Here is a 72089-nt window from a genome sequence, read left to right on the forward strand (position 1 = left end):
TAATAACACTGAAGAAAGAAGTCTTTTATTTTAATCATTCACAAGTCTCCATTTAATCCCTCTTCTAATATATCCCATCATGACTTTTAGGTGACCCTTTATTCTTTGATAGCTACACATAAGGAGAATAAACTTTGGTAATTCCTACCAAGCAAGAACAGTTACTCTTCTCTCACTTATTTACTCATTTTTTTTTTCCACTTGTTTTCCAGTCATGTTCAATGCTTTGTGATCCCATTTGCAGTTCTCTTGGCAAATACCTTTTGGAGGTATTTGTCATTTCCTTCTCCAGTTCATTTTATAGAGGAGAAAACTGAGGCAAACTCAAGTGATTTGTCCAGTCACACAGCTAATAAATGTCTATGGCCAAATTTGAACGCATAGCCTTCTAACTCCAGGTCTATCCACTGTGTCACCTTACTTCTGGATTGGCCAAAGATTCTGCCTATATCCCAATATTAATCTTCCAGGGGTCTGAGAGACTCACTGCCAAAAAGTCTGGCCACTAAATACTAAATTAGACTAGAGGGATGATTACAGGAAACATAGTACAGCAACTCTACCAATCTACTAAAGTGTGGGAAATTTTCAACTTTAATCAGTAATGAGAATACCTACTTTGATGAAATCATAATTTGTTAATTTCAGAAGGTGATTTGCCTTCACAGTCATTGAATTAATAATACATTCTTGAATGCATATGCCTCATTACTAATAAAGTATAAATTAATTGACAGAATCAAAGGATAGAAAAGATATGAAATGTGTAAAGCATCTTGCTCTAGAAACACCAGTTAGCATTTATATTATTATGATTATTGTTATTATTCTCATGTAAACCTTCTTTAAAATGATGGAATGTTAGGATTAACTGTTTTGACTTAACTGTATTGTGTGATACAGTGGGAAAAGGACTGGATTTGGAATCAGAGCACATAAATTCAAATTCCATCTCATTTAACTACTTCTGTAATATTGAGAAATTAAATTTTTTTCTTTTTGGGTCAGTTTCTACGTCTATAAAATAAAAGGATTGGACAAGATGATCATTAAGATCTCAATCAGAATTAAGTGGATTCTCAGTAATTCCGTTTCTTTTAATATCTAAATTCTACATACTGATAACATCTTCCTGCCCTCCCTTTTGCATCCCCACACCTGACTACACCTGTTTGGAAGATTACACAGATAATCACAGCTAGAGGGTATTGACTGTATGTATAATTAACTGAGTGGCACATTCTCACTGCTCATACTATCTCTGCTTTGGATGAAAGATTTGTATTTCCTTAGTAAATGTCAATTGAACTATTTCTCTAGGGACTAATTTTAGAAGGATCATATTCATGCTGAAAGAAGTAGGGGAATTTTTTTTTCTTTACTAGAGGGCAAACCTTTAAGTTTTTATGTTCTTTCTTTGCTTTTAATACAAGATGACAGCTATCTCCATAAGAGAAGAGAAGAATGTAAAGAATCTCTCCTAATTTTGTGGGAAGCTGCCAGTAGTAGACATAGAATTGATGGTGAGTATTCTATTATCAGTCATGTTATTATAATAATTACAGTAGTGGTCTGTGGAGCCAGATAATTGTGGTAGTAGCCATAACTTGACACATCAGAAAGATCTCAATTCCAGAGGCTGATCTAGTCTGTTTTATTTCAATATAAGTATGAAAATGATGTTTCCAGATCATTGCCATTGTATGTTGCCTCGTTAGTTATTTATATTATTTTGTTTGCCTCTTGTAAGGAATGTTATAGGAAATTCTCTGTTTTGTCTAAATGATTTCAGAGTTCCCTCACTGTACTAAGATTCTGGGATTCTGTGAATTCTCAGAAGTTTCTGAGAAGTTTGAGTCCTGGTGGAGAGCAGCTGCTCTGCCTTAAGCAAGAGCTGCTTGTAAGCATACAACCCCAGATTAAAAGTAGAGGTATAACTGGTATTTTTTAATTGTTTAAGATAGGTATTTTTAATATCTCCTAGCTACCAATATTACTCAGTTGTGTTTCTAAAAACATCTTTACACAGTTGACTTGAAACTCTTGAGGACAAGACTATGAAGTTGTACTTCATGACCAGATTTATCATATGGGCTCACAGTTCTAATGGTAGTTGGGACCATTTATCCAACCTTTTCCTGGAGTCAATCTTTCTTCTTCTATTAGAGAGTAATGTGACATATAAAGTATGTGGCTTAGAGTCAAGAAGGCCTGAGTTCAAATCCCAGTTTAGAGACTTGTTAGCAGTGTGACATTAGGTAGGTCACTTAATCTCACTTTTTCTCACCTATAAAATGAGATTAATGCAATGCTACCTCAGTATTGTGAAGATCAAATGAGATGACTTAGGAAAGTGCTTTGTAATCCTTAAAGTACCATATAAATGCTAGTTACTTTTTTGTTATTAATTTTGCTTGGTCTAACTTCTGCTAGTGAGTCTTATTTGATTGATTCCTTCTGACATACTAGATAGAATATTAGGCTTGGAGTCAGAAAGACTCATTTTCCTGAGTTCAAATCTGACTTCAGACACTTAGTAGCTGTACAGTGCTGAGCGAGTCACTTAACCCTGTTTGCCTCAGTTTCCTCATACATAAAATGAGAAAATGGCAAACCCCAAATGGAGTTGCACGTGAATGAAACAAGTCGTCAACAACAAATCTGTCAGAAACAGGATCCGTTTGTATATGATAAAGGGTCATATTCCAAAACTTTGGTCTCCTATCAAGGAGGGCATTAGTAGTGGGCCAGTTATGAGTATAGGAGGTTATGTTGCTGGGGATGAAAGAGCAGATGCTCTTGTTGGGCCAGTATTATGCTCGTGTTCTCTCCTTAGGTTGTTGAGCCAGCTATAGAGACACTTGTCCTGGGAACTCAGAATTGATTTAAAAAAAAAAAAAAAAGATGGGCCCTTCTTAGTTTCTAGAGAAGTTGCTAAGGTAAGGGGGTTTAGAGCATGGGTTTCCTCACATGGAGGCACTCTGAATCCTGCATTCTCCCACCACATGAGTCAAAGTAGCCTTGTTCAATTGGTTGTGTAGCTAGAACAGGCTGCATCTTTAAAAACTTCCAGACTGGAGCAATTTCTCTTTCCTACAGAGAGTGAACACACACGGTACAGGAACCATGGCTACCACGAACTATTCTAGTGATGTATAAGAAGCGTTTCCTGCTTACCTTTGCTCTCCTTTTTACTTCATGCCTGGGATGTTGTCTTATGAAGTTTCATTTGTCCTAAATGTTGATGCAGGCAGTGATTCCCCAACAGACTAGGAGTTCAAACAATGACAATGTTAAAGCCAGGCTTGCACATAAAATGTTGCAACTATCCCCCAGCAGAAAAACCAGACTTGAGCTCAAGGCAAGTTTTGCACTTGAAACTGGGACGGTGCTATATGGGAAGTAAGCTTTTTATATATTTGTCATTGTACTTTTTTAAATAAATATTTCCTACATGTAGAAGAACTGCACATGCTTAACATACATTGGATTGCTTGCTGTTTAGGCCAGGGGAATGGAGGTAAGGAAGGGAAAAAAAACTTGGAACACAGGGTTTTGCAAGATGAATATTGAAAACTATCTTTACATGTATTTTGAAAACTAAAAGCTATTACTAAAGATTAAAAAATATTATTTCATTCAAAAAACAAAAGAAAAATATTTTCATGTAAAAACTACCCTGCATGATTGTGAATAAAAGGAATTAGGGTATAGGGGACCTCCTCCTATCAGAGGGGATTAGAGCCATTTGTAGAGAGGCTAGACAAAATCAGTCCTCCTTGAGTGTAACAAGGAATCCTTCAAGAATCTGATCTTTAGGCAGTGGGGGCTTGGAAAATCATTGTTACTAGTAATCATATTCCATAGAGATTTTATATCAGACCAAGTTTCAGAGCTGTAACTAGTAGGGAGGCAACAGAGATCTTGGTCCAGAGTCCTGAAATGGACAGAATATTGGCAATATATGCTTCCTCCTAGAAGGAAGTCCTTTTCACATGGTGGGGTGTACTTCCTTAGTCTGACTTTCAATCCCCTGCTGCCACTTCCAGTCATAGTGACATCTCTCTCCTGTGCCACCTTATTCTACATATACCCAGCACTAGGGGTACAGACAGATTATCAGAAGAATAGACTACTCTTTATCTTATCAGGACTCCATTTGTTGGTCTTCTGGCTTTTTGAAATGACTTGGTTCTGGAGCTTTTTAGAATTCACCAAGTACCTGTCACTTCCATTTGAAGCCCAATCCTTTCTATTTATTGCATGTTTTTCTGAGATGAAAGCCTTGTGCCTTCCTATATCTACCTTCTCCCCAGAAACCTCTGCTCATGTGTACCCTTAAGCCCTTTATCAGTAAAGCCAAGTACAATTACTATTGAACTCCTCAGGTCCTCAGCATGAATCCGCTCAAGGTGTGCCTGCTACAAAGGCAAGGTTGGGGATAGGTTTTTTAGCACATTTAATTTTAAGTGCAATGATGTCATCACTCAACAGTTCATGAGCAAAAAAGCAAGAAAATTCTAAAAAGAGAAATTCTAGTTTGTAAGTCATAACTCCCTATCACACCACATTTTTAATTTATTGATTTTTGCATTTAACCACATGAAAACTAGTTCTTATTGTAAGTTGCTAAAGAGGCAAGGACTATCTCTTTCTTCATTTGAAGAATTTCTATACACTTTCTTTAGCCACCAAGTACAATATTGCATATTCCTTTGGGACAGATATGGGAACTGACATAGACATATTGATGGCCTGTTTTTCTATTATGTGAGGATGATAATAATAAATATTACTATAACAATATAATAATATGTATTAATCATTGATGATGCTCAAGGATTCCATATAAGGAATTGCTCATTTAAAAGCTTTTTGTGACTTTTTAAATACAAGTGATTAAATTAAAAGTAACTATGACCACCATTGTGGAGAATAGGAGAATATTTGGTAGGATTAAAGTATGTTTAAGCATGTTTGTTTTGAATGATACAAGATAAAGTTCTGTACCTTAGTGACATGTTTTCTGCTTAAATATTTTCAAATTTAGTCAGGAAATAATCTTAAATAAAATTGTAAAGTTGGGGGGGAGGGGATAATATAAAATGTATTAACAAATTTCTCTCAGTTTTCCATGAGTTCTTTCTATGGTTTCATTTAATCGTTCCACAAATATTTTCACAAGATAGGATATGAGAACAGATAGCTTATTCTCAAACATGCGACTTTAATTTGTCCTTTTATTTCCCTGATGTTGGGTACTATAGGTTAAAGAAGAGGTGCATAAAATATTCACTTCATTCATCCATCCATTCATTCAAAGAATTACTCTATCATAGAGAAAATTAAAAGTTAATCTCTGCAACTCCACAAATAGAAACTCAAGGTCAATCCTTGTCATCTTTATATAGGCTCATCGAATATCTTACCTTGTCAAACAGAAAGAAATAAGCATTTAAGGTATGCTCTGTGCCCAGCACTGTGCTAAACACTTTTTATGTTTGATCTCATTGATCTCTTTTGATCTTCATAATATTATTATTATTATATTGCTGTTTAGGGGATGGGAATAGAGGGAAGGAAGGGAAAAAAAACTTGGAACACAGGGTTTTTGCAAAGTGAATGTTGAAAACTATCTTCACATGTATTTTGAAAACTAAAAGCTATTATTAAAAATTATATTTTTATAATTTTATTTATAATTAAATAAATTAATTTATTGCCTGGGGTCAGCTTTCTGAGGCTGGATTTGAGCTCAGTTCTTCCAGATGTAAGGCCCAATATTCAACTCATTATGCAATCTAGATGTAGGTGCTCTACACCTACACCTACAAATAAAGATTAATAAATAAGCTTTCTTCTCTTAAGACAACATACAATTTGATAAAGAAAGTAAGATATAATCAAGCTATGAGACGTATGAAGTATCATGGGAGTTAAAAAAGAAGAAATACTTTTGCTTGGTGCAATTGTAGATTTACAGAGAAAGTGTTATTTTAACTGAGCCTTAAAGGGGGAGTAGAATTCCGATCAATGTAAATGGATTGGGGGTATATTCCAGGTGTTGTGAAAAATGAACAAAGAAATGTAAGACTAATATCTTGATAGAATTTACAAAGCATATATACCTATAACATGGTATTAAGAGCTATACCTTCATCAGTATGGGTGTTCACTCCAGTGGCATAGATAACAACTTAATGGCTTAGTAGATTCCCTTCAAGAGATGATGTGCTCCCAAAATTCATCAGTTTGTGGCCTATGATTTGACCTGTTACTTCTCCAGATTTAGCCATCCTCAGATAACAGAAAAACAGGCCATCAATGTGTCTATGTTTGTCAATTCCCATTTCTGGCCAAAAGGAATTTCCAGACAAATCAGAAAGGCCAGACAATTCTGAAAACAACAAACCTTTTTATTCTGTTCACTTAACAAAATGCTTATGTAGCTTAATTGGAGATGCCCAAAGAATCAAGTCACAGCAAAGAAGGGCACTAGTACATCTGCCCTCCCCTTTCCCTGATCCAGAACAAGAATGGGAAAGGGCAGGGAAAGAATGCAACCAAGGATATCATCAAGGAGCCTTGAGCATGATGATTTTCAGATCACTGTAGGGGAGGAAAGTTCCACAACAATCTTAGATTCCTTCTTGCATCTCTGCTATATGCCTCCGGGCAACCCCTGAATCAGAACAACTCAGCTGTTTTTATAGGGAACTGGAGGGTCCTGCTCAGGAAGGTCTGATTGGTTTTTCACCTTAAGGTGAAACTGCAAGGAGCAGTCAATCAGCTAGGGTTCCTTAGAAATGGGGGAAGTGCAAAAGAGAAGACCTTTTAGTCAGAAAAAAAGGCATAAATGCTTGTTGATAGAAAAAGACTGGTCCTGAAGAAAAAAAAAGTTTGGTTTTTTCTAAACTACAACATTCAAGCACTTTCTCGGTTGGTAGGCTCTGCAGGAACTTTGCTAGCATAGCTTTCAAGAATACATTCATTCAACAACACATTACAAAGCACACAAGAAGAGTCTTATATAACAGAGAGAAATAGTATATACAGTTTATACTATCTTATAGCATGTGCCTCTAGATTTTATTATTATTATTCATTTTACATGAAATGGGCTTTCTTTTTTCTCTGGAATAACTTATTTAAAACATGGATCCAGTGTTACAGCCATTCTGTTTAGAATTGTTACTCAGAAAAATCATTTTGTCATGATTATGGTTTGTCTCCATTTAAATCTTTTGCGGAAATGTTGATCAAGACACATGGATTTTTCTAAAGCATACCCACACTCTAAAGCTAAATTCTGATACATTAGCCTGTGATAACACAGGTACTTTTAAAATGAAACTCTAGAAAACAACTTGTCACTTTAATACATTTCCTTTTTCCATGGGACCTCCTATCCAAATCTCAGCAAGCTATTCAGACTCAGGAACCATTAAAAGCACAAATGAGCCTCCTAATCACTTCCTTATCTCAAATGCCCTCCCTGTTCTATGCTTGTAAATGGATGAGCTGTTGGAAACTAACAAAGCTAACACTCTCCTATTGAAAGGAAAGTAGTGAACACAGAAAACAATATGATCTGAAGTGAAATATAATATGATCTGAAGTGAAATACTATCTTCTTTCTAATTCAGTCAAGATAGTTAATTATAAATCTGATTTTGTAATATATCCTTTAAAATTTATAGAAATATTGCCTGAAACACATTTCTTAGCACTTCCCAATGTATCAGATGTATCAGATTTTCCTCCACTTCAGATAGACTGAATTTTTCCTATAAAGTTCACAACTCCTATGCTTTCCCCTTTAACATGATAAGCATTACATGATTTCCTTTGTACACAAAAAACATTAGAGTTGAGAAAATGTTCTTATCTAATAAAAATATTATTAGGTTATGAATCCTTTAAAGTTTAAAACAAAAGCAACAAAAGACATTTGTTTTCATTTTTTCATTAATTATATAATAATGTGGGGGAAATGAGTCCTCTAGACTTAATAGGGTTCAAATTCTGTCTCATCCATTTAATAACTCTGTGATGATATTTGATAAAGCATTTATATTCTTTGGGGCTCAGTTTCTTGATCTGTAGAAGGAGGTATTATAGTCAATGACATCTAAAGTCCTTTCCAGTGCTAATGGATGCTGCTCATACTTATTACTTTTTTGTTTGTTTGTTTGTTTGCTTTTGCTGAGACAATTGGGGTTAAATGACTTAACCAAGTCACACAGCTAGGAAGTCTTAAGTATCTGAGGGCAGATTTGAACTCAGGTCCTCCTGTCTTTAGGGCTGGTTCTCTATCCACTGCATCACTTAGCTGCTCCATATACTTATTACTTTTTTATAACTTTAAGACTATATCTTGTATATGAATTGTGTTTGTAAATTGGTGGTAGAAATCACTACACTAGGTGTTCTTCATACTAAAGAAATACCTGGTCAAAAAAAAAAAAAAAATTCAAAGCATGGGATTAAGTTAGTGATAAAAGACTAAACAAAAAAATCAGTTCCTGTCCTCAAGGAATTTACATTCTAATGAAAGAGTAAAACAAGTAAACAAAAAGGGTATAAGCACAATCATTTGAATGAAGATGAAGGGAACACTAACTACTCGGTAGGGTCAAGAAGGATTCCCTGATAAATATAGCATCTTTACTGAAATTTTAAAAAGAACTAGGGATTTCAAGAGATGGAGATGGGGAGTATTGTAACCCTGGGAGTGAAGTTGTATAAAATGCACAATAATAGAATGCTGAGCTCAGGGTAAAGCAAGTAAGCCAATTTAGCTAGATAGTAGTGTGTATGAAGAGGAGTAACATGAAATAATTCTGAAAATATAGGCAAAATCCAGATTGGAAAAGGGTTTAAACGTCAAGAAGAAATCCTAGAAGCAATAGAGAATGAGGGATTACTAAATGGTACAGTTTGTAGAGTGCCAGGCCCGAAAACAAAAAGAGCTAAGTTCAAAATGGCCTCAAACACTTACTTGCCATGTGACACTGAGCAAGTCATTTAATCCTGTTTGCCTTAGTTTACTCATATGATCTGGAGAAAGAAATGGCAGATCACTCTAGAATATTTGCCATGAAAACCCCAAATGGGGTCACAGAATTGTACATGATTGAAAAATAATTGAACAACAACAAAAAACAAAAATAAAATCTAGAAACCGATCAAAGATTCTTGAGGGGGTGGCTGTTATGGTCAGATTTATACTTTCAGAAAGATTAGTTTGGCATACGGAGGATAGATTAGAGAGGAAAGAGAATGGAAGCTGAGAATCCACTTTGGAAACTGTTACTTTGAATGGATGAAAAGTGGTTGATTAGAACCTAAATTTAAGTAAGGGCTATGTTAATAGAAATAAAGGTACAAGTTGAAGACAATTTGTAGAGACATTCAGTAAGACTAAGCAACTAATTGATTGGATTTGGGCAGTGAGTGCAAGCAAAGAAGCTGAAAGTCAAGGATGATTCCAAAATTATAAATTTTGGGGAACTGGGAGACAGATGGGTTGACTAGTGAAAAAATGATAGATTCCATTAGAAACATATTGAATTTGAGATACTTATAAGACATTCAATTGCAGATGTCCAACACATAGTCAATGATATGGAAACTGAACTCAGGAGATATGGATTCATTGGTTATCTAGACTAAGATGATAATTTGCCCCATAGAAACTCAGAAAACTCGGAAAGGAAAGGAAAGGAAAGGAGAGGAAAGGAGAGGAGAGGAGAGGAGAGGAGAGGAGAGGAGAGGAGAGGAGAGGAGAGGAGAGGAGAGGAGAGGAGAGGAAAAGGGAAAGAGGAGAGGAGAGGAGGGGAGAGGAGAGGAAAAAGGAAAGAGGAGAGGAGAGGAGAGGAGAGAAGAGGAGAGGAGAGAGAGAGAGGAGAGGAGAGGAGAGGAGAGGAGAGGAGAGGAGAGGAGAGGAGAGGAGAGGAGAGGAGAGGAGAGGAGAGGAGAGAGGAGGAGAGGAGAGGAAAAGGGAAAGAGGAGAGGAGAGGAGAGGAGAGGAGAGGAAAAAGGAAAGAGGAGAGGAGAGGAGAGGAGAGGAGAGGAGAGGAGAGGAGAGGAGAGGAGAGGAGAGGAGAGGAAAAAGGAAAGAGGAGAGGAGAGGAGAGGAAAAAGGAAAGAGGAGAAGAGAGGAGAGGAGAGGAGAGGAGAGGAGAGGAGAGGAGAGGAGAGGAGAGGAAAAAGGAAAGAGGAGAGGAGGAGGAGAGGAAAAAGGAAAGAGGAGAGGAAAGGAAAGGAGAGGAGAGGAGGAGAGGAGAGGAGAGGAGAGGAAAGGAGAGGAAAGGAGAGGAGAGGAGAGGAGAGGAAAGGAAAGGAGAGGAGAGGAGAGGAAAGGAAAGGAAAGGAGAGGAGAGGAGAGGAGAGGAGAGGAGAGGAGAGGAGAGGAGAGGAGAGGAGAGGAGAGGAGAGGAAGAGGAGAGGAGAGGAGAGGAGAGGAGAGGAGAGGAGAGGAGAGGAGAGGAGAGGAGAGGAGAGGAGAGGAAAGGAGAGGAGAGGAGAGGAGAGGAGAGGAGAGGAGAGGAGAGGAAAGGAAAGAGGAAAGGAAAGGAAAAAGGAAAGGAAAGGAAAGGAAAAAGGAAAGGAAAGGAAAAGGAAAAAAAAGGAAAGGAAAGGAAAAAGGAAAGGAAAGGAAAGGAAAAAGGAAAGGAAAGGAAAGAAAAAAGGAAAGGAAAAAGGAAAAAAAAGGAAAGGAAAGGAAAGGAAAAAAGGAAAAAGGAAAGGAAAGGAAAAAAAAAAAAGGAAAGGAAAGGAAAGGAAAAAGGAAAGGAAAGGAAGGAAAAAGGAAAGGAAGGAAAGGAAAGGAAAAAAGGAAAGGAAAAGGAAAAAAGGAAAAAAAAAAAAGGAAAGGAAAGGAAAGGAAAAAGGAAAGGAAAGGAAAGGAAAAGAAAGGAAAGGAAAGGAAAGGAAAAAGGAAAGGAAAGGAAAGGAAAGGAAAGGAAGGAAAGGAAAGGAAAGGAAAGGAAAGGAAAGGAAAGGAAAGGAAAGGAAAGGAAAAAGGAAAGGAAAGGAAAGGAAAGGAAAGGAAAGGAAAGGAAGGACTTTTTTTTTAATTGAAGTTTTTTTTTTTCTAAAACATACAAGGATAATTTTTCTACATTGACTCTTGAAAAATCTTGTGTTCTAATCTCCCCCCTCCCCTTCTCTTCACTCCCTTCCCTAGGGAGTGAAATCCAATATATGTTAAACACTGTAAACAATATATTTAACATATACATACATATTTATACAATTATCTTGCTGCACAAGAAAAATAAGATCAAAAAGAAAAAAAATGAGAAACAAAATAAAAATGCAAGCAAACAACAACAAAAAGAGTGAAAATGCTATGTTGTGATCCACACTCAGTTCCCACAGTCCTCTCTCTGGGTGTAGATGGCTCTCTTCATCACAAGATCATTGGAAGTGGCCTGAATCATCTCATTTTTGAAAAGAGCCCCGTACATCAGAATTGATCATCATATAATCTTGTTGCCATGTATAATGATCTCCTGGTTCTGCTCATTTTACTTAGCATCAGTTCATGTAAATCTCTCCAGGCCTCTCTGAAATCATCCTGGTGATTGTTTCTTATAGAACAATAATATTCCATACCATTCATATATCATAATTTATTCAGCTATTCTCAACTGATGGGCATTCACCCAGTTTCCAGTTTCTTGCCACTACAAAAAAAGACTGCCAAAAACATTTTTGCACCTGTGGGTTCCTTTCCTTTCTTTAAGATTTCTTTGGGATATATGCCCAGTAGAAAAACTGCTGAATCAAAGGGTATGCACAGTTTGATAGTCCTTTAGGCATAGTTAGTTCTAAATTGCTCTCCTGAATGGTTGGATCTGTTCACAATCCACCAACAATGGACACTAGTCCCAGTTTTCCCACATCCCCTCCAACATTTGTCATTTTCTATTCCTGTTGAGAGGTGTATGGTGGTATCTCAGAATTGTCTTAATTTGCATTTCTCTGATCAATAGTGATTTAGAGCACCTTTTCATACAACTAGAAATGGTTTCAGTTTCTTCATCTGAAAATTGTCTCTTCATATTCTTTGACCATTTATCAATTGGAGAATGGCTGGAATTCTTATAAATTTGAGTCAGTTTTCTATATATTTTAGAAATGAGGCTTTAATCAGAATCCTTGAATTTAAAAATGTTTTCCTAATTTATTGCTTCCCTTCTAATTTTGTCTGCATTTGTTTTGTTTCTACAAAAACTTTTTTACTTAATATAATCAAAATTATTTATTTTGTGTTCAATAATGATCTCCAGTCCCTCTTTAGTCATAAATTCCTTCCTTCTCCACAGATCTGAGAGGTAAACTATCCTATGTTCTTCTAATTTGCTTATAATATCACTTTTTATGTCTAAATCATGAACCGATTTTGACTTTATCTTGGTATCTACTGTTAAGTGTGGGTCAATGCCTAGTTTCTGCCATAGTAGTTTCCAATTTTCCCAGCAGTTTTTGTCAAAATAATGAGTTTTTATCCCAAAAACTGGGGTCTTTGGGTTTGTCAAACTAGACTACTATAGTCATTGACTATTTTGTCCAGTGAACCTATCCTATTTCACTGATTGACTACTCTATTTCTTAGTCAGTACCAAATGGTTTTGATGACTGCTGCTTTTTAATATGGTTTTAGGTCTGGTACAGCTAGGCCATCTTCATTGGCATTTTGTTTTATTAATTCCCTTGAAATTCTTGACCTTTTGTTCTTCCAGATAAACTTTGTTATTATTTTTTCTAAATTTGTAAAATAATTTCTTGGGAGTTTGATTGGTATGGCACTAAATAAGTAGATTAATTTAGGTAGTATTGTCATTTTTATTATATTCATTCAGCTTACCTATTAGCACTTGATATTTTTCCAGATGATTAGATCTGACTTTGTTTGTGTAGAGAGTGTTTTGTAGTTGTATTCCTATAGTTCCTAACTTTGCCTTGGCAGATAGACTCCCAATTATTTTATTATCGACAATTATTTTAAATGGAATTTCTCTTGCTGCTGGACTTTATTGGTAATATATTAAAATGCTGATGATTTATGTGAATTTATTTTGTAACCTGCAACTTTGCTAAAGTTATGAATTGTTTCTAGTAGTTTTTTAGCTAATTCTCTAGGGTTCTCTAAAGGAATACCCTTATATCATCTGCAAAGAGTGATAATTTTGTTTCCTCATTACCTACTCTAATTTCTTTAATCTCTTTTTCTTCTCTTATTGCCAAAGCTAACATTTCTAATACAATATTGAAGAGTAATGGTGATAGTGGGCAATTTTGTTTTACCCCTGATCTTATCAGGAATGGTTGTAATTTGTCCCCATTACATACGATGTTTGCTGATGAGTTTAAATAGATGCTACTGATCATTTCAAGGAAAAATCCATTTATTCCTATATTCTCTAGTGTTTTTAATAGGAATGGGTATTGGGTTATATCAAATGCTTTTTCTGTATCTGTTGAGATAATCATGATTTTTGTTAGTTTAGTTATTGATATAGTCAATTATGCTAATAGTTTTCCTAATATTGAATCAGCCCTGAATTCCTGGTATAAATCTTACTTTGTCAAGGTGTATTATCTTGAGGATGACTTTTTTAAATCTCTTTGCTAATGTTTTATTTAAGATTTTTGCATCAATATCCATTGGGAAAATTGGTCTATAATTTTCTTTCTCTGTTTTCATCCTTCCTGGTTTAGATATTAGCACCATATATGTGTCATAAAAGGAATTTGGTAGGACTCCTTCTATTTTCAGAAAGACATTTTTTAATGATCTAGCAAAGGAAATAGAAAAAAGAAGAATCATAAGAAATTCAAGAAAGAGAGAGAATTGAGGATGAGATACTAGTCACCAATGTCAAATGCTGTGGAGAAGTGAAAAATAAGGACTGAGAAAAGACTACTGAACCTAGTAATGAAGAAATTATTGGTAATCTTGAAAAATTAGTTTAAGTTGCTCAACAAGGTTTTAAACCCTATTACAAGAGGTTGGGAAGTGAGTAGGAGGAGAGGAAATGGAAGCAACAGGTATTAACAGCTTTTTCTAGGCGTTTGGCTGTGACTAGGAAGAGAAATATGAGATCATAGCTTGAGGGAATGGCTGGGTCAAGTAAAAGTTTTTAAAGGATAGAGTAGATTTAGACAGATCTGTTGGCAGCAGAGAAGTACCTATAGGAAGGAAGGCAACAAGTATTTACAAAGTATCTAGTATGTGCCAGGGACTTTTCTAAGCACTTTATAAATGCTATCTCATTTGATCACATAATAAACCTGGGAGGTAAGTGATATTGTTATACCTATATTATAATTGAGGAAACTGAGGCAAATAAAGTTAAGTGACTTGCCCAGGATTATAGAGCTATTAAGTGTCTAAGTATGGATTTGAATTTAGGTCTTCTTGATTCCAGGCTCAGCATTCTGATATGTTGTGCCACTCTTAGATAAGACTAGAAGGAATATAATCCAGGGCACAAATAAAGGAGTTGAAATTAGCTAAAAGAACCATCTTTTCATCAGATAATAAATGAAACAAAGATAAATAATTTTTTATTAAAGCTTTTTATTTTTCAAAACATATACATGGACAATTCTTGAACATTAGCCCTTGCAAAACCTTGTGTTCCAATTTTCCCTCCTTTCCCCCATGCTCTCCCCTAGATGGCAAGTAGTCCAATATATGTTAAACATGGTAGAAATATATGTTAAATCCAATATATAAATCCAATAAACACATATTTATATAATTATTGTGTTACATAAGAAAAATCAAATCAAACCTGTAAAAAGAAGAAGAAGAAGAAGAAGAAGAAGAAGAAGAAGAAGAAGAAGAAGAAGAAGAAGAAGAAGAAGAAGAAACAAATAAGCAACAACAAAAAGAGTGAAAATTCTATGTTTGAACCACATTCATTTCCCACAGTCCTCTCTCTGGGTGTAGATGGCTCTCTTCATCACAAGACTATTGGAACTGCTTTGAATCATCTCATTGTTGAAGAGAGCCATGTCCATCAGAATTGATCATTGTATAGTCTGTGTATAAAGATGTCCTGGTTCTGCTCATTTCACTTAGCATCAGTTCATGTAAATCACTACAGGCCTCTCTGAAATCATCCTGCTGATAGTTTCTTACAAAACAATAATATTCCACAACATTCATATACCATAATTTACTCAGTCATTCTCCAACTGATGGGCATCCACTCAGTTTCCAGTTTCTTGCCACTACAAAAAGGGCTGACACAAACATTTTTGCACATGTGGGTCCCTTTCCCTCCTTTAAGATCTCTTTAGGATATAATAAGCCCAGTAGAAACACCACTGGGTCAAAGGATATGCACAGTTTGCTAACTTTTTTGAGCATAGTTCCAAATTGCTCTCCAGAATGACTAGATCTTTTCACAACTCCACCAACAATGTATCAGTGTCCCAGTTTTCCCACATCCCCTCCAATATTCTTCATTATCTTTTCCTGTCATCTTAGCTAATCTGACAGGTGTGTAGTGGTATCAAAGATAAATACTTTAACAGGTAGGATGAAAGAAATGAAATCATGGAGGGCAAACCTCTTGCTCTCTAAATCCCATAGTTATTATGCCTTCAGATCCACATTAAGTGCCCTATGACTTTCAAAAAGATATTGTCGGGTTAGAAATCCAAGGAAGAACATCTTTTCCTATTTCCTACCCCCTCCTGCCCTCTTGCCCTGTTTGAGGTGCTGATGGCCAAACTCTGCCTGCTGCCCAGCCATCTCTGCAGCTACTTCCTCTTTAGTTCTTTAGCCTTTATGGTCACCATAACAGCATGCTACACAGCTCTCATTTGTTTTAAGTTTTTCTAATATTTCATTATATCTAACCTTGCACATATACTTGACCCTATGAGTGAATGATACATAAATGTTACTTAACTCCTGTTCTGTTGTAAAATGTTGAAATGGGACAAAACATTTCCAGCAGAGCCTAGACATCACCAAATAGTGCAATGTCCTACTCTGCTTTTAAAATTGTCTTTTTCCCCTGGCCTTTTCTAAGAACAAAGTTGAGGTCAGGATTGGCAGATTGCATAATGTTCCCAAGACCTTCCTATACTGAGGATCAGGAAAAAGATTTCAGTGAGTCTATACCCATGAATGCTAAGGAGACTTGGGTAGAGTCAGAATTTGTGGTATAAGTGAATAGAGATCATCAGCTAGTGACCTTAAAATAGAAAGAACTAAGTTGTAGGATTGCCGGAAATAGGAGCCAATTGGCAACCAGAATTGCTGATCACAAAACTGAAGAGACTTGAAGTAGTAATGGTCTACCAAGGGAGGGCCAAATCAAAATCAAAAACACAATCAGATCCAAGATATCTAAGAGGAGGTGGAAGACTGAGGCTCAGGAAGCAGTTTTGGTCCTGGGTGAGCAATAGGGTGTTAAGTTAGATACAGAAGGATCCAATTTGCTGCACTTGCTGGCCTCCAGAATACATTCCAGCCTTAAGCTCAACCATGCACAACTAGGCCCCACCCTTCAGTTTTGCCCAAATTTCCTTTAGTTGTAGAACTCCCACCTTCACTGCCACCCTCATTAACTCCTTTAGCAACCATTTCAGATCCATTCACTAAGTGGATGTCAACTCAAAAATAAACTATTTGTATACAGATTAGATCCTCTCACTCAGGACTGCAACTGCATTGCCTCCTACTACTAATCGTACTACCTGTGGATTCCATCTGCTAAGTCTTGATTTTTGGACACAAAAAAAGAGAGAGGTGAATGACAGTGAGATGTACTAGCAATAAGGGCAGTGATGAAAGACAAGAATCAGAGCTGAGGCTCTATAAAAATTATTATTTATCAAAAAAGTATTAACCAAAGAATTCCTTTAATGGCTGAGTCTCATTGGACCCAAATGGGAAACAAAGGAATATATATTATAATTTAAATATATTAAATAATTATATGAATATAATTATATACCTAATCATATTATCCTTTATATTATATTTATTATTAAATGTTATTGTATTATATTTACATATTTTATGTGCATTTTTTTATTTTAAATATGGGCACAGACTTTTTTTGCCTTTATTTGTACCCCCAACACTTAGCATAGTGAATGGCACATAATAGATACTTAATAAATATTTGTTTAACTATAATTTAACTATAAGCTATTTACATAAAACTCAGGAATGTTAACTAGGCTAGTATTTTTGAAATTGTAATAAAAGTCTACTTCTTAACCAATAACTATCAACTAATAAGAAATAAGTATCACCAGTTAGTGGTTAATGCTTTGTTAAATAACTAAAGATACCTTTGGGAGTTGAACTTAAAATATGGACCCACACTTACCCCCAAATCCCTAAATCCTAGCTCATTCTTATTAGCTAGAACTTGCCAAAAATGCTCATAAAAGACGCATCTATCTTGATATAGTAAGTAGAATTTTGTAGAATTATGCTTCATTCATCTAAAAACCACATTGTAAATTTTTCAGGCAGAAGCTAAGTACTTAAAGGAAAACATGAGCAAAAGAACTATTTTCTGGTTAAAATTAAGGAAAAGAAAATTTTTTTCTTCTAATGTACTAGAGGGAATGCATAACAGATGATTCTTGGGAAATTATTTTTCATAGCTTGATCATACTCTATTAGCATTTCAGACAGCAAGATCAGTCTTCGATTCGAGTACCTCACATTTCAGGTTATAATGAAAATAGGATTTTTCTTGGGTATTTTTTCAGTGCGTGAAATGTTTCAATGATCTTCAAAGGAAATCAATAGTGTTATTGTTACAAAACTGAAGGAAGCTGTTTATAGTTAAGACTCAGTAAAAAAAAAATTTTTTTTAATGTGATTGTCATAGACCCTAAAAATAGTTTCCACAGACTACATGAAGTTGCAGATTGATTTTATTATTTGAGTAACATAAGTCTTCCCCCATTTTACACATAAATTATTTAAATTAGTTCAGGACTTACCTGAGTATCTTGGAGAGTTAAAAATTGCATTAATTTTGAAAATTTGTTCTCTAATCTTAAATCTTCAAATAATTAACACTAAAGCATTATATGTCATGGGAACATGAGTTTAATCAGCAAATTTGAAAAAACTACTTTGAAATAGAAAGTAATCTTTTAAAAATTATTTAAAAGTAATGTTTGGAATCAAGTTAACTTACATAGCTTACTTTGTAGCTTTGTCAGTATTGTGGTTTCATCTATGATGGCATTTTCTCCACTAATGCAGATTATAACCTCTTCATCTTTTTAGATTCTTTTATATACAATGTGTGTGTGTGTGTGTGCGTGTGCGTGTGTGTGTGTGTGTGTGTGTGTGTGTGTGTGTATTATAAATCCTCCATAGAAAGACTACCTGATAAGCTGGAGGGCTTCCTCTAGTTTTTTTAAATAGCTCAGTGGGATAAATATCGCATTCAGACTATGCCTTTCTCATTTTTACCATATTCCTAATTTAACTCATTTTTTGTTCATATGTGTCCATAATGATTTTACATTTTTTTATCCACAAGTTATCATTGCAGTAAAGAGAGATTAAACACATATTACTACATGTCAAGCAGTATGCTAAGTGGTGAGGTTACAAATATAAGAAAACTAGACTGTCTAGCCACAAGGAGTTCATATTCTAATGGGAAAAACAATCAGAGGAGTGGAAAACCTGGAGTGAGGAGGATGAAAGCATATCATTGAAGGGACAAGGCTACTGGTAAGAAGGTGAAGTCTAGAAAGTGAATTTAGAAAGGACTGAAGTAAGCAAGGGAAATATGGTAATCTCACCAATTCTGAGAATATTATCAGAAACAAGATATCATCAAAAATGAGGTATCTCCAAGGTAGATAAGCTTGTGTTACCTAAGTAGATGACAACACCTGAAGTGTGCTTCCTAAAGGACTAAAAATTATTTGTTACACAAATATTAAAAAAAATTTAAAAAAACTTCACAAGGGCAAAATTGGGAGCTATGACCACTTCAAATTGTATGGAAAAGATTAGTGAACTACAGATTCTTAGAAGTCTACCAGGTGACACAGCATTAAAAAAATTAAAAGCTAGCATAAAGTTATGCTAGAATATAAATAATGAGGCAGATAATAAGCCCATTTTCCCCTGCATGTTCATGATATTATGTTTATCTGTGAGCATCAAATTTTGTATCTTCCTTTTAAATTTTTTTTAAAGCTTTATTGATGCATTTCTTTCACATTATAATACTTCCTCTCCTCCCAAACATTGAACCTTCACAAAGAAGCAAATGCGACTAAAACAACATCATATGGCAGCTTATACAATATGTCACATTTGTGGTCCTATACTACTCTCTCAGTAAAGAGGAGAGAAGCTGTTTCATCAACTGTTCTCCAGAATTAACATTGTCCATTGCAATTAATCTTAGGTTCAGCTGCCTTTTAGTATAATTTTCATTTAAATTATTGTAGTCACTACATACATTGTTCTGCTGGCTCTTCTTTGCTTTACTCTGCATTAGTTCTTATAAGATTATCCATATTTCTCCAAAATCCTTATTTTCCTTGTTTCTTATAACAGAGTTATGTTCCATCACATCTCTATATTATTTTATGGCCATTCTTCAATTGATGGTTACCCCCACTTTAGCTTCACTTTTTTTTTGGTTTTGCTATCTTAAAAAAAAAAAAAAAAGGCAAGGACTGGGACAAGTACATGGCATAAAGCACTGGCTCTGAAGTCAGAAGGATGTGAGTTCAAATCCAGTCTCAGACATCTATTACCTATATGACCCTTGGGTGAGTTAACCTTTATTGCCTCTTTTTTTTAAAAGCAAGTATTACATTTTTAGCAATAATATTGACAAATTGGACTATATCAAAGGGAAGAAAACCAAGATACTGATGAACCTAAAGATCATATAAAGACTAGTAATATTGAAGTGAAATGGTAATATTTAATTGAGAGAAAAGAAAATTTAGGACCAAAAATCAATTTAATATGTATTTATTGAGTGTACTATGCTAGATCCTGAGGATGCAAAGAGAATAGAAGGAAGGAAAGAAGAAAAAAAGAACAAATAAAAGGAAGGAAAGAAGAATGGAAGGAAGGAAGGAAGGAAGGGAGGGAGGGAGGAAAAGGGGAGGGGAGGAAAGAAGAAAGGAAGGGAAGTGGAAGAAAAAGAAAGTAGCAAAAAAAAGAAAGAGTTCTTGTTTTTAAGGAGCTTATGTTCTACTGGAATGTGATGGTTATTTTCCAGTATTTTAAAGGACATCATCATGGAAGAGGAATTATACTTGTTCTGTTTGGCCCCAGAAGGCAGACCTAAGAGTAATAGATAGAAGTTATAGAGTCAGATTTCAAGTCAGTACAAGGAACACTTTTCTACAATTATTGTCCAAAAAAAGAATGTGCACTTCAGGAGCTAGTAAGTTCTCCATCACTGGAGGGTTTCAAATGATTGCAGGATGCTCACTTGTCAAGAGTGCTGCATTGGGGGTCTTGCTCAGGTATATTCTGTACTAAATAAACTCTAAAGTTCCTTCCAATTCTGCGGAATTTATGAAGTATGTCATTATATATAATCATATATAATCACATTTCAAAGTAGAGTTGTTGTGAATATTAAATATTGCATCCAGAATAAAGAAGATTCACTAAACTGTCTTGATGTTCAGAATACTGGGTTTCTCTTATGATGGAGAATTGAGTGAGATAGCTATAAGGGGAGGCAAACTAGTAGTAGTTATTTTTCGATTCAGTAGCCAGATAGCAGAGGATGCTCATATTTTCCTTTGCAGATATCAAAAATGTAAACCTATTCTTCACAGGGGCCATCTGCTATAAAGAAAAAAAAAAAAGTTTTTCCTTGAGGACAGAGGGAGAACTGCTGTTAATAGCCTCTCTGTGAACAGATTACTGCCATCTGTCCTAAAGAGAAGCTATCTTTCTACAAAAGTTTTATTTCTTTATTAACTTTTCAGTGAAGTCAATTCTAAAAATCATGGTTTATATATGCCATCCTTAGAATTAGCAGCTAACATAAAACTCTTCTAGGGAAGGGAAACATCATGTGGATTCATAAATATCTCTCAAGGCTGAAGAAACTGGAAGAAATGGGGCAACAAAGGTAAACTGTAAACAGTTAAAAAGTAATACACATAGGAATAAGTAATCCAAATGATTTAAGGTGCTAGAGACTGAATAAGTAATCCAAATGATTTAGAGTTCTAGAGACTAAATTTGATCACAAAAATAAATAAATAAATAAATAAGCAATATTGGTTAACTATAGACTGTTTCCTAAAGATATGGCACAATGTCACAGATGTTAATTTGATTAAAGTTAAAAAAAATTTAGAGGAAGGCATCATATAAGGTATTATAAATGAGGCAAATCTATCTTTGAAAAAAAACTTTGGCAAGTATATGTGGTATGCTGCACAATTTGGTGGCAATATATGATGCAAGGGCACCTTCTAATGGCTCCTTGGTCAGTCTTGTCTCAGATAACAGCAAAACAATGTTGTGCATTCATTATTCAATGAATCAGAAAAGTTTCCTGGCCCCTCCCCTTCTTCCCCATGGTATCTGTCAACATATAGTCACCCCAACACAGTCCTGGCTCTGCTGCTTATTAGTTGTCTGACTTTATACAAGTCACTTCCTTTTTTTAAGTCTCAGTTTAGTCTTCCATAAATCAAAAGAGTTGATTTCTATTATCTCCAAGGTATCTTTAAGCTCCAAATCCTATAATCCTTATGATCCTATGAATTGTTGCTGCTCATCTTGGCCAAGGAATTCATCCAAAATGTCAGAGGAAGGGTCATAAATGGTAAATACTGAAGAAGGAAGAGAGCAGGAGTATTCACCAAGTGCATTGCTCTGCATCTTAGATCCAGTCTAGACAGTGTGGGAGAAGGCAACATGAGTGAAAATGCCAAGAAAAGATTAGACCACCTGGGTTAACCAACTAACCAAGAAGGATATAAGAAAACACAGGTCAGTGGGGCTGGGATAGATTCCCTGGAGTATGTAAACAGCAACACTGTTTTGTTTGCTCAAGGACTGTTTTTCAGAGCTCACCTGGGCTATTCAGAACTGATGAACTTTGGCACTAGTAACATGTTCATGTGTTTAAAATACAAGAAATATTTTATTTTACAGCATGAGAATAAAAACTATCTGAGAATTTAGTCACAGGCAATTCATAATTTTACCACTCGTTCCAGTTCCACTTTCCTAGTTCGCCTCACTGTTATCACTAATCCAAAACCAAAGCTCTTTTTTCTCCTTAAATCCTTGATCACTGGGAAAGCAAGATTCTTAATGTTTAGGTCCCAGAACATAACTTTTTTTACATTGCAACTGCCTGAACTCCAACTCTGTAAGTCCCCTAGATTTTGCCATCAGAATAACTTGAACTCCATTCCCTTCCAGAGGGATCGGAGCTCTTGAATGTTACTACTATTAAAGAAGCAATATTCATAGCTCTATGATTCTGGAGGCATATTTGAATCACCATTTGCCATATGACTAAAAGAGACATATGACTAATTTATACCTCAATGAGTAAGAAACATAGGATTCCGAGTTAAAGGGGCCCTCAGAAGCCATTTAGTACAGCTCCCTCCTCTTATAAATGAGGAAATGGAAGGCCCACGGAGGTTAAATGACTTTAAATGTGCCTAAGGTCACCCAGAAAAATAAGCCGAACAGCCCAAGATTTGGTCTCAGATCTTTGAATCCAAATCCAATGTTTATTCCATTTGTATGATACAACTTCCCACTTTAGTCCTACCTGTATAGGAATAACTTCTATGACACCCCTTGGAAAAGATGACCTTCAATGATGGGAATATCATTGTTTCCTGACAGCCCATTCTACTTTTGGAAAGCTATATTAGGAATATTTCCCCTTTTATTGAGCTAAAGGATGACTTTCTATAACCTCTACTCTTAATTCTTCTGTTTTGCACAGAATATATATAAAAATATATATAGTATAGAATATATATAGGTGTATATATATTCCTATTTCATATATATATTATTCCTATTTCTTCTGTTTTACACAAAGTAGAATAAATCTTCATTCTTGTAGATGAGTACTATAATATTCTAATTGAGAAATTGGTGGTTTTTAAAGACAGTAAATTATACGTGGAAAAACTACATTCGGATGGAGAGCCATAGCCCAAAAGTAATCATTAATTTATACTTTTTCATCCAATTCCTTCATGTAGCAACATGACTTGATTTTTTGTATTTTCTGTATTCTACCTGTTTCTACAAGTTTCAAGGTTCTTTAGAATTCTGTTCTTTCTTCAATTTTACCAATGTCAAAAGTTCAAAGTCTATCTTATTTTTAGGTCTCTAATCTATTCTAAGTAAAGTATTATCATAAAACATTAGCATATCAATTAACAACAATTTATGAAATACAATGTACCAGCCAAACTGCTTATGTCCATTAGGGAGTATAGGTACATACACACTTATGTGTATATATATATTTATGTATATATGTACATGCACATTTATGTACATACACACATATTTTTGTATATGTATATGTGATATATTGTGCTGTTTATACTAGCCCTATTCTCTACTCCCCTGAGCTCCAGTAATCTCTCATGAACTGCCTAATGGATAGTTCTAACAAGATGTCCCATAGATATTTCTAAATCAACATGTCTAAAATAGAACTTACCTTTCCCCCAAAAACCCAGTCCTTTACAGTTTTTTAAAAATATAGATGTGTTTATTTGAATATACATGTCTGTAAACATAGATAGATGTATGTATGTATGTGTATATGCATGGAGAGAGGGAGGGGAAGAGAAAGTAGAGAGAGGAGAGGGAGAGGAAAATGACACAGACACAGGCAGAGAGACAGAGAGACAGAGACAGAGACAGAGAGACAGAGAGTGAGGAAAGACAGAGAGGAAAAGGAAAAGGAAGAGGGAGGGAAGGAAGAAAGGAGAAAGGTAGGAAGGGAGAATGGATCATTTGTATAACAATGTACTCTATAATTCAATTGCACTTTAATCATTCTACCAAAGACAGATTCTGATTATTATTGTTACAATGGATTCAGGCTATAGGTCCTGCCACATTCCCAAATTCAATCTAATTAACTAAATAATTAGTAAATATTGTCATTAATAAAGATGGAGGGGATTTTAGAGGCTATCTAGTCCAAACTCTTCATTTTACAGATGAGAAAACTGAAGTGTCAGGGAGGATAGGTGACTTGTTCAAAATCATACAGATAAGTAGCAATAGAATTAAGACTTAAAACCAAATACAAAGCTACTATTCTTTTTACTGCATCACAAAGTAATCTAGAAACTAAAGATTCAACACAAGACACAACATTTAGATTCCATGGAGTCACAGATGGTTTTGGAGAAGGGAATTTTTGCCCCAGGTTCTGATCTTTATACTTCAGAATTAGATATTGGTCAAATTTCAGATAGGGACAATTAAAATAATCAGGAGATGTGAAATAAATTTTAAAAATTTTGGCTCCAATTTTGAAAGTTGAAACCTGAGAAGAATTATAAAAGCGCTAAGTCTATGATGGATTGAATATGGATTTGTTCACCAAATTCCACAATATCAGAAGCAGAGACAAGTATATATTTAGGAGAGATAAAAGTTTTACTTTTTACTTTACACTTATAATAGTGATGAGGTTTAGATTTTGGGGTTCCCTTTTGTAGGGAACCAAATGATAAGGTCTAGATTTAGGGAACCAAAATGAACTTAGGGTTTCTGGTGGTCAGGGAGTTAAATGATAAAGTCTAGGCAGGTTCAGGGTTCAGGGAACCAAATGGAGAGGTTTGGCTCCTCTGCACTCCCTTGGGATTCGGCACAAGGGTAGGGAATTTTGGGGAACTCCCTTCTGGCGGCACAGAGATTCTCTATAAAGGTATTTACAAACCCAAAAACCTAGATTGATAAAAGAGGTTTTTTTATAGGGATTGGGAAGTAAGGTTAGAAATCCTGACCGAGAAGCAAAAAGTCTGGTTGGGGAAATAAGTAAGGGTAAAGAGAGAGTAGCACTGGAAAAGAATATTATTCCAGCAGCAGAGGTTTCCTTGGCATAGCATGGCATAGCATGGCATGTTTAGAACCTCTGCAAAGAAAAGATTTTAGATTGGCTCTAAGGAGCTTTGGCTAAAGCTGAAGGGGGCTAGTGGGTGGAGTTCCAAGTTGGCTCATCTACAAACTGGGTTTCAGTTTGAGCTGGAATTTGAAGAGAATTCAATGAGTTTCTTTAATTCAATAGGGTTGGAATTCAAACCAACCCCACCTAGATAACAGAATGAAACTACTTGTCTTGTTTCCCTTGAATGTGGTCCTTCACTGAGGCAGAGTTGAAGAAGATTTTCAGTCCTTCTTCAATAGGACCCTTCTCTTCCCATTCCTTTCAAAGAAAACTTTGAGACTTGACTTCTCACCATGTATGATTCATTCAAAAAATCTACTAATTGGATGTGACCTAAAAGAGCTGATAACACAGGATACTATCTCTGGTAGACGAAGAGGCAAATTTTTGCCTGTCATCTCTCATAGATGCACAATTCCAGGTGTCAGAATTTAATAAGAGATGGAGCCTTTTTCTACACTAGTGGTCCTCAAAGTGTAGTCCAAAGAATTGTTGGGGTCTCTGAAACCCTTTCAGAGGGTCGACAAATTCAAAATTATTTTTATTTCTAATATAGTAAAAAAACTATAAATATAACCCATGTGAACAAAAACTCTTTGAACAGATCTTTGATAGTTTTTTAACAACATGAAGATACTGAAAACAAAGGTTTGAGAACCACTGTTCTACACCAATATAATAGTGACAAGGACCACAGCTTCTCACATGAAATATTGATCCAACTAAGCTAGCTTTTATTAGGGGGGTCCTGGCAATCTGTGTATGTTTTCTTTCTTTTTGTAAATGACCTTGTGAACATCAGAAGATACTAAAATACCTATAAACGATGATTGCAAGGGTAGAATCTACTAGAGAAATTTGCAGCATCAGCAATTAAGTCTATTGATTTGATCAATGTGATAATTCATTTTGTTTGACCACACATATTACCTCAAACATCTCATTTCTGACCTAAAAGCTTTCTTTCTTTCTTTCTTTCTTTTTTTTTTTTTTAACATTCTTTGGTTTCTCTATCATGCTCTCCCCCTTAATTCCTTTTCAGCTTCCTTTTGTGTATTATCTTCTCTCTTCAGATTATAAACTCTTTGAAGAGAGAGAGACTATACTTTTTTGAATCTGTATTCCTAGTTTCTGGCAAATGTCTGGCACATAAGTGGTGCCCAACAAATGTTTGTTAACTATTGATTTTATATATATTTATATGCATATATATTTTTAACAAGAGTTTTATTATTTTTAAGGAGGACATGATGAAAAGAAAAAGGATTTTTCTTCATTGAAAAAATTTTTGTCAGACTAAAAGTCTTTTGAAAGATATTTATATTTCATTCTTTTTAAATATATACTCTAACTACTGATACCACTTTAATACAATAAACAAATACCATCAAAATTTCAAAGAGCATGAAAAAAGTTCTAACAAGATGCCAAATTTCAATCAGTCTGAAGCTGAAGTCATAACTATCTATATTCATAATGAATGTCTGCTATATGGTGATTGGAAAGTTCCTCAGAAGCGATATCTCCAAATATTAGATACTTTCTAAGCAGGAGGTATCTAAGAAGGTATATTTGTGAGTGCTTCCTAAATATAGAACTGAGTCCTGTCTAAAGTCAAATAGAATAATGGATACATAAATGGGAAATAATTATAGAATATGCTGACATGAAATAATTGAAAGTTCCTGCAGCTCAATCCAAGCAAAACTGAGGAGTATTCAGGTGTTTACAACATAAACCACAAATTCTTGGGGGTCAAGAAATATATCATATTTATCTCTGCAGCTAAATGACTGCCAAATACAATGCCTTGCATGTAGAAGGCACTCAACAAGTCCTTATTGCATGGATGGATGGAGTAAAATCCCATTGTAGCAAATTCAAATCCCCACCTACTTATTTTATTGTAGTGTAATTTTGGAAGAGTGAATACTAGACTTACCTCAGTAGTCAGCAGAAATTAAAATTCAAACAAAACTGTCCCCTAGTCTCTCTGTAAGAAATTAACAAATAAAAAGCAGCAAGAAAAAAAGAGCAAGGTGTCATGCTACAAACTCCTTCATTCTCATTCCTTTCCTTCTTAAGCTTTTACATATTTTGTTGTTTTGATAGGTGGTTTTGGAATTCCAGTGAGTTTTTCTTTTTTGGGTAGGGGTATGAATCAGGATATTTGAGGTACAGAGGAATGAAGAAACTCAAAGGGTAACAGTTGCTGGATGGAAAAACAAAAATTGCAATGTTTTTTCCACATCCCCTACAATATAATCAGATGTATTTTTATAGAGAAATGATTATAGGGATATAGCCTAAGAAAGTAGAATAAATCCTCATAATGAATTAATTGTAATTAGGCCAACAGAATGCTATAGCTACAAAGTCTTAGAAATAATTTTATAGCTTCTGTTTTAATGGTTGACAGATATAAGGTAATACTCAATAATATAGAGGACTGGATATATCTAGAAATGAAAAACTACTTTTTGGTACAGGGAAGTTGGGATCATTGCTTTCTTGATCTCCATTGAAGGGCTTTCTATTCTGGACATAGACAATAATCCAAATAGGTTCATTCCTGAATAGATTGAGCGCTAATGAGATGGTTTAGGCTCCCTTTTCTCACAACATTTTGGATCATTACTTATCTTGCCCTGATGCTTAGGGAAAAATTGCTCAAGCCTTAACTTTTATTTCATATCTAGTGACTGTCAAAAGAAGTTAGGGAAGGGTAGTAGAAAGGTATTTAATACATAATGTGAATCAGATATGGGACAGGTAATTAAACTCAAAAGAAATAGTAATCAAAAAACACTTATAAACATGTGTAATGGGAGTCTGGGGACATGTTTAGGTCACCTCAGGTGGAAGCACCCATGTGGGAGATATTAAAGATCTTCTTGGAAGACTGATACAGGTATAGACATTCTGTATTCACTTGTCACATGAGTAAGAATAGCCTCTGTCCATTAGCTATATAGTTAGGACTGTTTATGTCTTTAACTTTACCTGAAGCTGTATCCTGTAGTGAAAGCCTATTTTGTAAAGATACCTTGCAGTGGACTAGGCAGAAAAGAGTACCATATCCTTCCCACTTAAGTCCTGTGGCCCTTAAGAACAGACTTGGGATTTAAACTTTTTTTGTTTGTCCTTTTCAATTCTAGGTAAAGGGACAGAATTTCTAACAAGGGAATCTGAGGCATAAGGACCTCAAAACCCAAGATTTCAGGCTGGATTTTGTAATCAGCTCAGCAAGAAAGCCTTAAAAAGCCAAGGTCCATGATGTAAACCCATAGGGGGTAGGGTGGGGAGATTGGAACTGGAATTTGGAAGAACTAATGCTATGAAGGAATTGAGTTAAATTGTGAATTTAATTCCCTTCTCTACCCTGGGAGGGGTGAAATTTAGGGGAAAGCTCACCTTAAGATATTGTTTGCTTTTGTTATACCTTTGAAATAAGTATGCATTCCTTTGTAATGTAGCTATTAAGTGGTCAAATGATAGTGCTTGAACCCCCTAAATTTAAGGGAATACATTTGATGGAGACTTGAGCCAATCTCTCACTCCCACACTCCCAATCTCTCGAAGGTGCTAGAGAACCCTGGGAGAAGACTGAAATGTAACACACAAATCTTCAGGCAGCAGGAGTCAGAAAATCACTCATATATGCACCAGCAGAAAGACATAATAGTTACAGTTATTCTTTCCAAAAAGTTGGGCTCATCTAAACCTTAAATAGTTGCGGGGACTGCTGAATAAGCATTTTTACACTTGACCTTGATTCTGCAACATCCTCATTCTCTTCTTGGTGGTCATCTGGTCCAAGATCACTAAAATAATCACAGGAAACTCTTCTCCTTGTCAACTATTAGCTTGGATCAAAAGACCAAGGACAGACAAATCTCTCAACATAAAGAGGTTCATCTCCCAACCTGCACTTAGCCATCTCAAAATTGATACTCATTGCCCTGTGATCCCGAGATCAGGCTCATGTAAACAGAATATGGATTTTAGCTAACCTCTCTTGGGGGCTATTGCTACAGGATGGAGAGGAAATCAACACTTTCAGCCACCACTCATAGGAGAGCTACTTTTGTCTGCAGAAGAGAGCCCAAGGCTGAGTGTCTATGCCTACTAAGTCATTGGCCCTTCCTGCTTAGTGGCTAGTTTATTATTGGCTACACTAAAATACGTATAACCATTAGAAGTGGTCAGAGGTTTCATCATGTCCCAAGTGCTCAAACATCAAGTTACTATATTCTTTATCTTTATCAGATCTTTATCTGAAGCAGAAAAAACACATAATATGTTCAGTGCCCCAGTTATACTTGATAGGAAGATAGGAAGATAAGAGTTAGCTCTTATTAAAAGCTATTTTTTTTCAGTTAATAAAGTGAGAATCTTTTATAAAAAGCTTAATTGAAACTTAGAATTTAAATACAGGCCTTCCTTGTACACAGAAGTTTTCATGTACAGTTGATGTGGTACCTCTGGAAGCCAAAAAAATGGTTTAATTTATTGACTAAACCAAAAACTTTGATACTGGCTTGATCATGTCAAATCATTTTTGGTTAAGAGTAAATGTTTCCTAATTGAAAATTAATGATGCAAAATTACAAAAAATAAGCTTGAACCTTAAAAAAGTTATATGAGAAGACATTTCCACTGCAACCCTGAGTGTGAAGAACTCCTTAGTTCTTCACAGTGATGAGAGATCCCTTGGTTGGGATGTTACATATAATGCCAGATATTACACATATATATATATATATTTAACAGTTTACTAGGGTTTCCCCTTTTCTTTAAAAATAATTATCTTTGCCATGTGGGTTGTCTCTCTGGGAGGAAAAAAATGGATGGATACAGAGAGAAATTTAGTTGATGTAAAAACAAACAAAAAAATTTAAATAACTATAAATGTCTCCAAGAAAATGCCTATTTACAAGTATCTTCAGTAAAAAAAAAAACCTTTCTTTTTAAGTGTGTCAGCCAGACTAAAATGATAAGAGCTTCTGGAGAGATGAGAGAAAGAAATGACTCAGTAGCAAGCTTAAATGCTCAGAAGGTTCTATTTAAAGATACTAGAACACTGTTCATCTCAGTTGTAACTCAGTTGTAACTAGCAAGACCCAGCCCCGAACTAGAGATTGGCACATTTCTAAATCATGAAGACCTAGATTCTTGAAAAATAAAATTCATAAAAGATAGTTTGGACAGGGTAGAGGAAATAGAACATGTATTAAGGAAAACAATTAGAAGGTTTTCATGTATCTCCTCTAAATCTTCATTTCCTTCTTAGTAACCCAGAAACTTCAAAGTCCCATTTTGCTGAAGGTGGTAGTATATCTGTGATGAGATAGTGAGACTGAAAGAGGAAGGTGTGGGCAAGGTTTGAGAAGGCAAGTTCCCTTTTTCCCATTTAAAGAGAATTAAAGAGTGGATGGAGGATATATATATAGATCCCTGTCTGTCACATTGTAACTATGATTTCCCTGAAAGAAAATCATTCAATTAGACCTGAATAACTATCCAACTTCCCAGCCTAGCACATATGACTCAATTCATTTTAATTCAACATTTATTAAGCATCATAGGCAGAAAAGCATTTGCAACTGAGCTAGGCTTTGGGGAAAGAAAAAAGTTAAATAAGCTACAGTTTCTGGCTTTTTTGGAGTTTGTCAGTTAGTCAGTTAACATTTATTAAAGGTCGCCTATATACCAGGCATTATGCTAGGTGATAGGAATACAAAAAAAGTTCCTATTCTGAGTCTAAAGGGAGAGACAACATGTAAACAGCTGTACACAAACAAGTTATATGCATGATACATGAGTAATAATCAACAAAAGAAAGTTACTAGAATTAAAAGGGGTCAGGGAAAAATCTTCTTTAGAAGATGAGATTTTAGCTAACACTTAAAGGAAATCAGGGAAACTAGGAGGCAGAAAGGGGGCATTCTGGTCTCATAGTCTAGTAGGGGAAATGAGTAAGATACACACATTATTATAATAATAACTAATAAATGGTAATGCATAAGAAAGGTCTAAATGAATATGAGGTACAAGGCAGTAGAAAGAGCATCATTATGAAGAAGGGGCATCAGAAAAGGCTCCATGGAAGAGATGGTATTTAAATTAGATTTTATAAATTGGATAAGGTGGAAATTAGTAGACAAATGGGAAAGGGTACTCAAAACTACACAAAACTACATCTTTCATTAGCTTCTATGTTTCTGATTCCACAAGTATCATGGCTTCCCAGAATCACCTGAAAACCTCACCACCTGAAATCTCATCAACTTGGAGTCTAATACAACTTTGATACCGAAAACCTTCTCAGCACCCTTTGCTTCCTCTTTACCCTGGTTGGAGGGCTGGAAAGTGAAGCAAATTGTTTCCCAAGTCTTCTTTTATAGAAGGCTCAGAAATTTCCAATTAAATTATTCATTTTCTATCAGCTGCTTTGCTTAATTTTAACTCCATAAACATATCCTCTGGTCCCTCCAACTTTTATGCTTCCTTTTGAGTATTGTCTCATTAGATTTTAGGTCCTTTTGGGCAGGGACTATATTTCTTTTTCATATTTTTATTGCCCGTGCTTAACACCTTGTCTGGTACATAATAGGTTCTTTTAAAAATGATTACTGATTATGACTACAGAATAAGAACAATTTTCTCTCTTCTAGAAAAAAACACAAGTAGTATAGACAATTGAATATGTGGTTGATTTATTTATTTTTTAGCTCAGTAGGAAGTAATGTTTACTAAATATTTGAGCAAAAGTGCCCTAAAACACTATAACAATGCTGTTTCTGCTTTTACAACATCTTTTGAATATATCATCTCCTCTCCACAATTCATCTGGACTACTGAAATAGTCTTGTAACTGACCTTATCTCAATTTCTCCCCACTGCAATCCACCTTCAAGCTTCTTATATCTTACTAGTCTCTTTTCACTCTATACTGCAGATTTAATATACTGGTCTACTTCAAACATGATAATTCATCTTCCTTCGTGGTGTTTTTGTATTGGCTGTCTGCTGTGCTTTCTTATCTCTGTATTTTTGTTTCCTTTTGGCTTTTTTGAACACTCATCTTTGAACACTATAGGAAAATTTTCCTAGTGTTTTTGTCTCTTCCCTCCCCTTTCTCTTCCCCTCTACAATTACACTATTATAATATATTTTGTACTTCTGTTTTCTTTTGGCTTCTTTCAAAACTCATCAAATTCTACTTTCTTTTTTTATTTTATTTACTAATAACTTTTTATTAACAGAGTCCATGCCAGGGTAATTTTTTACAACATTATCCCTTGCACTCACTTCTGTTCCGATTTTTCCCCTCCTTCCCTTCACCCCCTCCCCTAGATGGCAAGCAGTCCTATATATGTTAAATATGTTGCAGTGTATCCTAGATACAATATATGTATGCAGAACCAAATAGTTCTGTTGTTGCACAGGAAGAATTGGATTCAGAAGGTAAAAATAACCCGGGAAGAAAAACAAAAATGCAAATAGTTTACATTCATTTCCCATTGTTCTTTCTTTGGGTGTAGCTGCTTCTGTCCATCATTGATCACTTGAAACTGAGTTAGATCTTCTCTTTGTCGAAGAAATCCACTTCCATCAGAATACATCTTCATACAGTATCAGTTGTTGAAGTATATAATGATCTACTGGTTCTGCTCATTTCACTTAGCATCAGTTCATGTAAGTCTCTCCAAGCCTCTCTGTATTCATCCTGCTGGTCATTTCTTACAGAACCAAATCCTACTTTCTATGGGAAACCTTTCCTAGTATTTTTGTCTCTTCCCTCCCATTATCCTTCCCCTTCCCCTCTAAAATTACTACTATAATATATTCTGTATATATCTTTTGTGTTCATAGTTGTTTACATTTTAAAGCTAATAATTTCTTGGTCCCCTCAGCTGCTAATGTCTTACCTTTTCAGATTACCTTCATATACTCTCTGTCTCTGTCTTCCCCAAAGACAGAGACAGACAAATACAAATTTATATATACACACACACAGAGAAAATGTACCTAAATATTTCTATGCTCTTTCCCTTATTAGAATGTAAAATCTGTGAAATCAAAGATTGTGTTTTTTCTTTGTGTACACTTAGTTCTTAGTACAATCCTAGAACTTAGAAAATGCTTAACTTTTTTTAAAAGCTAGTTGAATTGAATTAAATTGAATTGCAAATGGAGAAATAAAAAAATTTGAGTTTAAATAAAGTCATTTGTTAAGGTCATTTAGAAATCTGTGGCAAAGGAAGCCCTGACTTCCTAAAACTCCTCTATAGCTTCCCTTATTGAATCTCAAGTTCATTGTTGAGCTCTGCAGTTAGTGGATAGATATTTGTCCTAATATGTCTATGTTAGGAGAGTGGGGACACACTCTGAAATATAAAGCTTTCCATTTAGATGCAGGAGTGTATTCTTACCAGTGCACTCTGAAGCACCTTGTAGGCATGTTAAAATATTTAATTGATTAAATAAGTTTGATTCAACAACAAATTTAGCAAGTCTGGGGATAACAAAAATAGTAAAAAAAGAGAGCCTTCTGCTACTCAAGCTTATCTTAACCCAATTTCTATTCTCAATAAGCTTTATAGTCTAATGGAAGAGACAAAACAGTATACAACCAAGTTCAAAGTAGAATGTGATAAATGCAAAAGAAAGACCTCAATAAAATTCTTTAGAAAATTTGAGGAGGGAATTTTTTATGAATGGTAATCTATTCAGTTATGAGGATAGTTCCATGTATTAGTAATCACATACTGAGATGACAGTGGCAATGAGAATAGAAAAGAAGGAATGTCTGAGCCCATGAAGGTGGAGTCACCAGGACTCTTATCTTCACAGGAGTATCATGAGATTGACTTAAGAGTTACACTGGTCCTTAGCAGTTACCTAGTCCAACTTCCTCATATTATGAATGAGGAAATCCAGGTCTTAAGAAGGGAAGTTCTTGCCCAAGGTCACAGATCTGTATTCAAACCTAGGTCCTCTCCACATTCAATGAATCTGACCCTTTACCATTCTGTTACTAATTCATCTTCCTTGTAACTTTTGTATTTTCATATTAATATATTTAATCTTCTGTATAAGGAAGAGGACTTCACAGATTTCAAACATGTATGTGATCAATTTAATTTTAAATTACCTAATCAATCAATTCCCTTCAAATTACTCATAGTTTTTCCAGAGATCTGAGAAATTTACATTTTCATCAGTTTTCCAGTCAGCAGTAGATGAAACAAAAATATAAAATACTTATTTTTAAAGAATTCCCAATTTTCTTTATTCTCAATATTATCAATAGAATGAGAATTTGTATTGAATCTGTGCTTTCCTTGGTAGAGGAAACATCTCTATCAATACAGACCTACATCTACAGTTGCCTGAAGCACTGACATGTGACTCCCCCTTGTAATTAGGCCACTGTAAGTCAGAGGCAGGATTTCAAGAGTCTACCTGATTCTTTGATCTCTACCCACTCTCATATGCTGTGTCTCAGTGGGAATATATATCAAAAATTTCAACTCTAAGAAGATACATTCTGAAAAAAAAATTTAATGCATAAATATTATTTCAATTATGTTCAGGACCTAAATTGGGAGACAATACATAGGATTTCAGAGCAGTGCTTAATACAGTATCTGGCACAAAGTAGACACTCAATAAAAGCTTGTTGGTTTGAGTTAATGATTTTTTTATTATCTTTTTAAGATGAGTAGGGAAAACACCACAATTTTAAAGAGCATCAAATATTAAAAGTCTTATTGGATCTACAGTGATTATACTATAATTAGAAGGAAGAAAATATCTTATTTTTCAGAATTGTCAGAGGAATAAACATTAAGAAGTTTTTGAAAGAAGAATTGTGGACTTGGACATTTTTGATAAGGACACAATGCTGCAATACTGTTTTGGAATTTCATCAGACAACTGCAATTTTTTTTTAATTTGAAAAAAATTTCAAATAATTACTCCAAATTGGGTGATAGTCCATTTATTGAAGGAAATTTAACAGATGTTCCCCTTTTTGGGGAAATAGGAAAGACTTGAATTATGCTCCACTCCCACCTCACAACATTAAAATGTTTCTGGCTCTTCTCCTAGGACTTCTAGGAATGGACAATTAAAGTAAAATAAAAACCCCAACAATATAAACAACACTAAGATTAATTTTTTTAAAGGCTTGAAAACACTAAATATTCAACTCTTTTTAAAAATTCTTAAAAGCTGTGACTTTGGGGTAGATCCAAGGTCAGTAAACTAGGTCCTCTCACTTATAATTTCCTAGACTGCCAAAAAATAAATACTCACTTGCTGTGACATGCCCCTGTTGTGCCTCGTTCTTTCACAACCAGTAGAGCTTCACCTCCCTCTTTATGATCTCTGAACCGATAGAGGCGGTTGGGTCCTCTATCCTACCATTTAATAGGGATGTCTTGCATCCCAAGCAACCACAAGGAATCATTTCTCCCATCCATAGTTGGTCATCCCTTGCTCCCACACAGCAACCAAAGTTGGAAGGAAGGAAAAGCAGAAGCTGCAATTCCAGTATCTTTTATTCCTTTCCACTATGTTCCTTCCTCCATCTTCCCCTCAATGCATACCCTTCCTCCTCTTTTCTGTGACTAAGGAAAAGCACAGAAAAGTAGCAACAGCATCTCCCTTACTACTAGGGCTTCCTATCTCCCTTCCCCCATTCTTCCTTGCTTGACCATCTGTCATAGAGGGGTGTGTGTGTGTGTGTGTGTGTGTGTGTGTGTAAACCTGAGAAAGACAAGAGAGAACTAATTCAAGAGCACATCCTTGGTACTCAGCTCTCTAATCCTCACTACAATTACTTCATTCTTAGGAACAAGAGAAACTCCTCTGTGGGGTGGGGAAATGGAGATGGAAAGAGGGGAAGGTCTATTTCACTCTTCAGTTTAACTCAAATTCTAGCTGTGATCTGTTAGTTGCAGATTAGGGGCTTATTCTGGAGTCACTTTCTCTCTTTATACCAGGCAGAGAGATGTGTGGGAGAAGGAGGAGGAGGAAGAGGAGGAGAGGAGGAGGAGGAAGAGGAGGAGGAGGAGAAAGAGGAGGAGGAGGAAGAAGAGGAGGAAGAGAAGGAGGAGGAGGGAAAAAACAGCGAGAGAGGCGGAATGAAAGAGAGAAGGAGAGGGAAAAAGAGACAATGAAGAAGAGAGGAAAAGAGAAAGGGTATGGGAGAAAGGGAGAAGAGGGGGAGAGAGAGAGAGAAGAGAGAGAGAGAGAGAGAGAGAGAGAGAGAGAGAGAGAGAGAGAGAGAAAAAGAGAGAAAGTGAATAGGAGAGAGAGAATGAGAGGGAGAGAGGACAAAGTGGTGGTAGAAAGATGGAGAGAAACAGACGGGGAGAAAGAATGAAAGAGGAAGAGCAGGAGACAAGAGAGACAATGATGGAAGAGAGAATGACAGGGGAGATCGAGGAAAAAGCGAGAAAGGGAAAAGTGGTGGGACAGATACTGACAGAGAAGAGGGGACGAGAGAGCGAGAAAGAGAGAGGGAAATGGTGAGAGAGAGAGAGGTTGATGGGGGGGGGGGAGATAGAAAATGAGAGTAATAGAGGAGAGAGAACGAGAGGGAAGAGAAAAACTAGATGAGAGAGAGAGAAAGGGAAGGAAGGAGGCAGAGAGAGAGAGGGAGAGAAGAGAGAGGAAAAGAGAGAGGGAGAGAAGAGAGAGGAGAGAGAAAAAGAGAGAAGAAGAGAGAGAAAGAGAGGAGAGGAAAAGAGAGAGAGGAGAGGAAGAGAGAGAAAAAGAGAGAGACAGAGAGAGAAAGAAGAGAGAGAGAAGAGAGAGGGAGAGAAGAGAGAGAAAGAGAGGAGAGGAAAAGAGAGGAAGAGAGAGAAAAGAGAGAGAGAGACAGAGAGAGAAAGAAGAGAGAGAGAAAGAAAGAAGAGAAAGAGGGAGAGGAGAGAAAAAAGAGAGAGAGAAGAGAGAGGGAGAGAAGAGAGAGAAAGAGAGGAGAGGAAAAGAGAGGAAGAGAGAGAAAAAGAGAGAGAGAGACAGAGAGAGAAAGAAGAGAGAGAGAGAAGAAGAGAGAGAGAGAGGAGAGGAGAGAGAAAAAGAGAGAGAGAGAGAAGGGAGAGAGAAAGGAGAGAGAGAAGAAGAGAGAGAAAAAGAGAGAGAAGAGAGAGAGAAAGGAGAGAGAGAAAGAAAGAAGAGAAAGAGAGAGAGAGGAGAGAGAGAGAAAAGAGAGAGAGAGAGAGAGGAGAGAGAGAGAAAGAGAAAAAGAGAGAAAGGAGAGAGAAAGAGAGGAGAGAGAAAGAGAGGAAGAGAGAGAAAGAAGGAGAGAGAGAGAGAGAGAGAGAGAGAGAGAGAGAGAGAGAGAGAGAGAGAGAGAGAGAGAGAGAGAGAGAGAGAGAGAGAGAGAGAGAGAAGGTGTCAGGGTAAGAGCATCTCTCCCCCGTCGGGTCAGCCCCCTCCTTCCCGGCGGTAGAAGGGAAGGGAAAGAAGTGTGGAGGGGTGTATGTGTATATGTGTGTGTGAGTGTGTAGGAGGGGGCGGGGGAGCCGAAATCTCGCGTTGTTTGCCCGCTGCTCGGGCCGCCATATTGTGTGACAGTATTTTGGTTTGGACTCTGCTGGCGAAGAGAACGAGAGCGAGCGAGAGCGCTGGGGGGGTGGGGGAGGGCTGGAGCGTGAGCGGGGGGGTGGGGGAAGAGGGAGGGAGGCCGAGCAAGTCCGAGCCGAGCAGAGAGGATCGGGGAGCGGCGCCGCCACCCACCCACCCCATCGCCTTCGACCTGCTGCTGCTGCTGCCGCCGGCGGAGCGACCCAGCCCGACCCCCTCTCCTCTTTCCCCTCCCCCTCGGCCACGAGAAGCGGCGGCGGCGGCGGCGGCAGCAGATCGGAGGGGGCTGAGCAGGGAGGGAGCGCTGAGGTGTCCCCCCTGCCGGGTGGAATAGGAGGCGGCGGCGGCGCTGGCGGCGGCCGTGGCGGAGGCGGCGGCGGCGGCGGAGACTGAGACGGAGACGGAGACGGAGACGGAGACGGCTGCCCTAGTGGGAGAGGCGGCGGCGGTAGCGGCCGCGGCGACGACGGTGAAGGGTGAGCGGAGCGCGGTGCCGGGCCTTTGCGGGGCTCCCCCGGATTCCTCCCCCTTCTCCCCTCAGCTGCCCGCACCTCCCTCGGGCCCCGGTTGGCAGGATCTTCTCCGGGCTCTGCAGGCCTGTGCGCCTGGGGCGCCTGCCGCTTCCTCTCGTTTTCTCTCATTTTCCCCTTCCACACCCCCTTTTCCTTCTCCCCTTCCCCCCACTGTGACAAGGTGGAGATAGGGTCCTCGGGAGCCGGAGGACCGCCGGCGAGGGAGGGAGGGAGGGAGGGAGACCGGGAGTGTAGAACCCGCCCGGGGGCTTCCTCGGATCTCGGCACTGGGGAGAACCCCAAGGTGGGGGAGGGCTCTTGCTTCTGCTGCTGCTGTTGCTGCTGCTGCTGTTGCTGCTGCTGCTGCTGCTGCTGCTGCTGTTGCTGCTGTTGCGGCCGCTGCTGCCGCCGCCGCCGCTTCTGCCCCATTGCCCTCGATCCGCCCCTTCGCTGTGTGTAAAAGTGTCTCTGTGTGTGCTAGTGTTTGAAATGGGGATGGGGGTTGGGGAAGGAAGACTTTGTCCTGGGGTGGGAGAAAGAAGTTGGAGGATTTAAGAGGAGTGGGAGATACTGGTTCTTCCTTTCTCCCTCTCCATCCATTTTAATGATGCCCTTTAAGGGGTCTCCGTGCCTTCCCGGAGGAGGTGTTTTTTTTTTTTTCTTTAATTTCTCTTCTTCCTTTACCTCCATCCCACTAGCTTCAGCTCCTGGCTAAGGTAGATGGGTTGTGTATTTGGGGGGAAAGGAAGAGTAGTAAATGTCCTTACAGGTGACAGGTGCGTAGCTGTGTTGTCTATGCTGTGGGGTTCATCCGACTGATGTCTATACCAAAGTGTCGGAAACTGACTTTGTGTGTTTATATGTTTGGTCGTGTTCGATTCCATATATAGTATATTTGAGATGTTAGGGTTTCCATTCTTCAAGTCAACTTAATTGTTGTGGAGAAATTCTTCAAATGCTTCTGATAAGAGAGGTTTCTAGTAGTGGGAATTTGCAGCTTCTTCGGTCATCTCCCCCACCCCCACCCCACTCCCCTGTATTCACGAAGTACGGACTCTTAATTGGGTTTTCCGTACTCTTTATTCTTTGCAAAGAATTTGGTCACAAATGGGTAGTGACCTTAATACCAAGTAGCTCATTTTGCATCCATTTTGTCTTTTTAAAGTAAATACTTTATACTAAGGTCAGATTCATTCATTTTTTAAATAAAGGAAGCTCATTTTAACAAGTTCATATAAAAATATTTATCAATTTTATTCAAACTCCATATGCAGCAAACTGGAGTAAGGCTTTTTTTTTGTTCTGTTCTGTTATTACTTTTGTTTAACATGTGTTTTACACTGTCTAGGAATTGTCAATATACACACACACACAAATTTTACATTTGAAAAGTAAGATTTGAATTGTAAGCTTTAATTTTTAAAATTCAGTTCTAAATAGCACCTGACATACAGGCTTTTTATAGTAAGCTTTTTAAAACCATTTGTTAGTTTTGAACTCATTTTCTTTTCATTTTATAAAGTTTTTGCTGAGCAATTTGATAGCCAAAAATAATGAGAGTAATGTCAGGTAAATGAACTGCAGAATGGATTAACTATAAATTTAGTCTTGCGGAATCATAGAAAAAAGTTCTTTTTAAACTTGTACAGACAGAATGTGTTGCATGCTGATGCTATCAGTGTATTAACAGGAAAGACAGCAAAAATTCCAGTGATTCAGAACTTGATTGAGGTATTTTTTTTTCTTTTAATCTAATCAGTTTTTACAGGTTATGCTATACTTTATGTTTAAAATATTTAAGAGATCAAAATGAGAATCAGGCACGTTGGTCACCTTAGTCATTTAACCTTTATATGTATCTTTATTTAATTTTTTCTCCTCAAGTGTTTGGAATAACATAAGGTTAAAAAGTATCTTCCAAAAGTAACTTTGATGAACATCTACCAGAACAGCCATGAATAGTATTTTGTAACTCTTTTGAGCCAGCTTGTTGTAGTTTCTATGCTGGCTACAAGTCTGATTTTTTTTTTTTTTTAATGATACTGGCTTGTCTAAAGACGAAATGTCAATTATAATCAGTGGTGTTCCATTGAAATGATGCTTATTTGTGATCCTCACTTTGAGGAAACTAGTCTACACTACTGTTAGTAATATCTTAAACAAGTTTTTGTAGGATTTTCTTAGAATGATTACATCTGGTGAAATGAAACTTTTAAACTACATCAAACTGAGTAGGCAAATTGATTTATCAGGAGAAAATGTAGATGTTTACTGATGTCTCTAGTATTTCTTACTTAATTGTTTTGTTTTAAGGTATTCTTTTGTAGAGGCATGTCATATTTAGATAAATTATTTCTTTGGAATCTTGAGGAAGAGTTGAGAAATAGCAAAATTACCTCTTTTTTTCCAACAAGAATGTTTAGGATGGGAAGATACCTACTTATATAGCATCATTTTGGTAAAATAGTCTTTATGCAGGATGTGGTATTCTTTATTTAAAAAAAAAAAGTATCCAGGGAATGATTGAAGTAATAAGGAAAGAGGATAGATAGCATTTTTGATTATGAATTAAGATATTTGCCAAAGACTTTGCATTCTTTAGTGTCCAGGATCATAAGTTAGGAAAACAAAACCTGGTAATTTAGAAATTTTGCTTTGTTATACAAGTCTAAAGGAAATTTTCCATGATTATATGTTTTAAAGATTGTCTAGAGAGTGTGTGAATTTGGGCATATTAAACCCGTGTTCTTTTTCATTCTAATACATCTATCTCTTCCTGGCCCTAGTTACTATGACTCTCTAGACCACTCTTTTTTATCTTCTCTTTGCCCTCCCTTGCAGATTTCTGAAGAGGGCAGAACAAAATACTCCTGAAATTAACAGATCATTATCAGAATTGTTATCCATCTAAAATTTGGGAGGATGGGTTGTAAGATGTGGGTAATCATAGAGTATAGCAGTTAACAAGGAAAGAGGATTTCTGAGCTTATTGAAAAGTATATACAAAGGAAACTGATTTGAGGAAGGGTGGAGAGGGATTAAGTGACTTGCCCAGGGTCACACCACAAGTGTCAAATGTCTGAGGATGGATCCTCCTGATTCCAGGGCTGTTATTCTAGCCATGACCCCACTTAGCTTTTTCTAGAACTCTTTATATGGTTTCTCAAGTTTCCCTGTGGGACATAACTTCTAGTTGAAGAACAGTTCATTGATAAGGATTCAGAAAGATGCCGGAGTTGTGTAATATATGTTTATTCAATATCTTTGTCTTGATTTCATTGCCTTTGTGAGTCATATTAGCAAAGTATTTTTGCATTCATTTTACATTTATGGTTGTATTATTTTAAGAATATTTACTCAATTAAAGGTAGCTAAAATCAAAACTTGAGCCCTCTTTATCTTTCTGGTATTATTTATGATTAAGATGATGAGTATGATAATAGCTGGCCTTTATATAGTACATTAAAGTGTTACAATCAATGTCTCATTTAATCTTACTTGTAGCCCTATGACATTGGCATCACAGCAACAAGATAACAAATGGGTTATCTTCTATTTTACATATGAGGAAAGCACATTAAATTAAGTGACTTAGGGCCACACAACTCAAGATTTTAACCACCCGAATGCTTTTTCCCTTTGACCTTCTTCTACTAAGGAGCTTCTTAAACTGTGGGACAGTCTTGTGACTGAATGGGGGATTATGAAATTATGATTTATTATCAGTAAATGTTTGATTTGTATGCCCAAAAATGTTTGGAAAGTCCTGCTCTACCTCTAAATAATTGAATGTTAGGACAGCAAACACTTAAAATTTAGAAATCATTTTTTTTAATTTCACAATCTTTTCCCCTAAAAGAGCAAGTACAGTAATATCCCCAATTAATTTCAACTTCCAACAAGAAAGTATTGAAATAATTGTCACAAACCCCTTGTTCTAATGCCAGTATTATTTGCCTTGGATTTCTAACAGAGGCCTTATTGATTTTTATCGAATAGTTCTTAACAAATTTGGTTATCTGATTCTTTAGCCAGATAATAGCAAATTAGAAATAGTGACTTAGAAAGAAGATAGAAGGCCTATGAATCAGGCACAGGAACAGTAGAAGAGATAGCTGATAGTCTTGACACCCAGAGAAGAAATAGAAAACTAAAATGCAAACTCGTAATGGTATCATATGTAATATAATAATGGATATTCAAACCAATGACCATGAATAAACCACAAAATATATGATCTTCTGGTTCAGAACACAAGAAATAACTTAGTCATATCTTTTAGAGATATTTTCATGAAAAAGTGACCAGAATAAAGTTTTCATACTTAAGGGGATAGCAATTCAATTTTTTAAAAAATTCACTTATGTTAAAAATATTATTCCCAATGATACTAAAGTATTGCTATATTTTAAGCAGCCTTGTCGTACTCAATTTAAACTTTAATATGAAAAAATTACAGTTAAGTGCTTTTATTTTTCATAAATGCCATGTTCAGGGATACTGTTATATCTGACACCATCAGGGAGTGTGGTGGTTAATCACATATTCCAATCTATAGATACTGAATATGAATTACCAATATTTTTATATAAAATAATAGTTTTTCCTAAGTTTAAGAACACTTGACAATCTTTATGAATGTGACTGTGGCTGCAAATTATTTTACAGTAGAAGCTAGACAATGTAAATTAGTAGGGATTTCTGCTTGGCAAATTGGACCAAACAGTTGTCATTGTAACTTGATTTTTGGAATTTAGTGACCTCTCTGAAGGTGCTTTTATAATTCTAGTATGAAATAAAAATTATCATTAATAATAAAATTAATTTTCAAATAAAGGGTGGTATCTTCAGAGCATACAATTTAAAGGAAAGGGAAGATTAGATTAAGGCTAATTATAACACTTGTTATTTTAAGGAGTTTACACTTATTAAATAGTTTATCTCAGCCTCTTTGTAGAATTATTTAGGAATATGTAGCATTCCCATAGTGAGGGTGCGGGTGGGATTAAAAACTTGTGTCTGCCTTTCACACAATAAATTTTGGGTGTACTCTTTAAGACACTGTTTTTCATTTATTTATTTATTTTGTGCTAGCTGGGTGTTTTTGAGTCAATTTCGGTGGTTTTTCTACCCCTTGATTCAGAGGAGCCATATACAAAGGCCATTTTTTGATTTTTAAGCTCTCAAGAAACACTTGAATTTTAAAACTAGGTTAAGATGTCATGAAATGTATTATCACTTTGAAATCTATTTGTGTCTATTTAGACCTGTTTTATGTCTGTCTACATCTTTTACTAATATTATGAATATATATATTAATGAAATCATGGAAAGCTTTATTAGCACATTTTCCCCCAAAATTTTTTGCTTTGAAAAATATCCTAGGTGGAAATGAGGAAGTCAATCCCTTGTGCCCTAATTACTGTGCAGTAGACCATTCTAAGGTAGTGATTAATAAATAGTCTAGAGCTTTTAGAAACAAAAGTGGCCCAAAATAAAAGAATAATGCATGTGGCGTATTTCTCAAACATGAACTGTGTATATTTTAATACACTTTATTATCTCTGATGGGAATTTCATTTGAACTCAAGGTTTATACTGGCATTATTGAATATAAATATATTTATATTAGCTTTCCATCTGTGTCCATGTAATAGCATATCCTTATATTGCCTTGATATTATTTAAAATTCTGATAGTATTTTATTTTTCCAAATAACAAGCAAAGATAGTTCATTAACCTTTGCAAAACTTTGTGTTCCAAAATTTTCTTCCTCTTTCCTCTCTCCTCCCTCAAGACAATAAGTAATCCAACATAAGTTAAACATGTGCAGTTTAAACATATTTCCCATAGTTATCATGGTGCAAGAAAAATCAACTCATAAAGGAAAAGGCCACAAGAAAGAAACAAGTAAACAAGAACAAAAGTGAAAATACTATGTTTTGATCTACATTCAGTCTCCATAGTTTTCTCTCTGGATGAACATGACACTTTCAATCCCAAGTCTATTGGAATTGTCTTGAATCATCTCATTATTGAAAAGAGCCAAGTCCATCATGTTGATCACATAATATTGTCACTATGTACAATATTCTCTTGGTTCTGCTCACTTGACTTAGCATCAGTTCATGTAAGTCTTTTCAGATTGCCTTGATTTCTAAGGAACATTAGTATTTTGGGGAAGGAAATAATTTTAAGGAAAAGAGAATTCCTATTCATTCTTTAAAAATTATCTTTTTCAAAATGTTTATAGCTTAGTTCAGCTTTTTCTTATTCTTTGATAAGTTTCTGGGGTCTTTGAAATGAATAAAAATTAAAGTCTTCTTGAACTTCTATTAGGCTTTAGCCTAATAGCTTGAGCTTTTATTAGGCTTTAGCAATTTACTTAAAATATTCTTTTCAACATTCATTGATGTTTTAAGTCTCTCCATGAGAAGTTTATATCATGATTTTCATATCATAAGATAATTTTTTAAACATAGTTTGTAAATAAAAAACTATTAAGACTTTTAATGCTTTTAATGATTTAAAAACCCTAGTTAGGTGCTCACTTGAGTGAACTCAGGAAGTCCAATTTAGCTACAGACAGGTAGAACATGGGTAAAGGGAGTCTTAAGAATTTGTAGTATTTTAATTGCCTTGTTAAAGAAACTAGCATTCTTGTTTTCAATTAAAGAAGGAAAGACAAAACAGACTTTTTGGCAGTGCTTCAGAATAGTGGTATAGAAGCCAAAAAATGAAGCAGTATTTGAGAGGATCCTACAGTATCTTTGGGAAATAGTTAATAGAAGTATAGGACATAGTACAGTAAGAGTGATTCCTGATAGGGAAAAAATACATACATTTTTATAAGTTATAGTAGAATGCCATTTTTACTTAAATGAAATGGGTAATAATAAAGGAATAATCTCTTAATGGAGAATACTGTTTGTTCTACATAGATGGCATTAATGAAATCATTGTTTTAGATCTATTTCAGAATAATAGATGGCACTTAATAAATGCCTGTTGACCTAAAAATTATATTCAGGAGCAGTAGCTGAAAGGCCATCATCAAGGAAATTGTGTTCGGGGTCCAATTTATAGGACAGTATGAATTAGAATTAGGCATTCAAGAATGAATGGCCATCAACTTAACTTGGAAGAAGTAACCCTGACAATTAAATTGAAATACAAATATAATACTATTTTCAGTGGAGGTAAATTGTATACCCTTTGGGGAGAGGTGTGTGTGTGTGTGTGTGTGTGTGTGTGTGTGTGTTTTTAAGTAATTTGCAACTGAAACAATCAGGAAGCATTTATTGATTTATTGTGTACTTGTGGCTGAGCACTGTGGTTCTTTTTTTTGTTCTTTTTTTTTTTTTTTTGGCTGAGGCATTTGGGGTTAAGTGACTTGCCTAGGATCACACAACTAGGAAGTATTGAGTGTCTGAGGCCAGATTTGAACTCAGATCCTCCTGACTTCAGGGGGTGTTCTATCCACTGAAGCACCTAGCTGGTCCAAACACTGTGATGCTTAAAAAATATACATATATCCAGAGATATGTTGGCTATTTAGATTATTAGTTGTAGTTATAGATTCCTAGTTATGGCTTAATAATGGTCCTTTCCCTCAACTCCTGCCTTATAAATGTTGATTGTACTTCTTAATTTTAATGCATATTTTATTTTTCAAGATTGTGCTTAAGTTTGAAGTCATGTGTAGTTGTTCCTACTATAGTTTTAATTTTTTTTCTAATAGTTTAAACTTTAGTTGTTTTCTATTAAGAACCTGGTTTTTTTTTCCATGGTAGGTTTAAACTTTATTTTTGATATTTGGTTTCAGGTTAATTCCTTTCACCCAAAAAAATCTTGATATCAAACCACCCTCAAATAGTATTAGCAGAATTGATAGAGCAACAATTAATCATTTATTAAGTGCTTACTATGTGCCAGGCCCTGTACTAAGCATTGAAACTGGCCAGTGGACTGGTCTCACCTATATAGCTTGTGCTTCAGCAATACAGGGCTAATGGCAAAAAAAATGGAATGTTTTTCCATTCCCCATCAATGAGTGGAGAAAGGTTTGCCAATGTAAATGGGATACTGAAATCAGCAGCTCAGTTTTGTGGAATATAGTTCTCACTCAAAAAAAAGTTTTTATTTATTCAGAAAAGTGGTCAAAAGCAGTAATGCTGGCATGGAATTTTTTTAGGGAAAAATATATTGAAATGCTTATTACCTCTTGTTTATTCTTTGGAACTAGAAGTTAATTTACCATTGTCTTTACTGTTCCATTTTTATTTAACAAAGAATCACTTTAAATAACTGGTTGCATGTTGTTTTAGGTGTTCTAACCCCTGTACCCTGTTAGTTCAGGTTTGCTGTTGGGATGAAATGAAGCACTTATGAGTCATTGAACAAAGGAGGGGGAATGGAAAGGAATAAGCATTTATATAGGGCTTTTGCCAGGCACTGTACTGAGTGCTTTACAAATACTGTATTTAGTCTTCACAACAACTCTGCTGTTATTATCCTCATTTTACAGTTGAGGAAACTGAGGCAAGCAGAAGTCAGTATCATATAGCTTTGACTGGAAGCAGAAGGTTTCCTTTATTCCATACACAGCAGGGATACAGAGGCATTTAGCTTCTCTGAATAATGGAGGAAAGTTGTAGGCCTCGTCTCCATTTCTAGCTGGATCTGGAAACTTGTCTGGTCAGTATTTTATCAGGCTATAGTGATTCACATGATTTTCACCAAGTCTGAGAGGCACTGATTATATGTAGCTGGAGCCTGGAAGCTTCAGCCAGTCAGATTGCTTGGGAGGAGGAAGTCAGGGAACACAGGGACACTGAGTCAAGAAAGTGTTGGTCCTATCACATATGTTCAAAAGAATAAAAATTATTCTATCATATTCAGCAAGGATTTATTAGGTACCTACTTTATGCAAACCACTATTAGGGCTGGAAATATAAAGACTAAATGGAAATAATCTTATTCTTAAGGAATTTACATTCAACTAAGAGATGCATAGACTGATAGATAAAAACAAAATAATTTGGGAAAGGATAAAGCATTAGTTGAGAAAGACTTTGTGGAGTGGGATACATAATTAGGCATGGGGTGCAGCGTGGGTGAAGACAGAGAAATGAGTTCAATCTTGTAAGTAGATCCATTTGATTAGAGAATGTGTTGAGGATAATACAGAAAAGGTTAGAACTGTTGGAGTTAGATTGTGGAGTGCTTTAAGTCTGAGGTTGAAGATTTTTGTATTTTTTTTCCCTAGAAGAGGGCTGAATAGTTTTGAGTAGAGGAATGGCATGGCTAAGTCTGTCCCTTAGGAAGATGGTTTTGGCAGCTGGGTAGAGTTGGATTAGAAAAGAGAGTCTAGCAAAAGGGAGACCCGTTAGTCTCTTGTTACAGTCCAAGCAAGAAGTACTGAGGGTCTTACATAAGGTGATGCTTCTGTTAGTGGAGAGAAGGGAGAAAATGTGAGAGAGGTTGTGAAAGTAAACTAGATATAAGATTTGGCAGCTTTTTATAAGGATGAGGAATAGAGAGGAGTTGAGTCTTAACTCCGAGGTTGGAAACTTAATGACTGGAAAGGTGGTAGTGCTTTCCACCGAAATATTTAAATGGAATTGCATATCTCTTCACTGACTTTCTTCTTCCCTAGTAGTCAGAGTGAAAAGATTTCTCCCACTTTGAACATAATCCCATCCTTTTGATCCTTGTCTCATTAGGAGGCCAATATCAGAAGAGCCATGTTGTAGAACATGATAATAAGAGGTAGAAGATGCCAGAAGGCAGATTTGCCTTCACCAGAAGGAAAAACTTCAGTAATCATAGCCATCCAAAAGTGGAATGAGTTCTCCACCTTTGGAAGCCTTCAAGTGCAGGTTAGATTACTTACTGAGATGCTGAAGGTTTATTCTAAGTAGTTTAAGATTCTAGCAAAGTTCCAAGTAGTACTACTTGTACTTGCTGACTTACCAGGGAGCTAGCTATCCTCTTTTCCTCCAAGAAGAATTACCTGACAGAAACCACTCAGAAGTATCGAACCAAGGATACCAAGAACAGCAGGTGAAGGGAGGGAGAGACCTTTAGGTCTCAGTGGAAATCTTCCTTCATAGCTTTGATTTATATCATGCCTTTCTTTTTAAAAAGTTAGTTTTTATATAAGTAATTATAGTTTCTGCACATTAACTTTTTTTTTTTGAACCAATTTCTAGTGATTACCTCTATATAAAGCATTGGAGCATTCATATATGGATCTCAGAGGCTATCTAGTCCAATCTTCCTCATTTTACACATAAGGAAAACGAAACCCTACAAAGATGGAGTGACTGCTGAGGTCACATTAGTGATATGAAATCAGAGGTAAAATTTGAATGCAGGTCATCTGAGTCTATCATTTGTGTGGCAGTTCATTTAATCTCTTTAAGCTTTAATTACTTCATTTGTAAAAAGAAAAAAAGAAGGTGTGTGGAGGACTTGGACTATAACTTTAGTGTCAGACTCAGAAATAGATCCTAGAAAACCACAAATTAACACGATCCATGTTTTACTATATTTTTATTTATTTTGTTAAAACATGACTACAAAGTGTTATTGGCAGAAGTTTGATATCTCTGGATTACATGATACCCAAGATTCCTTCCAACCTTTGATATGAGATACTAAATCTTTCCAAGAATATAAAATGAATCCTTATCTAGTTTATATTTATATGTATAAAAATTCCTCCTTTACTGTACCAAAATATATAAACATGTATATGTATTTTGGTACAGTAAAGAAGGAATTGAACTAATAGTTGGAATTTTACCAACTTAACCAAGAGTGCAATAAGTATTTATTAAGTGGCTCCTATGTGCCTGGTGTTCTAAGTGCTTTACAAAAATTATCTCATTTGATCCTGTCTACCAATCTAGTTTGTTTTGGTAAAAACAACAAATCTAAAAGAAAACAGTTTGTGTTTGATTTGCTGTAACTCTACAGGGTATTTTTTTAAATCACAATATTAATTGTTTCTATTTTTCTTGCTCATTCCTTTGTAAAAAGTCTAAATTGCTAATTTTAAATTAACCAGTAATCCACAGTTTGGTATTTTTACAGGGAAAGTATTAAAAAATTGGAGGGGGTCAAACTTTGATTATATCTCATGTGACATTAAATATAATAGTGTAAAACTTTTACCCCACTTTATGTATAAAAATGATCATGAACTACCAATAAGGAAGTTCTCCTTAACGAAGCAAATCAGCAAGTGAATAAAGCTGCCTAAAGGCATTGAGAAATTTGACATTACCAATATCATGGGTATAAAATTCTACTCAGATACTATATAGTAAGGTGCTAATATATTAGTAATATCATGTGTTGATAATTGAGGTGCTAGACATACTTTATGATATGAATTAATATTAGCCAATATGATCATACATTTAAAAAATAAATGAATATCAAAAGTTTAAAACATCTAATAGTGTGGATAAAAACAAATTCTGCACTTAAAAAGAAATGATTTTATCTTTCTTTGAGACAAAAAAAATTGCTATTTGGTGTTGTAAGAATTTGTGTGGATAGAAGTATCATCAATATAGATAGGAAACTATCTGGGAAGTTCACTTGAAGATTTGAGGGAAGGAAAACATATAGATAAATCACTGTGTAACATGTGAGAGGAAATTTAGTAGTATGGAATTAGAAGGGTTTTTTGGACTTTAACACCTGGCTGCACTTGTGGTGATTACTGAACTGAAACGAAGGCTGCTCCCAGAGACCCCAAGAAAACTTCAACAGAGAACATTACATTTCAGAGAGAACATTACACAAATGTTTCCATCCTTCCTCAAGTTTCCCCATGACAGTCCTGCCCTATAGCCTTTCAGTTGAGGCCCTCACCTCATGCTTACTGAAAACATTTAGGCCACTTAAGGAAAACTTTTGCTTCCTCTGGTATCTCACATCACTCAGATATCTTTGCCCACTATGTCCTCCTTTACTCCTGTAGTCTTTTCCCTTGCTGAGACAAACCATTCTATTTTCAACCTTCATCAAATCTCATCCTTTTTCCAATAGATCACTTCTTCAATCATCCCACTTTTTTCACTTATCTTCAATTTTCATTCTCTTCCTGCTGTCATTTTCTAATTTGCTACATATAAACATATTGCTGAACTCATCCTTTTAAAAAAAAAAATCTCATTTTAAATTTTGTCATTCCTGCTAACTAACATTCTATACCTTGTCTCCTCTTTTTAACTAAAATTCCTTCAGAAAGCCATCTATAATCGGTGCTTCCACTTCGTTGGTTCTCTAAACCTTTTGGGGTTTTTAGAGCAGCTAGGTGATGCAGTGGACAATGTGTTAGACCTGGATTTAGGAATCCCTAAGTTCAAATCCAGCCTCCTTTACTTATTAGTTGTGTGACTTGAGCATGTCATTTAACCTTTGATTGCCTTAGTTTCCTCAAGTATAAAATAAAGATAATAAGAGCATCTACCTTGCAAGATTCTTGTGAGAATCAAATGAGATGACATTTGTAAAGTGTTTAACACAGTGATTAGCTTATAGTAGATGTGGTATAAATGCTTATTCCCTACTCTTTCTTTGATTCTGATTTTGAACCTCATAATTCAATGGAAATTGCTCTCCAAAATTATCAATGATCTTTTAAGTGCTGAATGAGACCAGGTGAAGTTTTCTCAAAAAAATCTATCACATGGAGTGGATTAAACCTTAGGTCTAAGTCAAATGCTCTAGAGTTCTAGGGTAAGAAATGTCAGAACCTAGGTCTGAGCTTCAGGAAGCAGACATTGATGACCACTGGTCAATAATGGTTACTTTCTTTTTATTCCATCCAATGAAAAGACTTGGGCCTTTTGCTATTTAATCATCTTTACTATTTCCAGCTTGCCATGTTGGGAGCTGAGAGGCCTCCCAGATGTACTTGGGCCTCTCTCCCTGCAGGAACTGAATAAATGCTTTCTCTTTGTATCTGAAGATGTCTCTGATTAGTTTGGGTGAAGGGATCTAGCATCCATCCCATACAGTGCCAAATCTAATGACCTTTCCCCCAATATCATTCTTTTTGACCATTCTTAAAGGCTTTGAAACAGTTGATTATTTTCTCCTGGATGCTCTTTTTTCCTCTAGGTTTTTTCAAGACGCTATATCTTCTGATTCGCTTCCTAGCTGTCTGACTTACTTCCTTTCAGTCCTCCCAGACTCTGACTTGGGTCTTCTCTTATTCCATTCACTCCACGTGTTAAATTTTCATTTCTATGAAGATGGTTCCTCAAATGATAATATAGTCAGTTCTACTCTAATGTGCATTTTGAAAATGCAGATTTGTTGCAATTGCTATATTAGGGAACATTTTGAGCACAGCTTGAATTTTCTAGTTTCAGGTTTGCTTCTATACAATTTCTTCCAAGAGAAACAGTAAGAATGTAGAAAACTGCACCACTTCAAAATAACTCACAAGTTACAATATTTCTGATGCCCACTTCTGCGAGCAAACTTCAGGCTGTTTTCAAAGTGAAGTACCATATTTATTATATCTGTTCTTTTGTTGAGGGATAAGATACCCTAACAGCGTTTGGGGGTCCCCAGGTTGGTGTTGCAGGTTTTGCAAAAGAATTCACAGTCTCCCAAATTGAGTTGTCAAAAAAAAAAAAAGTTTATTATTTACTGAGAATTTTCAAGGATCTAGGATCCTGATTAGGAAAATAGCTGGAAATTGAGAGAGAATATGTCTTTCTTTATCCCATCTCCTATCCCCTAAAGCTAAAGAGTACATGTTGCTTGTGTATTTTCTTCTCCTTCTCCTTCTCTTCTTTCTCCTCTTCCTTCCCCTCCTCCTTCTTCTCCTTCATTCTCCCTCCTTCTTTGCTTTTTATTTTTCAAAACAGTGGACAATTCTTTACCATTAGCCCTTGCAAAACCCTCCTGTGTTCCATGTTCCCCCCCTTCCCTCATAACCTCCCCTAGATGGCAAGTAGTCCAACATATATTAAACACGGTAGAAATATATGTTAAATCCAATATGTGTGTACATATTTATACAATTATTGTGCTGCACAAGGAAAAAAAGAAAATAAAATACAAACAAGCAATAATAAAAAGTGAAAATGCTATGTTGTGAAGCACACTTAGTTCCCAGAGTGATCTCTCTGGGTGTAGATGACTCTCTTTATCATTGAACAATTGGAACTGGTTTGAATCATCTCATTGTTGAAGAGGGCCACTTCCATCAGAATTGATCGTGTATAATCTTGTTGCCGTGTATAATGATCTCCTGGTTCTGCTCATTTCACTTAGCATCAGTTCATGTAAGTCCTGGAGCTTATTTTCTAATGGGAAAGAGCACATGTAAAAGGAAACTGAAAGGGTAAGGGAAGGAAGGACATAGAGCTACCCAGTGGAGGGCATAGTGGAGAAAGTCTGAAATGCAACCTGACTGGGCATTCTTAAATGGATGTTCTAGGAGGAGCCATCCAAACAAAGGGTAAGGTATAAGAATAGCACTTTCAATAAACAAGTTCCAGGGCTGGAGTGAGCTTCCAGGATGTGAGGTTTCTAGGGGAGTAGAAGAGAAAGTTGAAAGTGTAGCCTAGAGAGAAATGAACTCCACCCTCCATCCTCTAGCCTCTTCCCTATAATTGTCAAAGGCAACACCATGCACTCTCATCTCAATGGCAGTCTCAATTTATTGTCAATACCCAATCTGTTGATAAGTCTTGTCATTCCCACTCTCACAGTATTTCTCATATATATCCCCTCCCATCTAACTCATACAGCACCAACCTTGATGTGCTCTTTTATCACCTTATTCCTGGATTATTGCAATAGCCTTTTAAATGATCTCCCTCTCTGAAGTCTTTAACCAGTCAATCCATTCTCCACTTAGATGCTAAAATAATCTTCCCAAAGTATATATCTGAGCAAGGTCTGACCTTAATCAACTCCAGTAGCTGCCTGCTGCCTCCAGGATCAAATACAAAATCCTCTGCTTGACATTTAAAGTTTATCAAAACCTTGTCCCTTACTATGTTTCCACTCTAAGTTTTTAACATATTATTCTTCATGTCTTTTATAATGTAACATTTTATTTTTTTGCCTCTTGTATGTGCCATTGCTTCTGAGTGCCTTTACAATGACTGTCAGTCTCCACCTTTAATACTCTTCTTCCTCCACTACATCTTCTGGCTTCCCTGGCTTCTTTCAAGAATCAACTCAAATCCTCTCTTTCATCAGACATTACTTTCCATCTACTTTGTATACATATCTTGTCTGTTTATTGTTGTTTATTTGTCATCTCATTTATTAGAATATAAACTCCTTGAAGGCAGGGACTATTTTTTTTCTTGTATTCTCAACATTTAGTATAGGTCTGGTATATAGTGAGTGCCTAATAAATAGTTACTGACTGCCTGAAAAGAATGTTCATTGCTTCAAATTTCTCATCGTTCATTTACTTCTTCAACCTCTCAGTCTGGCTTCTATCTGTAGCCCTGACCAAAAATTTTTTGTTAACCAAATCTTTTGGCTTTTTCTTGTTTTAGTCTTTATTTTCTGTGATTTGTCCATTTTGTATAATATTTGACACCATAAAACACCTGTTTCTGAACTATATCCCTAATTGCTCACACAGTATTTTTACTTGGATGTCCACCTGCATTGGAAACTCATTGTTTCCAAAACTGTATGTTGATTTACACGTATTCTGGTTCCCTAAGCAAATCACTAAACTTCTCATTGCCCTAGACAACTAACTCTCTTAAGACTATAAATTGCGGAAAAGATTTTGATCTGCATTGATAGAGGGAATTTCCTCATCTGGGAATCCCTCATACCAGTGAAAATCACAGATCCTTTCCCTGTCCCTATCTTTGTATTCCCAGTGCCTGGTACTTAGCAGGTATTTGATAAATGTTATTTGAGTGATTGAATATTTAGTGACTATCTAAAAAGGATTATAAATTGTATATTGGATTTTTTTCAAGTGTGCTTTTTCACATGGCATAAGATATTAATGTTATCAGTGTTATCTTTGAGTGTGAATGATGATATATATACGCAGTTGATAGATTTGCTTACATTAAATTTGAGAACTCATCAGATTTCCAGACTTATTCTAGTTCCAAATTCTGTCCTTCCATCCTTTCCTATTCCTCCCTGAGAAGTAAGCTATCAGATATAGGCCATACATGTGAAATTATTTATACCATTTCTGTATGTTATTTTGTATAAGAAGACTTTTAAAAATATAATAGCCTTTTCTTTTTTCTTTTTTTAAAGTTTATTTTCAAAACATATGTATGGATAATTTTTCAACATTGACCCTTGCATAGCCTTGTTTCAGATTCTGTGCCCCCCCCCCCAGATTATGATTTTTATATTTAAAATTTTTATAGAATTTAAAGAATGTCAAGTATTTTTTTTTTTGGATGAGATAATTGGGGTTAAATGACTTGCCCAGAGTCACACATAAGTGTTAAATGTCTGAGACCAGATTTGAACTCGGGTCCTCCTGACTTCTGGGTTGATGGTCTATCCACTGCACCACTTAGCTGCCATATCAAGTAATTTTTTGCTGAAGTTCACATGTCATAAATCTGTAGTGAACACAGAGTTCTGTGATTTTTTTTTCCTTCAACTTTGTTCAGCAGCATGTATGTAAGAAGCAAAGGTAGCAAATGGTGGGAGTGATCCAAAGCTGAGGGCTTGACTGGATATAATCAGCTTTATGATAGGGGTGCTAGGAATTCAAGAACACAAGATAGGGTAGAATTGGTTCATCAAGGAGTCAAGATGGGGTGAAGAGTAAGGTTATATAAAGGGAGGTAGAGGGAGAGTTGTATAAGAGGATTTCAGAATTCTTGCTCACATAGAGGAGTTTTTTTTTTGTATTTGATAAAAAGATCTAGGGTATGACTGTGGGTGTGGCTAAGATGGGGTAGAAAAGTAGTTTGGTGGTTTTTCCTCCACCTCCCCCAGTGAGCCATGGAAAATAAGTGAAGGTGCAACCAATACTGGAAAGGGAGGTCGGAAAAGGTGCGTTACCAGAGGGAAGCCAAGTTTCAGTAAGAACTAGTAGATAGAAGGAACTGGAGAAGAAAAGTTAAAATGAAGGAAAGGCTTTTGTCTGAAATAGACATTCCAGAAGGCACATGTGAAATTGGGACGAATGAAGCTTTGGGGTAGTAGAGTTGAGGAGGAAGGAAATAAGGAATTGGATGATAGGGGATTGTAGAATGAGGTTTTGAAGATGATCTACAGAAGTTCAGTCATTGGGATATGAAGAATATAACCAAGGGTGAGAATATTCATTTTTGAGTGGAGGGAATCACTCTTCCTTCAAAGAAAAGGCACAGCATGGAAGGCCTGAAGTAGAAGGGAGGATTGTTCTTTGTACTAGAGATTTTCTATAGCAAAAGTGGGATGAAGATGCTATGTTCCAGTACAGATGGAAATCATTGCTTTGGGGCAGAGGGAAAATGCGTGGCCCAATTCCCAGTAGCCTTTTCTCCGGGAAATGGAAGGCTCATGGTATTAACCCACCTGCCATCTGAAGTGTTCTCATCTGAAGAGACTACCTAGGAGACAGCAGCAAAAAATGGTAGATTCTTTATGCAAATGTAAATGCCTTGCTTGACCCCTAGCAGCTTTCCTCAGGGGGACATTCTGTGTCCAGCAGGAAATGGAAGGCTTTAAGGACACTACTACACTGATGAGTTTGTTGCCTCTGGGGTAAAATATCTCTTCACTTTGACATTTAAGCTTGACACAGTGTGATTCCATTTTATTTTTCTAGTCTTGTTTTAAATCCCCTTCACATGCTACATTTTATCCAAACTGGCCTATTTGCTATTTATCAATTTAGCATTGTATCTTTTGTCTCTCTGTTTTTGCACATTCAGATACTACTATTCTCAAATGAACTTTCTCATCACCTCTGCTTCTTATAATCTATAGCTTAAAAGTTCTTTCCTACATGATGTCTTCTACAAGCAGCTTTCTTGATCCCCACTGATTAGTGTTTATTCTCTGTCCTTAAATTATAACGTTTTAGTTTTTCACTTTGTACCTGCTATGCTTTGCACATACCATTTGTCATCTTCATATTCTGTCGTCATAGCCAGATGGGTGTGAGGTGGTACCTTTTTACTTGCATTTTTTTATATTGGTATAGAGTATTTCTCCCCCTAAATTATTGATAGCTTTGATTTCATCTTCTGAAAATTGTTTGTTTTTGAGCATTTATCAATTGGAAAATGGCTTATATTTTTATGAATTTGGATCAATTGTCTATATATTTGAGAATTGAGACCTTTATTATAGAAAAAAATTCCGCATTTCTCCTTTTTTTCTCATTTTGGCTGCATTAATTTTGTTTGTGCAAAAACTTAATAATTAATGTTTACCTCCTTTGAACCATCTCTGTGTCTGATTTGGTCACAAATTCTTTCACTATCACAATTAGAACTAAGAAGCAATTTTTCCATGCTCCACTAATTTTGATAGCACTTTTTAATTTTAAAATATGTACATATTTTGAGCTGATCTTGACACACAGGATGAGATGTTGTTATGCTTATTCTTTGGTAGTTTGCTATGGCACTGAATTAATAAATTGGTTTGGCCCACACATAAGCAATTAATATTTTTTTCATTTTATACTGTTGACAGTTATTTTAAATGCAATTTTTCCTTCTATTTCTTTCTGCTGGGTTTTATTGGCAATATATAGAACTGCTGATGATTTATGTGGTTTTGTTTTGTATCCAGCAATTTCGCTAAAATTGTTCATTGTTTCTATTAGTTTATTAATTGACTTTCTTTAGTTGAGTCATGGAGAATGAGTGAAAGTGCTTCCAGTATTGGAAATGGTAAACAAGAGGCTATGTCATCAAGGAAAATCCAAGTTTCAGTAAGAACTAATAAATTAAAGGAATGGGAGAAGAAAAAATTTAACATGAAGGGAATTTTGTTATCTGAAATGGCTATTCCAAAAGGCATAGTAGAACGTCTGAATAAAGTTAGGATTGAGCTTTGGAGAAGTATGGTTTGAAGGGGATTGCAAGGAGAAATTGGATAGTAAGTAAAAATGTTAGTTTTGTTTCCTCACTATCTATACTTATACATACCATTTCTTTTTCTTATATTAATTGCACTAGCTAGCAATTCCAATATGATATTGAATAATGATGATAATGGATATTCTTGCTTTATTCATCTGCTTATTGGAAAGGCTTCTAGTTTATCCCCAATTATTAATAATTGCTCTTGCTTTTAGTTAGATATTGCTTATTTTAAATCTAGCTTCATTTATTCCTATACTTCCTAATTGTAATTTTTTTTTAATAGGAACAGCTATGGTATTTTTTCTTTCTTATTATTTATTATAAATTCTGCACTTAACTCTGTCTTAATATACTTAAGACAGTCGATTCAGGAATGGGATAATTCATATGCATAATAAATCTTTTCTTATTTGTTAAAATACAGTCTCCTTTATGCTGCTGTTTTTGATACTCAACATGTCTACATCTATATTCTTTTAAAGAAAATGTTAATGACATAGAGAGCCATGAAATTTTGATATATTTTCTTTTTCTTTTTTTTAAACATTTATTTTATTTAAAAATATGGAATAGGAAAAAACAGAAAAGAAATACAAAGCAAAAGAAAACAAAAGAAAAGAGAACACTGTCATATGCCCTGCAGAACATCAGGGAGTATTCAAAATATGTAACAATAAATTGCCAGTTCAAGAAAGTAGATATATTAGTAAAATAAATTATATTCGTGAGTGTCTATTTTACTTCCTTGTAAATCGTTCTTTTGTTTTTTGCTTCTGCACCTTTTTTACTTTATTCTTTTTTCCTCCTTTCATTCCCATCTACCCCCATCTAAATCATCTTAAAAAGTCAATTCACTTGGCTTCTAAAGGTATGATTATGGCATAGTAATAGGAGTTTGGAGCTTCTCTTGTTTCTTTCCTGAACCATACTTTCCCTTATATTTCTCCTCAGCTGAGTTAAAGTCAAAAAAGAAAAGTGTCTTTTGATTTGGTTTGGAGAGGTTAGAGGTTAATCTTCATAGAATAACCTTACCACTTTGTCTTTGGCAATTGATGATGATGCCTAAGCTGTAATCATTTTCATAGTCAACTTTTTTTTTACAAATACTGTGCAATATGTGATGACCAAATGTCCCATGAAGTACTATTTTTGTAGCTTTAGGGTATAAAGTTAAATCCACTCCCTGAATCCTGTCTTTGGTTTAGGGAACATCTGTGACCCACCCTTCTGTTTTACAGGTACTTCTACTGTTTACTTTATAGCAAGAATGTCATTTGATATGATTTAGCTCTTCAACTGATAACTACTCTACTCAGTCATCAGACAAGCTCATTTAGAGTACCAACAATCAAATTAAAATTTATTGGTCTTAAATTATCTTACTTATCCTTTGCACTATTGTTAATATTTTTTAATAGCTTTTTATTTACAAATTATATGCATGGGTAATTTTACAGCATTGACAATTGCCAAATCTTTTGTTCCACTTTTTCCCCTCATTCCCTCCCCACCTCCATGACAGGTTGACCAATACATGTTAAATATGGTAAAGTATAAATTAAATACAATGTAAGTATACATGTTTTAACAATTATTTTGATGTACAGAAAGAATCAGACTTTGAAATAGTGTACTATTAGCCTGTGAAGGAAATCAAAAATACAGGTGGACAAAAATATAGGGATTGGGAATTCTATGTAATGTTTCATAGTCATCTCCCAGAGTTCTTTCGCTGAGTGTAAGCTGGTTCAGTTCATTACTGCTCTATTGGAACTAATTTGGTTCATCTCATTGTTGAAGAGGGCCACGTCCATCAGAATTGATCATCATATAGTATAGTTTTTGAAGTATATAATGATCTCCTGGTCCTGCTCATTTCATTCAGCATCAGTTCATGTAAGTTTCTCCAGGCCTTTCTGAAATCATCCTGTTGGTCATTTCTTACCGAACAACTATTGTCAATATTATTAAAGGATTGGAAACGGACGTAAAAATGGAAATGGGACTGAGGGCCATTTTTATTTTTCCTAGGTTTCATGAGTTTCGATATCCAAGATACTTTATAAACTTGTATACTCACTACACAGTGTATAGTGAGATATCTGAATCTCTACAGACAGATATCTGAATTTTCCTAAAATGATTAATGTATTTTTGCTTATTAGTTATTTCTAATAGACTAATAATTGTGAAGTAACTTTGAAAGATCAGGGGATTTGTAGTGAGAAAACCTTCATTCAGATTTCTTACTAATATATCAACGTTGGATAAGTCATAGAACTTGTCTATAGTCATCAAATGCTTGATTTTTCAGCTGGCCTAACTCTTAAAGCCATCTTCCTAAGGGAAGGAGAGGTCGAGAAATATGTATTCAGTTTTGAGAGTTCTCTGAGGGCTGAAGTATATAATTCTTTAGAATTTCACAGAATCTAGTATGTATTTCTGTATTAAGTGGGCATTTAATTTAAGCTGTTGATTACTAGTTATCTGGTGATCAGAAATATTTTGAGGCCTCTTAATTCATTTTTCATGGTAGATAAAGAAGATATCCCTTGGGTCTGTTGGTTTTTACACCATACAGGAGATGAGAGCATTAAGGAATTTTATTTCTTGGAGTCAGGTCCCTATTCTTCTAGTATTATCCTTTTTTTCTTTTATCATAGTACAGAAAAAAAAATTATATGATAGAAACACTAACTTTTGTATATTATTATCTCCTTCAAAGGACTGCAAACAATTAGGGCATACATTTTGGATATATTTCTCTCCTCTGTCCTCAGCTACATTAAAATAAACCCTTTAGGAATTGGCACTACATTTAATTTTTTACTTTAAAAATGTAGTAAGTTTTCCTGTGGTGAATTGTAATGTTTTCTAAAATATTGTTCTCTGGGAGCAGGTTTGTGTGGGGGGGGGGGGGGGGGGAGGAGGAGGCGGCTTCTGGAGGCAGCCTTAGTTTCAGTTCAGTGTAATCACCCCTAATGCAGCCAGGAATCAAAGTCCAAATCCTTTATTTTCTCCTTCAAAGTCTTGTCTCTTTTCCTGGGGCTTGGTTAGCTTTAATAGAGGCCTATCTCTCTCCTTGGTTCCGAGAACTTAAGCTGCCATCTCTGGCTTGTGAATCTCCTCTACTGAATCCTGGCTGAGGCTCAGAGCTTCTAGTGGGCTTCTCTGTCTGGCCCTGAGAGTTTCTTGCTTATATGCTGTACACTGAGTATACATCAATCATTATATCACTAGGAAACCATTATTTGTTGTAGGATTAAATCAGTCCTAAACTAGATTTAATCACTGTCTCCTCAATTCCACTTAGTACCTTGTTTCAAGTTCTGATCCATAACTTCTCCTTATAGGATCAGATCAATCATATTGAACTATGCTAAATTAGATAATTATTGTCTTTATTAATTCCACTGTCTTAGCACCTTGTAAGAATCCTAACAGTGAATAATATGATGTACTTATAATTCAGTGTTAAAAATCAATTCCCTGTTGGTGATGTCTTTGGAGATTAGTTTAAATTGTCTTTCCTTCTTATACAAATTTAGAGTACTATTAATAGTTTACATCTATTTCGTTCTTTCTGAGTTTTTCAAAATTAGTTTTTAGTATGGTAGTTGTAAACATTACTCCCCCACCCTCCCTATCTCATTAAGCCTGTGTATAAAATCTAATAGGCCTTTGAAGCTGCTTTGAAAGCTTGGGAAATTTTGGTGGGGTAGTGAATGGAACCTTATCAACATTACCACTTTATTCCTGATATTTTTATATGCCAAGTTTCACTTTTTAAAAAAAAAAATATTATATAGGTAGGAAGGCAGTTTTTGGGAGTTAGCATTTTTATTAATTAATATGGAAAAGGTTAGATTGTAAGTCACTTTGCCTCTCTGGGCTTTGTTTTTCCACATCTGTTAAGTGGAGGGGAAGGGGTTTTGAAGTCGATAATTTTTAAGCTTTAACAACTATTCAAGAAAGGAAAGGAACCCCCAAAGCCCCTTGTGAATCCAGTTTCCTCTAAAATTGACTTGCTTTTGCTTGAGATACTTGTGCATTACCACATAAAAGAAGCATAAACACTTGAAAACATAAAATTAAAATTCAGGCTGATTTTTTTTCCAAAGGAACCTTAGGAACTTTCTACCCTATTCCTTCTTTTTCCTGTATTTGTCCCATTTTCTCCATCTCAAATGAGATTTTTTATTAATAAGAAAAGCTTTTTAACTTCACTGTATAGTTAAAGCTCAAGCAGTTTGTCTTGATCTATAATTCTATGGCCAATCAAGAATAAACTTGTAATTTCATTTTTTTTTTTTTTGCTTGAGAAATTTCAGCAAAGAATTTTCAATATTAATGTAGCTTGGCAGTTTTTCTGCTACTGTTAACCTTGAAGAGATGTTTAGATCACAGAAAAATTTAAGTAGCATACAGAGCTAGTATATATCAGAGTTAAGATTTGAATCTAGGTCTTTCTGATCCTGAAACTATCTGTATATATCTATTATGTACCACTGTGGTTATATAAATAGTTTGACTAGCTTAGGGGTAACTAAATAAATAGCTACTTATGAACAATACATTTTATAATGGGATTACAACTAGTATTACTGTATATATAAGATGCCATTCTAGAAGTTTTGAGGAAATCACTTCCAAACTGTAAATTTTCCCCTTGGAGAGCTTAATCTAAAAAGAAAAGAGAGGTACCATAAAATGAAGGTAAACTCTTTCCTGGTTTGATAAACTGTATTAACATTCAAGTTTCCAATTAAAATTCTCAGAACAATTTTGTCTAATATGTGAATCCCCCCAAAAAAATCGCTGTCCACATTAGAGCCAAGCATTTGTGCAAAGACCAGGATGAAGGTTGTACCCATTAGTTTGGATTCATGTGCCGTGGCTTATCCAAAACCACATCATCTTCATATATTAAATTCTGTTTGATTATATTTTAGGTTTCCAAATAAGATAGATCAACTGGCAAAGTTTTCTGTAAGTTCTTTGCAAAGAATAGATTAAAATATATTTACAGTGTACACATACAATGTAGTCTTGAGTTTGCCATTTCTGGGGGGAGAGCTTGATGAGAGAACTGAAAGGAATAGTTAAAGGAGAGGAAATGAACTTCAAAAGCTTCTTCCTTGTTTGATAACTTGTTTTTCCTGATAGACTGGTCTTAAACTAAAAAGCCTATCTATCTGTATTAGTAACTAGTTATAAAGTTTGATTTGTCACTTTCTCTGTTTTATAAGAATATATATAATTTGAGCATTTACACTTAGGAAGCATTTTAGCCCAAGTTAAAATTTTGAACGATTTTGAAGAAACTTGTGGCAATGAATACATTTGGAGTGACTATAAGGAAAGCATTTTTTTGATTCTTTGTGGCTTGTGACACATGCACTGCTATTTGGTAATGCCAAGGAAGGTGTAATTTGATCTTTGAACCATATTTGGTAAATACTAATTTTGTGGTACATGCTGTTCTATCAGTAAGAAGAAAGTTGTTGCCAAAACATAAGATTACACTCCTCCCCTCACATTCCCTTACTCCCACCCCCGACTCAATTTTGTGTGTGTGTGTGTATACACATATAATGAATTTAGATTAATCAAAATCACATTAGATTTCAGATCCCATATCTTTTCATAATGTTTGTAGAACTAGAAAAAAATTGTATCCTGAATTGACATGGAAGGATAGGAATTCACCATCTTGTTGTAAACAAGTATTTGGATAATGCCCACGATGTGTCAGATGCTATGCCGAATACCTTGCAAATATTATCTCATTTGTTTCACACAACCACCCTGTGAGGTAAGTGCTGTTATTCCAGTTTCATAAATTGAGGCAAAAAGGTTAAGTGACTTGCCCAAGGTCACACAGCTAGTACCTGAGGCCAGATTTGAACGAAGATCTTTCTGTCTCTAGGTCCAATACTCTTTCCACCTCACTGTCAATTGCTTTTGAGGATAACTACAGTTAATAACATTCATATGTAGTCTATATGACTGTAGTCAGGCAACAAACATTTATTAAGCCCTTTTGTGTCAGGTATTGTGCTAAATGTGGAATTGAAATATGTAATTGAAATAATGTCAGTCTGTTAATGGATTCTTAGAACATGATCATCAGATGTAATTATTAAAGTAATAAGCCTAGCTGCTGTTCTGTAGCTATTAAGATAAGAATCTCTTTAAAGATAATCCATATGTTTAGGGTAGGAGAATGCCTTTTCCAGTTTTATTAGCTTGATTCTAGGGCTGAAGAATACTTAATTCTGCTAAAAATTTCATACCAGTACACTTTTCAGTTATTTCTTCAATCAGGCCCGTTAAAGAATTGGAAAAAGCCATTAGAAAAAACAAACAAAAAGTGAAAATACTATGCTCCATAGTTCTCTCTCTGGATGTAGATGATGTTTTCCATCCTAAATCTATTAGAATTGCCTTAAATCACCACATTGTTAGAAAGAGCCAACTCTATCACATTTGATCGTTACATTGTCTTGTTACTGTGGACAGTGTTCTCTTGGTTAAAGAACAATTTCTATGACTCTGGCACAGTTAAAAGTGGTAGGAAGATTGGGAAAGGAATAAGTATTTATAAAGCACTTAGTACATGCCAGGCACCGTGCTAAGCGCTTTACAAATATGATCTCATTCAATCCTTATAACAACCCTGTAAGATAGGTGTTATTATTGTCCCCACTTTATAATTGAAGAAACTGAAGCACACAGACTTAAGTGAGTTGCTTAGTGTGACACAGTAAGAAAATGTCTGGAGCTGGATTTGAACTCATGTCTTTCAGACTCTAGATCCAGTGTTCTGTCCACTGCACCACCTAGAAGGAAAATACTTCAAGACATGATCTCATCGATGTTTGTAGTCATTCCTGTGGTATAGATTACAATTTATCCATGTCTTCTAATCATATGCAATTCATATCTGTGTCCTCCTGGAAATCTTTCATAAGGAGGGTTTTAATTCTTTGGAGAAAATGTCATTCTGTTCTTTGAAACCACATATTACTATCAAAATATTGTTTGCAAAAAAAAAAAAAAGATTTTTGTTTTTGGTAGAAATTTGTGAGTCAAATTTGGTTCCCCAAAGTCAGTACATACAGCACACTTTAACTATTATTCAGTTCTGGAACCAGTTCATGAAGAAAGGCAAAAAATAGACACTGATCTCAACTATATGCAAACAAGATAGATAGATAGATACATAGATACATAGATAGATACATAGAGAGAGAGAGAGAGAGAGAGAGAGAGAGAGAGAGAGAGAGAGAGAGAGAGAGAGAGAGAGAGAGAATGAGAGAATAAATGAGAGATAATTAACAGAAGGCAGGGTTTAGCATCAAGGAAGATTAAGAAATGTTTCTTGTATAAGGTGGGAATGAGAGGACAGACAATGTACAATAGCTAGTGAAAATATACAGAATTGAGAGATGGAGTGTCTTATTTGAGGAACTGTAGATACTAGATCCAAAGGCACTTTTATCTACTTGTATGAAAATCGTTCTTGAGTGCTTATGGTTCACTTAAGAGGTTCTACCATGTTCTGGGATTTGATGAAATCAGACCAGTGGAATCCACAAATAGAGAAACCTGTAGAACTCAGCGCTAGATAACATTCATCACAGTATTTAAACCTTTCCCAGTTCTTACTTGATATTAATGAGGTCATTGAATAGTTGTTTTTATATATATATATTGAAGAATCTTGTAAGACATGTGTGGGTATTAAGACATTTTGCTCTGTCATGTTTTTTTAAATAGTCAACAAATAATATTTTGAAATGGAATATTATATCCTTGATCTTTCAGTCAGTTTTGTGACTGAAGATGGAGTCTGCTATATAGAAACTAGATTATCACCTCCATCTTTTCCTCCTTTAAGTGTGAATACTCACTATATGTACCAAGTATCCTCATAAAAACTTTCTAGAAATATGTATATAAGTGGGATATCTGAGTTAGGAATTAATATTTTCTCAAGTGTTTTTTTTTTTTTTTTCATTAAAAAATTTATGTGAGACAGTGTGGGATAGAGAGTTGGCATTAGAGTCAGGAAGACCTTGGTTCAAGTGCTATCTCTGACCTACTAATGGTATAATTCTGGGTAAATGTCACTGTCCAAAGCACATTCCTAGGCCTTTTAAATTACAGAATAAGTTGCTTATTGACACCAGACATTTACTATGCCAACTGAATCACTGAGTACTTCCTCACTCCTTATAAACACATTCAAAACTTTCCCCCTCCTCTGAAAATTCACATTTGTTCCATGTATTCCTTCTAGAAATCATTTTAAGGTTCTCTTCCCTTTTGTGACTCAACTCCTTTCGCTTGGCTTCTGGCCCTACCATTCAACTGAAACTTGTCTCCAAAGTTACTAACCATCTCTTAATTGCCAAACTTAATGGCTTTTTCTCAGTCCTCCTTCCTCTTGACTTTCCTAAAGCCTTTAATTCTCTATTAATCCTTTTTTTTCTTTGATACACTTATCTCTTCAGGTTTTCATGATACTTACTCTCTTCTCCTGGTTCTCTATGTTACCACTTTGGTTACTTTTGTTACCTCTTTTGCTGTATCTTCATCCAGATCTCACTTTTTTGAGCATGAATGTCCCACAAAACTTTTGTCTTGGATTCTCATTTCTACTTTCTCTTTACTAGTGTGTGGGAGGAGGGGTGGGGTAATAGAAAGATTTTTTTAAATAGCTTTTTATTTACAAATTATATGCATGGGTAATTTTATAGCATTGACAATTGCCAAACCTTTTGTTCCAATTTTTCCCCTCCTTCCCCCCATCTCCTCCCTCCCATGGTAGGTTGACCAATGCATGTTAAATATGGTAAAGTATAAATTAAATACAATATAAGTATACATGTCCTAACCATGTATACTTAATACATAATAATAATAAAAAATTTTATTTTGCTGTACAAAAAGAATCAGACTTTGAAATAGTGTACTATTAGCCTGTGAAGGAAATAAAAAATGCAGGCAGACAAAAATATAGGGATTGGGAATTCTATGTAATGGTTCATAGTCATCTCCCAGAGTTCTTTTGATGGGTATAGCTGGTTCAGTTCATTACTGCTCTAATAGAAAGATTTTAAATGCTAAACAGAGGATATTTTATTCTGAAGGTAGTCAACAAATAATATTTTGAAGTGCGATATTATATCCTTTTTACCTTTTGGGGAGCCACTGGAGTTTATTGGAGAAGAGAAGGAGAAAAATAACATGGTCAGACCTGCTTTAGGAAAATGACTTTGGCCAAGTAGAAAATATACAATAGACGGGAGAGCCTTATGACAGGGAGACAGCCTCCAGGTTCTTGCAGTAGTCCCATATGTGAAGTGATTTGGTGACAATCTCATCAACTCCCAAAGATTCATTTACCACCAGGCTCACTGTTCATCCTCAAACTTCTCAAACTCATTGTGTCTAAAATTGAATTCATTCTCTCCTCTCCCCCCTGCAAAAATCCCCCCTTTCCCCTCCCCCCCCCCAACTAGCTAAATTTCTCATTTTTTGTTAAGGATATCACCATCTCCTAGTCACTCACTTGCAACTTTTAGGTATCACACTCAATTCTCACTCTCACCACCCATATCCAAATCTGTTGATTCTCTCACCCACTTCCTTCCTACCCACACCCACCTCCCCCTTCTCTCTTCTGACACTGCTGCCACTTTAGTGCAAGCCCAACTCACCTCCTACATGTATTGTCACAGCAGCCCGTTGATTAGTCTCCCTGCTACCCTTTCTAATACAATTTCTACTCAGCTGCCAAAGTGATTTTCCTAAAGCAGGTCTGATATGTTCACCATAATAAACTCCAGTAACTACCTGTTATCTCCATAATCAAATATAAAATCCTCTGGCATTCAAAATCCTTCTTAACCCCTCTGTGCATGCACACACACACACACACATATATCCCATACCTGGAATTCTCTCTCATTTCTGCTTCCTGACTTCCTTTTATTGCCAACAAAAAGTCTACCTTCTGCAATAAAGCTTTTCTGTCCTCTGTAATTCTAGTGCTTTCCTCTCTGTTGATTATTTCCAATTTGGGGGGCATATCTTTTTTGTACATCGTTTGTATGTTATTTCCTCCATTACAATGAGCTTCTTGACAGCAGGAATTGTCTTTTTCCTTTCATTATATTCCTAGTGTTCAGCATAGTGCCTGGTACATATTACGCACATGTTTATTGACTGATAGTTCTATACCAGAAAAAAGTTTGTCTTGGCATAGCAAATGCTTTCCTATAAGCATACACACAAGTCCTTCAAATCATGTTCCCTGAAAATAGTTCAGGCAAATATTATCATCTGAATTATTGGACTGATAGTACATGTCCCTTTTTACTTTGGTAATTAACATTTTAATAAAAAGGTATGTGTGCTCTATCAATCTGTTTTGAGGGATTTGGGCTAGCTTAGGCTATCATTCCCCATTTTCCCCTTCCAAGTGTTTAGTGTTCATTCTGTCAATGTCTTCAAATTGTGTTGCTTCTTACATTGTCCTCCACTTGGTTTAGCCAACTATTCTTGCTCTTGTTTTCTTTTGTGTCATTTTTGTTTTTTCATACAATGTTTTGGGAACCAAGGTAGCATCCACGTGTTGTTGCTCCACTGTTACTGATGGGAAAGTAATTTGTTGTGGAAATCATGACAGTTCTTTTCCATTTTTGCATACCTGTCATCTTCAAGTTTCATATTTATATGACCTTGAAAGGATTTGGATTAACTTAATTTTTTGATAAGCTTTCTTCCCCTTCTCCCCCCATTACCATTTTCCTCTTTTTTTTCTAGGTAATATGTTCATACTTTTCTACCATCCTCTTTTCTTAAGTCCCTTTCAATATCTGACCCTTTGATCTTTTTTTTTGCCATCAATACCATGTTTTCTTTTGTCAAGTTGCCTTCCTTATCTGATTGGTGTTATTGAATCACTTTATAGAAGACTTCTGTTAAATCTAATTTAAAATAAAAGATTTTGTTTCAAAAGGTTTAAGAATCATTGTACTGCATTATACTGCTTATTTTGATGCTTTGGCCTTTTGACTGAGATTATAATATTGCTTCATTAACTGGTAAATACATAAATCAAAGTTATGAGGACAATTCTGGACTTGAGAGTTCCAGAAACAGACTTAAAACATCACTCACTTTTGACCAATGAATGAATTATCTTAGCTAAGAACTAAATAGAGAACATTAGGATTTTCTTAATACATTTATGCCAGTTAAGATAGAAAATCTACTACTCCAGATTGGCTATAGAAATCTAGAAACCTGTCAGTAGAATGTGGTTCTTTAAAGTTTTGGTTTGTACCTATTTTATCGCTCATTCCTTCCTCCATCATTCCCTTGTGTCCATGCCATCCATCTTTCTTCCTCTCCTCATCCCATCACAGTTACCCATGTTATTTGCTGTGTAATTAGAATTTCATTGCTAGCCAAACTTGTGGCCATTTAGGTGACCGTATTTATTCCTTGATTGTCAGTTTGGATTTAAGTTGAATAAAGTAGAGTGGAGTGTTGAAAACATCATTTCAAGTTGAGTTTTGGACTGGGCATAGGGAGGGAAAATACTATTGGCAGAATCATTTACTTAGTGATTCTGAGCCAAGAAGTATTAGTAGGTGGAATATAAAAGGGCAAAGTTATAGAAGCAAATTACATGTGTTCTTGCTTGTTCCTCAAAAATATGAATTAGGATTATTTGTTATGGGTGAAAAGTAATCTAATAAGGCAATTAGTGATGTCACTATCCTGATCTTTTAAAGCTATCAAATGAGAAATGGAAAGACTGCTTTGTAAATATTGTAGTTTGTGACAATAAACATGTGAGTGATGTTTTAAGTCTGTTTCTGGAACTCTCAAGTCCAGAATTGTCCTCATAACTTTGATTTATGTATTTACCAGTCAATAAAGCAATATTATAATCTCAGTCAAAAGACCAAAGCATCAAAATAAGCAGTATAATGCAGTACAATGATTCTTAATGATTATTGTGACGATTATTGGGGAACCCCAGTTAGTTAATTGGCTGTTGAAGCAGACATGATTTCCTACTGATAATGTCATCACAACCAAATGCAGCCTTTAGATATTAAGAAATGCTGGCGATATGGATGGTGTTTACATGGAAGGGGAAGGAGTATGTCTGGATGTTACTGAGATTGAAATGCTGAAGCCACCTACATTTCACACCACCTCCCGCATCAATTTCTTACCTGTATCCTGAATTAATTGTTAGTAGCTGTTTTGTTTCTCCTCACCAAAAAGAAAAAGAAAGAAAAAAGCATAAGTTCCTGGAAGCAAAAGTGGATTGGTGATTGAGAACCAGAACTGCCCTACAAGTAAGCCTTTTAGTACCTTGGAGTTTTATTTATAAAGCTTCCAGCTTTAAAATGGGTCCAACCAAAGTTATCTCAAGGGTAAACTTATAGTCACTTATAAATAATATTCTAACCTTAGTGTCTGTCTTGTCTCAGTCTTTCTCATTCTTTCTCCTTTCCTCCACCCCCCATCTTCACTTCTTATTTGTCCAAAAACATACATATATACACACATACATATACATACATACATATATATATATATATATATATATATATATATAATATATATATATATATATATATATATATATAAAAGTTTGGGGCTACAACCAAAAATTTTAGCCTTGGCTCATCTACTTAGTAGACAAGTGACTATGGCTAAATCACTTGAGGTCACTGAACCTCAATTTCCCCATTTGTAAATTAGAGATAATAATGCTTGTACTACCTTCTTCACAGGATTAATGTTAAAAAAAAAAACTTTGTGAATTGTAAAATGTTATATAACTATGTAATGTGGTTATTATTGCCTATTTTGTTATTTTTTATTCTTATTTTTAAAAATTCAGAACTTAAACATCAAACATTTTCTTATATATAGCAAAACAAAGATTATTCTTTACAAAACTATGAATCTCCATTTCATACTGCTTATGTGTATATTGTTGTTTGTCAGTTGTGTCTAACTTATGACTCCAGCTAGGGTTTTTTTGTTTTTTGGGTTTTTTTTTTTTAGCAAAGATACTGGAATGGTTATCCATTTCTTTCTCTAGCTTATTTTACAGATGAGGAAACTGAGGCAAACAGAGTGAACCACCTTGCCCAAGGTCATACAACTATCAAATGTCTGTGGCCAGATTTGAACTCAGGAAGACGAGTCTTTTTTTATTTATTCCAACACACACATACACACACGTGCACAGGACACACTATGTGTATGTGTGTGTGTATATATGTATATAAAATACTATAATGTTAGTTTCAAATTTGTCCTGCTAGTTTGTGCTTCTTTCTAAACTTCTTTCTGTCTTCTTTTATGCATTTTTTAAAAATGTTTCACTTTCCTTTTTTTTTTTTTTTTTTTTTTTTTTTTTTGGTGTTGCTCTTAAGAGCTAACCCATTCAATCCACCCCACAGTTTAAAAAATACAAAAGAAATGAGGGAAAACATTTTAACAAGTAAACATAATTGTGCAAAATAAATCCACACAGTAACTATGTCCAAAAAATGTCTTTCTCCAATTCTCGAGTACATCATCTTTCTGTTGGGAGGTAGTTAACACTCTTTATGAGTCTTCTGGAGATTTGGTTGGTCATTATATTGTTAAGTTCTTAAAAGTTCTAGAATTATTTTTCTTTACAATGCTGTTGTCCTTTGTTCTTCTGGTTATCTTTTTTAGACTATATTTCTCCCCCAACTCAGCTTCTAGTATTTCCCCTCCGCCCCACTTAATTCTGCCTTGTTTTAAAGTATCCTTACTTATTACAAAGAACTTAACAAAATTATTGCATGTCAATTAAATACTCTATATATTATTGGGGTATTTTTAGAATAAAATTTCACAGATTTTGAGTTGAAAGGGAACTCAGGGATCACTTCTCCATTTTCCAAATGAATAATCTGGCATTGTATGAGGTATGGGAGATTTCCAGACTCCTTTGACTACACATTACTAGGACTACACAGTATCTATGACACATAATGTCCATTATTTACAGATATTTATTTGGGTTAACGTTTTCACTAAATTTGTGACTTATGCTGAAAAACTGGTTGCTATTGGTTGGCAACCCAAGAGAAGAGGTAACTGGAAGAAGCTGTCCCCTTTTCTTTGACACTTGTTCCCCTTTATTGTTGGCAAGCTAGCTAGTCTTTTCCTTATTCACAGGATTGGTGGTTAAAGACCAAAACCTGGTTTCCTAGGGAAAAGAGTGAAATTATTACTGAAGTATTATATTTAGGAAATACACACACATTATCTCTCCCCTTCTCTCTCCCTCCCTTCCTCTCTCCCTTCTTCCCTCTCTCCCCCTCTCCTTCTCTCCCTCTCCTTTTCTTCCCTCCGTACCACTCACAGAGATATTCAGAAACATAGCAAAGCAGAGTAGGAAGAGTCCTGGAATCACAGAATCCAAGTTCATATCCCTGCTGTGCTCTTATATTTTATATGATTTCAGGCATTAGTTTCTGGATATGTAAAATTAAGGGTTGTTTTGAAAAAGTGTTTTATAAACATTAAAGCACTATAAATAAGTGATGGGGTTCTTTTTCAATAACAGATGAGGCAACTGAGAGGTAGTTTGAATAACTAGTATGTCTTCAGTTGTACTGTGTTC

Source organism: Antechinus flavipes, chromosome 4, assembly GCF_016432865.1.
Source record: "Antechinus flavipes isolate AdamAnt ecotype Samford, QLD, Australia chromosome 4, AdamAnt_v2, whole genome shotgun sequence".
Classification (NCBI taxonomy): Eukaryota; Metazoa; Chordata; class Mammalia; order Dasyuromorphia; family Dasyuridae; genus Antechinus; species Antechinus flavipes.